Below are 72,089 nucleotides of genomic sequence, written 5' to 3'. Positions count from 1 at the left end.
CTGTACAGCTTGCAGCAGCAATGTATTCAGCCTCAGCAGTGGATGTTGAAACAGCTGCTTGTTTTTTGCTTTGCCAAGAAACTAAGCAAACACCTAGAAACTGGCACCCTCCTGAAGTGGACTTCCTTGTGGTGTGACATCCAGCAAAGTCACTGTCTGAAAAACCTGAAAGCTTGATATTCCCATTTGCTGGATACCAGATACCAAGTGTGCGAGCACCTTTTATGTATCTGAAGATCCTTTTTACAGCAATGAGATTTGATTTTCTGGGAGCTGATTGACTTCTTGCACAGACACATGTTGCAAACATGATGTCTGGTCTAGATGCAGTTAGGTACAATAAAGACCCAATCATGCTTCTATAGAGTGCGATGAGAAGAAAAAAGAAGGCGTTAAGAGACCCTCCTGGCCCAACCCTAGACACTCTAAGTTCGTTTGGAAATTTCCCAAAAAGCTAATCATAGGTCAATCAACTCATCCTTTTCATCAGACATGACTAGCTTATTTGTTGCCATGGGTGTGCTGCATGGTTTACAATCATTCATATCAAATTTGGTCAAAAGTTCTTTAGCATATTTGCTTTGATGAATAAAAGTTCCATTTTGCATTTGCTGTACTTGGAGACCAAGAAAGCATTGCAGCTCACCCATTGCACTCATTTCAAACTCAGCTGTCATGAGTTCTCTAAACTCTTCACACATTTTGTTACATGTGCTTCCAAAAATAATGTCATCCACATAAATTTGGACAATCATTAAATCCTTCCCTCTCCATTTAAGAAACAGTATTTTATCAATGGTACCTCTTTTGAAACCATTTGAGAGTAGGAAGTTGGAAAGAGTTTCATACCAGGCCCTTGGTGCTTGTTTCATGCCATACAAGGCTTTGTTTAGCCTGTAGACATGATCAGGATAAAATGGATCCTCAAAACCTGGAGGTTGACATACATACACCTCTTCTTGAATTGTACCATAGAGGAAAGCACTTTTGATATCCATTTGAAACACCTTCATGTTGTGGTTGACAGCAAAGGCCAGGAACAGTCTAATGGCTTCCAATCTTGCAACAGGGGCGAATGTCTCATCATAATCAATCCCCTCTTCCTGTCTGTAACCTTGAACCACAAGCCTGGCTTTATTCTTGACAACAATGCCCCTTTCATCAGTTTTGTTCTTGAAGACCCACTTTGTGCCAATGGGACTGACCTCTTCTGGCAGTGGTACAAGCTCCCATACTTGTTGTCTTTTAAACTGTTGGAGCTCTTCTTGCATGGCTTCTACCCAGCTGTTGTCTTTCAGTGCCTCTTGGTACTTGACTGGCTGATGGAGTGATAGAAAACCAGCAAAAAGACAAATGTTTTGGGTTTGGCTTCTTGTGAGCACCCCTTCATTGATGTTGCCAATGATTTGATCAGGTGGATCAGATCTCAAGAAGATTAAATCTCCTTGGTATGGTATGATGGCATTTGTTGGTGAAGGCTGCAAATGTGTATCATCTGAGCTAACCACTGCTGGTGACCTTGATGACCCAGCAGTGGCTTCAAAAGGTGGTGGAATAAGAGGTAATGAAGTGGACAACTGCTGACTTTTATCCACTGTTTGAGGACTTTTGTCAGCAGTGTTTGAGGATGTGGAAGCAGTGGTGGATGGGCTACGTTGGTTAACAACTGTTGAGGTAGCAGTGGTTGAGCTTTGACAACTGTTTTGAACAGCTGATGCTTTTCCCTTTGTGGCAGACCTTTGAGGGATGATGATTTCATACCCATAGTCTGGTGTTGTATCCTCTGATGGACCTGCACTGTTAGTCTTGACAGCAGTATTTTCAAAAGTAAATTTTTCAAGATCAAACAGATCTGCAGGATTTGCTGGAATTTTCATTGATGAAAGTTCATTGAACTTTACATTCAAAGTCTCCTCCACTGCCTTGGTTCGTGTATTGAACACTTTGTATGCCTTGGCAGTGGTTGAGTATCCCAGATGATAACCACAATCAATTTTGGCTGCAAATTTTGAAATGGAATCTTTTAAGTTCAAAATAAAGCATGGGCAGCCAAACACCTTGAAGTATGAGATCAGTGGTTTGATTTTATACAGAATTTCATAAGCAGTCTTTTTGTGCCTGGGGTTTATTAAAACTCTGTTCTGGACATAGCAAGCAGTGTTTACTGCCTCTGCCCAGAAAGTTAATGGCAAACCTGAATCTGCAAGCATAGTTCTGGCAGCCTCAATCAAAGTTCTGTTCTTTCTTTCAACAACCCCATTTTGCTCTGGTGTTTTAGGGATGCTGTACTGCCTTATAATCCCTTTCTTCACACAGAAGGCATCCAACTCCTTATTTTTAAATTCTGTGCCATTGTCACTCCTGAAGCTTTTCACTAGAAGGTCAAATTGCTTTTCAACCTGTGTCACAAAGTCTTGCAAAATGCCTGCAGTCTCATCTTTTGAGTGTAAAAAGAAAGTCCATGTAAACCTAGAAAAGTCATCAACAATAACCAAACAATATCTTTTCTTTTTGAGGCTCATGACTTGAACTGGGCCAAACAAATCCATGTGTAGCATTTGCAAACACTGGGTTGTTTTGGACTCTTCAATGGACTTGTAAGAACTTTTATGTTGTTTTCCTTTTAAACAGGAAATGCAATGTTCAGGACATGAAAACAATTTTTGTGGTAGGCCTCTCACCAAACCATTTTTTGAAATATAACTCATTGTCTTAAGATTTGTGTGCCCCAGCCTTCTGTGCCAAAGTTCTGTCTCTTTGTTAGAGGCAGCTGAGAACAGACAGGCATCAGCTCTGGGACACTCTTTTGACATATCAACAACATAAACATTGCCACTTCTTTGAGCAACAAGTTTAGTTTGACCAGTTTTGATTATTGCTTCAATCTTTTTGACCATTTCTGGTCCAACAATCCTACAACAATCTTTCGTGAAGAATGACCCAAACCCTTTGTCACTCATTTGTGATACACTCAGAAGGTTGAATTTTAGATTGTCTATTAGATTGACATTTTCAAATTTTACATTTCCAGATTGCACTATACCAGACCCTAGAACTTTCCCTTTACTATTATTCCCAAAGGATATATCACCCCCTCCATGGATTTTAAAGTCTTTGAGGAGGGCTTTACATCCTGTCTTATGCCTGGAGCCTCCACTATCTACATACCAAAGACTATCAAAGCATGCAGAAGCTCCCTGCACATGAAGTAAAAGGATTAGTTCATTAAGGGCTCCAAAGCCAACAGGGCTTTGGATGGGGATTCAGCAGTGTCTGGTATGGATGCAGAGTGATGGACAGTGGTTAGGTCAGGGGTTTGGACAGTTTTAGTACTGTTTCTTGCTAACCACTGTTGAGGGTCTTGACCAATCACCTGCTGATAACCAAAAGGATGCCTATTCACTTTAGGTTTAGAGGGCCTTTTGTAGGCCTCATAAACGTGTGGAATCCTTTGGTAAGACTGTTTTTCCTTGCCTTTTCTGAACTGATTGGCAGGGGGTGCATCAGTAACCTGAACATCTCTTTTGACAGATGTTTGGTTCAGCTGTTTTGTGACAGCTGTTTGAACTGGTACAAACAGTGGTTGTTTCTTGGTGAATTTGACAGATGATGATGATGATGGACTCAAGGATGTTTTAGCAAGGTACTCATTCTTTTTCACATCAAAGTTTTTGAGATACACACATGCTTGAGTTTTGTGGTTTGTTTTACCACAAACAATGCAACTTTCAGCTGGAACTATGACACTTGTTCTGTTTATATCATAAGCTTTTAAGTGGAAACAGTCTTTTGTTAGATGATTCCTTTTCTCACAGAATTCACAAAACAAGTTATCAATTTTTTCTTTCTTCTTTCTCTTTTCAGACTCCTTTGCAGTAGAGGTTTTAACCACTGCTGGGATGTCCTTGAGAGGTATGACTTTAGCTTTTGGAGCTTTAACACCATCAGTTGATGTAAAGTCCATTGGCTTGAAATTTTCAAGAATATCACACTCATCAGACCATTTTGGTTTAAACTGATGATTTTCAAGCTCCTCAAAAGTAGAGGATCCCATTGGTCTGTCAAGTGTGGTTTTGTTACCAAGTTTGTCAGTGATTTTCACTTCTTGGCCATTCTTGTTTGTGGGGATGAACTCAGTGGTTACATCAGTGGTTGGAACAGATTTTTCAAAAGCAGTGTTTTCATCATCATGTTTTCTATAACCAACCCCAAATTTCACATTGCTTTTTATCTGTTTTTCAAGCATAACCTCATACCCTTTGCATGATTCCACCCATCTCTCACATGTGATCTGGGTGGACTCTAACTCCTTTTTGCAAACTTGGTATCTTTCTACCAAAGTTTGGAGTTGGGTTTTGGTTATGCTCTGCTCTTCTTTCATGCTGCTAATCTCTTTGTCTTTTTCAGCCAATTTGTTTTTAAGTTCTTTTAGAGATCTTTCAAATTTGACTTCATCAGATAAGATTTTATCCCGAAGGTTTTCATTCACCTCTTTGATGTTAGCAAAAGCAATAATGCAATTGTCAGAACACAGTTTTTCAAGAACTTGAGGTGATACCTTGGCAGCAGCCATCATTGCACAATCACATTGAGGATTTTCTTCATCTTCAGCTCCTTCTTCTTTCTCACCTGCTTTTTCTTCTTTCTTTTCTTCCTTGTTCTCTTCGGTCCATGGGTTTGTCAGTGGTTCAATCAGGGTACCTGAACTTTCTTCCAACAGTAGTTCACCAGCCACAGCAGTAACCACTGCTTCAGTCACCTCATCCACTGTTTCAATACTCAGTTGTTCCTCCTCAGTTTCAACCCCCTCCCGTATTGACTCTAATGCCATCAAACAAAATTCATTACTAGAAGAAACATTGGAAGCATAGAGTGCAAAATTTTCATCACTGAGGTCTTCAGGCATACTGCTCCAGTCAACAAACCCTTGAGTGAAAAAACTTTGTTGATCTGGTTGTACTGCTGCTGGAGCAGTGGTTTGAGGTGCAGGCTGCACTTGTGCCTGAGGGACAGGGGTTTGAACATATTGGATCTGTGGAACAGTGGTTTGGACATAGTGCACTCGCACAGGGGCAGCAGCATAGTGAGCAGTGTTCACTTGAGCTGCTGGGGCATATTGGGCATAGTGCACAGTGCCTTGATTTTGAGGTCTAGGATTTGAGCTAGGATGAGTGATTATGGGACCAGTAGTTTGACTCCTACACTCCCTAGCGAAGTGTCCCAACCTATTACACTTGTAGCACTTGATTTTCGATTTATCCAACCTAACCCTTAGATTCCCATGCAAACCTGGGAACTTTCGCCCTGTTCTTTTATAAAATTTGCTAGTTCTAACACTTAGCAAGGCCAGTTGGTGCAGGATGTCCATTTCCTCTAAGTCAGTGGGGTCAAAATGCTGTAGATCATTGAGTTCAAAGCTTAGGTTGTCTGACATCTGGTTTTCGTTTGCAGTGAATGCATAACTTGTAGAGTGAGGATCAGGGTTGTTAAAATTTGCACCAGCAGTTATGTCAATGAAGTGATCATAACCCTGATCCTTACCACTACTCCCAGATTCTTCTTGACCCAGAAGAGCAGTGTTACCGAATGTATAATCATCAATGGTTTTTCCTGACTCTTGTAACTTCCTTTTCTAGTTCAACTCCCTTTCGTAGGTCAGGAGTCGACCGTGGAGTTGGGTCAAGGTCAGATCCTTGAACTCAGGTGAGTTTCGGGTGACAAAAGCTATGGTGTCCCATTTTTCTGGCAGTGACCTGAGGAACCTGCTATTTTGAGTTGAGTTTGTAAAAGTGGTTTTAACAAGCCTCAGTTCACTGATGAGACAACTGAAATGCTCAAATTGTTGCGTCAGTGATTCACCTTTAACATGACAAAATGTTTCATACTGTTGGTTCAAGATTTCCCTATTGTTTTCTATGACTTCTTCGGTTCCCCCAAACTGTTCCTTAAGCGCGTCCCATAACTCTTTGGCACTGTTACAGTGTAACAGTCCAGCATATATTTCATTGGGCAGCGCTGATGCTATGATGCTAAACGCTTTAGCATCTAGTTCGATCTTTTGAAAGTCGGTTTCGGTATAGTTTTCAACTGGTTTTGGAACGAACTTTTTAGTATCTTCAGCGCTTGGCACTGTAGGAACATGGGGACCAAAGACGACAGACCTCCAACACCCTGTGCTTTGTTGAGCGAGGATGTGACCCATCCTCCTCTGCCAGATGTTGTACTCATTTCTTTTTAGCATAGGTGGTTTAAAAAGAGAGCCGATGTTGTTTTTATCATCCTGAGATTGTGACATCATTCTTGTTGTTTTACAGACACTGAGAAATCAACTTTAATGGTGATTAATCCTTGCTCTGTTTTTCAACAAACGAACAAACGATCAGTATCAACTGTTATGAGCTGAACTATTTACGTCAAAATGATTGTTAAATCAAATTTGACTGTCCAAGCTCTGATACCAATTGTTGGATCTAAGTTTGATTTTGATTGTATTTTGTGTTTGTAATTAAAGTGAAAGTGGATGAGTGTGCAGCGGAATTAAGATTAAAACAAACTTTGCATACAATCAAACGAGAGTAATACTTTGATCAAACATCTTTACACAATGAATCGGAAGATTGAATTTATTTCAATAACGATTACAATGATTGATGAATGAATGCAAACTCCCCCTCAGCCAGAGCTCAGTTGTTTGTTCGTGCAAAGAAGACGATGGTGCAAAAGAGCTAATAGAATAGTACAAAGTACTGATCTAATTATAGGCACTTGCAAACTACTGAGCATCTTAGCTGACGTCACCATGAAAGTGACATCTAACCTCCTAACAAACTCTAACCTCTGATCTATACAAACACTGCTGTGTTAACTACTGCTATTACATTATAAAACAAAACAGAATATTGATCAGCTGCTGCAACCTTCTACTGCTGTGAACCCAGCAGCACTTGTCCGGATCAGCAGAGCTTGACTCAAAGCAGTAGATTGAATCAGCAGGGCTTTAGTCTTTCATCAGGTCTTTACTTGAGCAGCAGTTGTAGGTCAGCATTTAGCAAGATCAGCAGATAGGAGGTCAGCAGTTGTTGAAATCACTTTCAAGGGGAGAGATTTGTATGTAAACATCTGCTTATTTAGGATCCACTGCTCTGATCCAGTTTTGGCTTTAATTATCTGTTCCTCTGATAGGGTTCAATCCCAACAATAGGCTTTCTGCTAATTGCGCTGTTTAATTACAAAGGTTTTCTTAATTGCGCTATTTAGCATAACTCCTATTCTAGACCTCGGATTGACATGAAATTTTAGGGACATGTTTAGAAATCAGTAACTAAGGTTACTGTCCTTTCACATATCCAAAATTTTTGTTTTAAGATCAAAAGGGCATTATTGTCAACTTTTAAGCATATAACGGAAATGTGCAAACGACTCGGACAAACAACGAACCAGCCACAGAGGGTTATACCATCATGTAACCTGGTCCTAAGAGAGTCCTAAGGTATACCTAAATCATACCAAAACGGGTCAGAACTGAAGTCAAAGCAAAAGTCAAAGTTTTGCGACTTTCGGTTCTAAACCGGGTCAAAACAGTAAATGGTCGGATCAAACAAGCTTAGACCAGTTATAATACTTATTATCAAGTTATATGAGTGATAAAACATGTTACATGCCATCTACATTGTTAATTATGCGTTAAATCGAAAATTAGCATTCTGTTGACTTTTTCTAAGCAACTTTGACCCGACATTTGGACTAGTTAGAGTGGGAATCAGAGGGTGCCCTTTTAAGGGTTTAATGCCCACATAATTACCAACATATAACTACCTTTGATTCGACTAATCACTGGACCATTGGTGATTAATCGTTAAGTCAACCGTTAATTACGACGGTTTGACTTCTAAGCTATAACTAAGCAAAAACTTAACTAAGAAGGGTTAAGCACACTTACTGAAGTCCTATGCACGACCAGGGATGCTTAGTGAAGACACTTGAGCTCCAGAAATGATCAGAAGTGTTGAATGAAGGTGTGTTTACAATGGTTGCATCTCATGGCCTTTTATAGTAACTTAGACACCTTAGATCATTGCCACACAAGTCTATAATGGATCCCAGATCATCAACACTTATCCCTAGAGCCTAGGGGTTGTTTAGGGGGCGCCCATGCTGTTTAATAATGGCTCTAAGTCGGTTAAAACACCAAACAGTGCTTCTGTCCGCATTTTCTGTATCTGGCCATCTCACGCGGCCCGCGTCAAAGGTCCTTCAACCTTTACGCGGCCCGCCTGAATCTCTCTGACAGAACCAAATCTTTCTACTGTCTACGCGGCCCGCATAAGCTCAATGTAACTCTTACGCGGCCTGCCTGAGACCTGCTGTAAGATTTTTCAAATCTTTTTACATTATTGCAGCTGGCTCTTGGCGTTTCGAAGGGGTAACTTTGCACTTTGGGCCTTTCTTATTTACGTATAAGGGCCTCGTGACTTTTACCCAACTTATTAATCCTCGGTTAGTTTATTATTACCCGAAAAGTCATAACTTTCAATGTTGACGCTTTTAACCCCTCATGTACGAATTCGATCATAACTTTCTCATTTTATAACGGAACTTGATGAAATTTATATCGTGCATTCTAGTGAGCATATTTTACCGTTACAAGGCCTCGGGTTTGTTAAAGGGTCACTCAGAGGTACAACTTAAACATGTTGACACATTTAACCCCTGTAGCTTGTAATCTCTCACTTTCTTCCACATTTCGTTCCGTATGATCCATGATTCATTCGTTTGAAGGTACGAGCATCATGTAGGGTTACTGTAAAGTATATTTATCCCTTGTTGACATTTTGAACCCTTGAATTCACATACTTTCTATGTTTGTCAACTTTAGTCCCTCTGTAGTATTTATTACCACGTGCAACTTATGACACGTGTCATTACTTTATAGGACGCAAATTTTCGAGGTGTTACAATAACCGATCCAACCTATCAATTCCTTGCTTGTTTATGGTTCGATTCCTTGTTCTTGAACATGTATTCTGATCATTCTACAAGTTATGAGCTGATGTTAGTTTAAGTTTAATGTAGTATTGTGTAATAGTAGTTATAAACTTGTTTCTTAAATAAACTTTATGTTGTAATCTTGTTTATATGGAACTTTAGTACGTTTTCATGTTTGAATCTTCATGATTATATAACAAACGTTTCATTGATGTTGAGTTCCTGATTATGTTTGATTGTCTTGGATAATGAATCTGTGGTTAGTGGGATGGTAACTATTTCTTGATTAATCACTTGTTTGTAAACTTGTTTACACCATGAGACTCGAGAGGGGTATTGGTTTTATCTAAGATATATCTTATTTTGATTAGGAATGCTTTCTTGCACGTAAGGATTCTAACGAATTATATGGTGTTGATTACATCTTCTTGCATACTGTTTATGATCCTTGTTTAGTAGTTTTCGTTTGAAATTGCTGACATGGTAGATTTGTGTTCAAGACTTGTAAAGGTGAAATATGTTGTTATATGATCTACTTAAATGCTTATCCTCGTGGCTGTATTGTGACCATCGGTATTGCTTTCTTTGATAAGTGAGGTTAGAAAACTCCTAGCGGATGACTAATCTATCTTTAAAGGTTTACATGAATGAATATCAATAGCTCGCTAAAGAATGATTCTAGGTGGTTAACGTGTGTTTATCGCGTTAACTTTCTGAAGAATCATCATGTTAGAAAACTCCTAGCGGATGACTAACTGTCTTGAAATTGGAAAATTGATTAAGTGCTTTTGTGACATATCTGATAGATAACATGTTTAGGTTGTTTGTGAAACAAGATAGTAGTATATTTATGTTTTAGATGTAATTTAGATAACTTAGTTAAATCAACCATTCACTTATCTTTTATCTGGGAAAATAATGACAGATTTAGTACATATAACGCCCGTGTTCCATGGATTGATATCTGGCTCTTACCAATACTTTGTTACATATATGACGGGATACACTTGTCCTTTGTTGTGTGTGTTTTAATGTTAAGGTATAAACCATTTTTATAAATATAAAACACATTTCTTCGGGCGCGTGAACATACTGTAAATAGATGTATATAACCGCCCACGTCAGTGGGACGCGCTTCATTAAGGGTAAAAGGGTCTTTTACCGCTCATATTCAAAACGCCATCAAATGATAAACGCCATTCAAGAAAAATAAAACGCCATGAAAAACAAAACGCCAAAAATTAGTGATAAAACACGTTGGATATTACAGGAAGATGAAACAACACAATAACTGAATTTCAGTTATTAACATTTATTAGAAAAAATTCCCTCCTAAATTACGCGCCAAAAACATCATTATATAAACGAGGTAAAACATAGCTTCCATAATCACTTAAATCTATCCATTTCTGCAAAAACATCTTTAACCAAAAACGCCAACTTAACCAAAACGCCAAAAATGGCAACAATCTTTTCGTGGAGATACACTCTGGCAATCAGGAGATTCATTCTCCGATTTGACAACAAAAGGAGGGTGTATGTTAAGACGGTCAGGGCAATTTTGAAGATGGAAGAAGAGGTATATAGGGGTATCTTATCCCTTGGCATCGCTCTAGACAACGAATGCCATGAAACACATATGCTTATGAAAGCATTAACCAGGAAATTTGGACCAATCAAAGCAGATGTGAAGCTGGACCCTGTCATGACATCATGGCGTTTTGATGATGAAACAGACATGCTGACCCGTTATATACGACATCGGAGAGCAGGAAGTCTACTGGCTTGAAAACATCATGACAAACCAGGGTCTTGGTGTCATGGAAGAATTGCATAACGCCACTTGTACAAACACAGAAATGGACTCAAAATTGGAGTTAATGCAAGACATGTTCAAGTGGAGGCTTCAGAATCTTTAGGAACAAGAAGCTGATGAAGGTGAAGGTGATGACATGGATGAAGATCCAGATGAAGACTCCGAGGAAGAAGATGACGCAAGTGATGGATACTTTTCGGATAAAGTACCTTCTGACGAAGGGTTTTAATATTTTTTCTTTTTTTCTTCTGTGTAATATTCTTTTTTTAAGATAATTAAATGATATATTTCTCTATTTATTTGCAAAACGCCAAAAAAAATACTAAAAAAGGTTATTGCTTACAAAACGCCAGAAATAACAAAAAATATTTTTTCTGCTTAATATTTTATTTTCTCCCTAATTGTATTTTGTCATCTTGGTCTGCATAACGCCATTTAAAAAAACATCAAACTTAGAAGATGGGACGTCTATCACCTATAAACTGATAAAGTTGATCAGAACAGTAAATACAAAAAACAGTAACTGAAAAGACAGTTACTTTATTACTATTTATTACAATAAAAAAATCCCGCCTAAACTACGCACCAAAAAACTCCTATAAGAGAGGGGTCTATACACATTGAATTGATCACACCCAGAAAAACAAACGCCATATCCTTTAGAAACCACTCACTTTAAAATGTCAAAAAATGTTGGTTAAAATAACCACAAATGGCAAAGCTTTCACTGAAATGGATTCCTCTTCTGAGGGGGTTATCTCAATAATATTTTGTTGAATGAGATGGACGAATATTCAAGAAAAAGAGACTGATGACAGTGATATGCCATCATGTGAGCTTTGTTCTTGATGAATATCAGCATGAAATAAAGGGATCAACACAAGTGTAAAATGCTATTTTCGACTCCATTATTATAAATAGCATCAAGCAAGAGTTGATCTTCAATGACATGCCACCAAACAAGATTATCACACCAAAAAACAGGATGCTACTAAGCAGCTTCGTCTGAAAAAGACGGGGTTTATGTAGGAAAATTGGCATCTAGCTAAGGTATTCAAAAAAGGTTCAAAACGCCAAAACAAATTCAAGAAGAAAGAGTCTCATAACAGTGAAGATTCGAAAGAGAAATTTGATTACCATTTTTTATTTTTTTTATTTTCATTTTATATTGTTTTGATATCAATTTATATGTTGTTTTGTTATCTAATTCTCTATAAATAAAATACATTATTATATAAAACGCCAAAAACTACAAACACCAAAACGCTAGTAGTTTGAAAACTGTGAGAACGGGTGCTGGCAAAGCACCTTGTAAAATGTATTAAATGCAAAAAAAAAAAAAAAAAAAAACATTTGGTTTTATTGTAATCTTATGAAAGTATTAATGACTCGTAGTGAATTATTATACAAAACGCCAAAAAAATTGACCAGAAAACGCTATAACGCCAAAAAATTATCTATGTGACACAAAAACAATTAATTCAACGCCAAAAAGTTTAATAAATACAATTAACGCCAAAAAAAACTTAGACGCCAGAAAATATTATACCGCGTTGGGAAAATAAAAGAAGATTGAAAAAACAAAAAAACCCCTCGGACCCTGATCATATCCCGCGCCATGTGTTGGGCCAGGATGCGTTCTCACCGTTCTCACACTTTTGAGTGTTTTATCCTAATCCCGTTTATTTTATATATATATATATATATATATATATATATAATGAGGATCATTTATTACAGAATACTAATTATTGCGAGAACAAAAAGAACAACTCTAAATCACTAAATTTTGGGATTTAAGGTTCATATCTCTTAAACTTTATGTTTCTTATATTCATATGTGTATTATATATACATAAAAAACCATATATTTTTACTTACACATAGCATACATACATGTAGATAATTTAACCAACACATAACCTACATATGTGTAGGTTATATAAAATTAAAATCTAAAAATTTTCCATATTTTGTTTCGAATTATAGTGTGAGAAACAATAAATCTTACATTTGTAACATTTTTATTTACTTTTTAGGTTTTTAGGATTGAAAATTTTGGTGATTCATTTTGTTATGTGTATTCTCGCAATAATTAGTGTTCTGCATATAATCTTCCTCAAATACCTAAACCCCCACCCGTACCCCCCCCCCCACCCACCCAAGAACCTAATCCTAATCTTAAACCCCAAAAAACCAAACCCAAAAAGCTAAACTAAACTCAAAAGCTAACCCTAAGCATATAATGCACATATGCAGTACAACCTTTTATTTTTTGAAAAAAAAAGTTTTTTATATATAAAAAGTAGCGATTTTTTTGCAAAAAAAAATATATATATATATATATATATATATAATAAACAAAAATAAAAATTTTAGTATGTTTTTTAGGTTTTTTTAGTTTTCTCATTTATATGTAGTGTTCTCATGATCCTACCCCTATATATATATATATATATATATATATATATATATATATATATATATATGGTTAGGTTAAAATGAAAACTCATACGTGTTGTGAGAACTTAGAGAACTAAGTCATACAAGAGGTTTTTCAAAAAAAAAATTGTTTACCAAAAATCCAAAAATGAATCAATTTTCCAAAAAAAAACCTAGTTTTTTTTATTTACAGCAGCCGTAAATGCTGTAAAAAGTTGATGCCATGTATGGGCAGAAAAAACCACTTCATAAAAAAGTTGTTTTTTTTACGACCGTGTTTGTAACATTTTAATCTAGGAATGTGAAAAAAAATGGGGCAAAACTTGTACGGGAAGACCAAGTTCTTTAAATTCTCACAACTCGTAGAAGTTTTGTCTTCATCCGATATATAGAACGGTGAATGATGGTTATGCATGTGGCCTAAGGTTAACAGTCTAACTAACGAGAACTAATAGCTAGCCCACGATCCCAGTTGGATATGTTGAGCAGCCCAGAATTCGATAGTTTTATTTTTCGAGAGTACAACCTATTGGTGTTATTATGAGAAGAAATGAGAAATAACGGAGTAGAAGAGATCTTTGTTGTTTATAAGAACTTCAAAGAATCTGAAGTTGACGTGATTGAAGGGTGTTCACGGTATGGGTTTGATTGTTTTTGGGTCAAACCGCGAGCTAAACTGTTAGTAACGGTTTTTGAACATTCGTAAACCAAAACTAAACTGTTAAACATTAGAAATCGAACTGAACCAGATAGTTACTAACGTTTTGGCTCCGTTTAGACTCACGGGTTAAGCTTATTTAGTTTCGAGATAGATCTTGTTGGACTGTCACAACACACGAGGATCTTGTCATGACTACTTGATCCATTTTGATAACCATAGTTAAGTCATACAATAACTAAAATAAACTATGTAACTTGAGTAAGTTAGATATTGTATTCACGATAAGCATTGGTTAGTATTACACGTTATGTTTGATTATAAAAATGAATTAAGAAGAAGTAAATACCAAAGTTTTGACTAAAGTTTTAAATTACGCTAAAGGGAACTACTAAAATTAAGAAAGCAAGAAGCACAAGAAAACATGAAATATTTAAATATAGAAATGAGGAGTAAGCAATCATTTGCGGTTTTTGGTTTGGTTAATTAGCAACAAGACTTAGGGCTATTTGTTTAGCTCTTAATGAGTCACTTAATGGTTCAGACTTCTTATTGGTTTAGTACTTAATGGTTCAGTCTGTTTGTTTCGCGAACAAATGTCTGAATGGTTCAGACATTTGCCTCTGAATGGTTAAGCATTATACTGAGTCTAAATGGTTAAGACCTCTAATCTCAATTGGCCAGACATTTGCCTCTGAAAGGTTAAGCATTATACTGACTCTTAATGATTCAGACATCTTACTGGTTCAGCACTTAATGGTTCAGATCTTTTACTATCTTTTACTGGTTCAACACTTAATCATTCAGAAGTTGTCAAACAGCCCCTTAATCAATAACAATATATATTGGTTACATCGGCATAGCTTATCTTGATCCTACCACCGACCTAGAACACAATCCATGTACTTAGACATTAACCGTTAGTTTTTTTTTTTTTTTTTACTAAACTAACTAACAGGGCACAATCGGGTTGTGTCTTAAAAACACCCAATCGATCATTGCAAAATCAATCGATCATTGCAAAGCACATACAAATCACAGGCCTACAATTAACACTCATTTGAGATGCTTACGCATAATTTAACCATTAATATAACCAAACCGTATTCCTTCCTGGTTGTGATCACGGGAACCTCTCTTTTGCCTGGTTTTAGCCCAAGTGATCCATTAAGTTAGCCCACTTAATATATGATCAGCCCATAAGCTCGCCTTTTTAATTGCCCAAAAGGCCGAAAGAATTCTGCCTCAACTTATAATGAAGTCCAGCTAATTGCTTGCTTTCTGAAAGCATATAACATTTCTTTAATTTTTTTGGACCACAATCCACATAGTTATTTATTTATTTATTCGATATGACCATATTATTTTATTTTTGAACATGGCTTCTTGCAACGTCTTCAATTTTCTTCATATACTCCCTCCCTAAAAGACTCTAATTTGAATTTGATTATATGTCCACCATTTTACTACTTAAATAAATTAATAACAAGTTGATCACTGAATATCAAATGTTAGTCATTTCAGATGAAAGTCTTTTAAGACCTATAAAATATAAAAACAACTTCTTAATGTAGTAACACATGTTAGTTTGCCTTTCAAAAAAAAAAAAAGTAACACATGTTAGATAAATGAAAATGGAAACTAACACCTTTATCGATTTATTAAGTAAAGCAAACATGCATATACAGTCAGTAAAGATAAGTGTGTAATTATATCAAATGCGCTAAAACACTTTAACAAGCTAGCAAGATGCATTTTTAGATCGAAAATCTATCAAAGACCGTCTTACAGGAATAGTTGACTGGTTTGTGTGATCTTGAACTGTCAACTATGCAAAGGAACGAAGTTGTTAGATTAAAGTGAAAGTGAGGGTAAAGACGCGTCTTTATACTCATCACCTTCTTAGACGCGTCTTTATACTCGTCACCTTTTCTACTTTTTAATGGGCTACAAACATGCATATACTTTTTAAAGACACGTCTAAGAAGGTGACGAGTATAAAACCTTGTCATTGCAATAGTGGCAACACGTATTTATCAACCCTAGCGAGAGGATGTCGCACAACGGCAATGAAAAAGGTTTTTTTTTTTTTTTTTTTTTTTTTTTTTTTTTTGGGGGGGGGGGGGGGGGTTGTTGCAACTTACAACACAAGGGTCTTAATTAAGAAGTATGAAAACCGATATGGAGCGATAATGTATTAACGAAAATTTTAAGTATTTTGCTTTAAGAAAACAACTTCAAATAAAATCTCTGCAAACTTTTGAAAACCCAACAACAATCTGCATCTCAACTTGTAATCATTTTTTTGGGCCGTACCTAGAGGTTTCTAAATCTAGGCAATGGCCTAGGGCCTCAAAAAAATAGGGCCTCCAAATATTTTAAAAATCTTTATAGCATGTGTATTATGTATTAGGCCAAAATAAATAATAATTTTTAAACAAAAGTGCCTAATTCCAACTCCAACCAATATGTAATTCGTATTTAATTTTGGTCGTCATCGTTATTTTCACTAACTGTAATGTCGCACATGCCCATTTTGCTCAATGGTGTCGCCGATTGAGGAAAAATAAGACGTGAAATTAGGGAAAATTAATGGTGTCGCAAGCATAATTCAGATTGGTTTACAGCTATTTTTTATAGTAATATCTGTATATTGCGATTCACTTAATCATTGTTCTCCCTAAATTCCTAAGTCCTAACTGATACTTTGAATCTTTGAATTTTGGTATTGCGCTTGCGACTAAAACTTAGAAGGAAGAAAGTAGAATCAATGTTTTCTTTATACCCATTCAAAGGGCCCCACCTTTGTAGTTTGCTTAGGGCCTCCAAAAACGTTGGAACGACCATTTTGCCTATAAATTTCTTCATATTTCTCATGTATCCCCTTGTGGTTCTCTTTTCTAATCAATTCTAGCAAGAAACCCCGATTTTGGTAACAAAACCGAACACCATAATGACACCATTTTTCGTTTACCACTACCCCTACTAGACCAGCAGAAGCTTTAAACACGAACTCGAACCATTTTTGTAACCTCGCAGCTAGGAAATACCGACCCCGATGATCCTTACGTATTTTTCAAGTACGTCTCTCGCAACCGAAACATGATTCCAACCAGGGTAACAAAACCTAGAATGATATGAGATGTGTCATTGAATATGTGAATTAAAGTATTGGATAAAAGATGACGATGAAGAATATGAACCAGCTAACTATGAAAATAAATATTTAGTAACTGTGTTTATTCACAAGGACTTAGGAAGTCTAGCTAGTTCAGATATTGTTTACATCCATAGGTCCTGAGTTTGAATCTTAGTGGTGACATTATTTTTATAGGCAAAAGATCAAATACAAATAATCTTAACATACTAACCATACAAATTGAAGGAAAACTCAAAAAGACAAGGTGGCATTTTTGTAATTACCACCAATTATCAAAGTTACTATACAAATGTGAACTTAACCAAAAATACCTAAAAAACACAAAATGTTATGAATATAAATATTATTATTGTGGTTATCAACTCCTAAAATAACTTAACTTGTTTTCCAAGACTCCATCTCCTATATATATAGTCATTGTATTCTCTTATATTAGATACACCTATCAATGAAATATTAATCTATTTTTCTCTACATCTCTTCTATATTGTTTAGCTATTAGGCTTGTTTTTTCACAACACGTTATCAGCACGAAACTGCTTTTATTGAAACCCAAATTCATTCCTTGGTTTCTTGTGATTAACCAACATGATAGGTTGCACGTAATCGCTTTTCTCGCCGTTGTTGTTCAATACACTCACCAACCGTCACCACGCAACTTTCCAACAACCAATCAGTTTCTTCATGTCTCCAAACTTGAGGTAATAGCTTCAACTTCTTTTTGAGTATTATTTTACAACCGGAACTTGGGACTTGGGTTTGGGAAATTCTCTATTTTGATAACTTAATTGTTGTCAACCTAGAATTTAGATATGGGGATTTTTTTTATTTCTTTTCTTCCCGTCAAAGATTATCCCAACCCAAATATCTTATACCAATATTATTACAGATTACAATTAGAAAGATATTTTATACTTCTAAAATTTAATTAATGTCTTTATTATTTGAGGAAAATTAGTTCCTGCAGTTTCTAGATATATTAAAAAGACTGTTAATAAACTTCATGAACCATCTGCTCAAATTAGTTTAGATGCAAAAGTTATGAGTCAGTAGATGTAGATGACTATTTTGATTTCCTTAATTGCAAAGTTATACGTTGGTGTGATAAAGTTTCGTTATTCGAATTTGCAACAAGATATTGATAATTGAATATCGTATTGTCACATGTTATTTGGTTTTAGTAAATAGGTTTTTTTATTCCATATTAGATTTGCTCTATATGCATATATACATAAATTGCAAAATAATCGAATATTTAAATGTGTGTGTGGTAATGGATATATTTCAACCATCATATGTTATTAAATTACCATAACGGAAATTTGATACAAATATTTGTTTATGTTTCAATATAGAGTGATACATAAAATATAAGATATAATCTGATTTATTAACTCATGATAGGTTAATAATACTATATATTTGCTTCTAAGAAGATGAAAAAAAATTACTAAAAATTGTATAACATATGTTTTGATTTTGTATTCGAAAAAAAATGAGTTTACGGTGAGTAAATCGATCGTTTACTAGATATTTCTGGAATTCGGTTAATAGGGTTGTATATGCTTACTTTATTTAATTTTTATTCATATTCATAAATAGCTTTTTAAATAATAAATTTATCTCAATATATAAATGTATATATACCCTTAAATAAAACTATTTGTATTGGTTTATATTTTATTTCGTTAATTCATTGAATAAATAGTTTATATGTCAGTCATGACACTGATTTTAAATCTCATGCATTTAACCATATTCTATTTGAATATTATATTTCCTATAATTCCTGATTGCAAATTTATATTTTTATTTATTGATTTCTCTAAAAAATACAATCTAAATATTTACATTTATAATCAAAGAGAAGGGTTGTATGTTAGAGCATAAATCAAAAGGAAAAAGAAAACAAAAACTCTTTGTTGGTTGTGTTTATTAAAAGAGTGGATTTTTTGTTTTTCTGTGCTTTTATTTTGGTTTAATATGTTTTAAATAATTATGTTTTCAGTTTATACAATATGCAATCAAATTGTTATAACTTTATAACCGAGGATAGTATAACGATACTAATTATATTGAGTGGTCAAATGATATATTGTATAATATGATTTTATGGTATGCCTTGTAGTATGGATACTATTGAATAGAACTCATAAACCAAAGTTGTGTTTTTTTTATCACTATCATGAAAGGAAATAATATGTTTAGATAAGACACCCGAAGTGTCATACTCCCTAAATCTCATTATCAGTTTGTAGAAGGTCATAAAATATAAGATTGATAAAATTATATGACTCATATATACAATTACTTCTCAATTGATGTTATGTGAAGAGAAGATTATTTATGTTGAAAAACCAGATAAAATTTCCATTTATCACACATGAGATATGCTCTTGAAGTAGCAATATCATTAAGAGAGTATGAAAAGATTGAATGATTTTATATTCGTGTGACCAAGTAAATAATGGAAAGCTAGTGATCATGGATGTAATTGAGAAATTTGTAATGATGATTATTTTAATAATGAGATGGACCACCAAAAGTGGCAAACTAAGGAGTGATTGCATAACGTGATGGTTTAAACTTTTGAAGTTATAATGTATTCCCTCGTATCATACGTTTTGTATTACATATGGACAAGTAATACAAATAAGATCATAAACCAGAAGTTTATGGATCATAATTATTTAATTAGTTGGCATGACCGGTTAGACCACACCGAGTCAATGATGATGTGAAACATAATGAAGAACAAAAAGATTCTTCAAGCTGAGACTTAGCACGTAATGTTTGCTCTCAAGGGAAATTTCATATTTGCCAAATAAAGGAGGGTGTGTGTCCCTAAATATTCTGGAAGTGATTAAAGGATATGCATATCCCAACATGATACCATTTAGTTTTTAAATCGATGCATCGTCTAAATGGTTATCAAATCCACAACCTGAAGTTTGTGTGATTGTGGCTTAGTTAATGTGATAGCAAGCATATTAATCCAGAATGGTATATTTATTTTGGTAATAATAGTGAATTCCCAAGTTATTAATTATTATTAGAATAAATGTTGAACTTCATATAGCTTATGTTTATATAAGAATTGCTTTGTTGAGACGATCACTAAACGCTCACAATTGATTGCAAAGCCAATGATCATAAGAGCAACAATTATATTTGTATTTGGGTACATGTGATTTTACATGTACAACATTAATTCACATCAAGCCAATATGTCATCATACTTCCCCTGTTATAGTTGGTTTTTGGTCAGGAACCAAATACGTCCCTTCTAAGAATTTTGGTTGTGCGGTATATATAATATTGATCCACCACTAGCACAATGTTGGGACCTCTAAAAGGGTTGAGAATATATGTTGGGTAAAAATAATTGTCTATGATTAAATATTTAAAGCCATTGGTGAGGGATTTGCTTACGACTCATTGGTTTCACTTTAGTAAATGAATGTTCCCAACATTAGGGGAAGATAACAAGTAGTTGGAAAGCGAAAATTGGAATGAATTATCATGTTATCTTGATCCTCATACTATAAACGGTGAACCAGAAGTTCAAAGGATAATTCATTTACCAATATTAAAGAATAAATAACCAGACGAGTTCACTGATAGAGTGACTAAGTAAGTCACATAATCAACTGCTTATGCTCCAGTTATATTTGTGTCCCAGAAGGACAACCACATATTTTGTAATGAGTCTATTGCACGCCTGAAGCATGGCAGACTAGTCGATTCCAATTATAAAATTCCTCGAAAATTGGAGCAAATAATTAAGATGGTCAAGTCGAGGTTATAGTAATAAAATCTCATGAAGAGATAGTAGACATGATGGTTCAAGAAGAACCTCAGGTACCTGAAAATAAAGAGATCTCGATAAGTTGTATCATGTCTAACATATGTATGGAATCGAAACAAAATCGACGTCGTTATACTTCTGTATATAATGTAGCGCTTGAAATTATTAAATGATGAGGATCAAGATTTGAGATCTGCCTATGAACGTAAACATAGAAATGATTGGCCAAAATGGAAAGACGTAAATAAGGCAAAGTTGAATTCTCTAATGACATGGAAAGTATCTAGACCAACAGTCCATACAACTGAAGTTGTGAAGTATGTTGGATATTAATGGGGCTTTTATGTGAATCATGTGAAAATCAGATTAAATGAGATAAGGTAAATATGGTGCACAAGGATTTTCGCAAAAACCCATGATTGATTATAATGAGACACATTCTCTAGTGGTGGATGTCATGACTTTCCAATATTTTATTAGTCTGGTAACACAAAGAGAGAATTGATATGCGTCTTATGAATGTTATGTATCACTTGATACTGGAAGTTTACATGAATGTCTCGAATGATTAAATTATATAAGTCATGTAAAGTAAGTTCTCGAGAACAGTGTGATCATTTATACATATTCGAATTTAAATAGGTTATGGTTATTTTACATGTTGGATATAACTGGAACTCCTGATGAGTTTCTAAAGCAATTGAGTGCTTGAAAAGTTAATTGAAACATCTTAACGATGTAATACTTGTGCACCAATAACTATACATAGAAAACTTGTGCCTGATTATTATGGCATCTTAATGTACAATGTATAAGCATGGTACAATATGGATTAAATATTCAACACATCCTTGCATATGATATAGAAATCAATGAGGATGTATATGTAATAGAACTACTAAAGAGTGAATGCACATACATTGTTTTTCAAAGTTGAAAGAAGTATGTATATGATAGCAAATGCCTGAAGCATTGATTTCAAGTCCTCAAGAATGTATCTTTATAAAGTTAAAGATAGTATGAACTAAAATAGTCAAGTTGAGTGTTGTACAACTCATGATATATTCTGATAAAGAGCAATATAAGTTTGATAATATTATCCATCTTTATCAAATGTTCTTTCTTAAAAGTTCACTATAATCGCAATTTACAGTGATGATGTCTGAGCATCATCAAGAGAAACTGGCGAGCTTTTAGAAGGGGAATTTTTTTTGTAATGACCCTAGCACAGTCTAATTATTACTCGACTTGCAGTTCGAGTATATTTGTAATCATAATTTTATTCATCTATCAAACTACATCTAGAAGATGTTGGTGGGACATTTTAGTATGTAGAGAGCTCAACCTTATAGTATGTTAAAGGTTGTTCAGACGCTTTTTATAAGAAATGATTATTATCATCTCCTACCAAAGTAGAGATTCTCATTTCAAAAGTACCATGGCTAAAGTGCAATTGTGCATTAACTTAACTTTCTAGCTATGCATGATAATATATACTTTTTATTTGAATTTATCAACATGATATAGCACATGTCCAGTGAGGAGACATTTGAATGGTAAAGCAGATATGTCGATACCCTAAAGGTAAGAATGATATATGTCTATATTTTACTAACCCATGAAAGCTAGTTTTGTTAGTGTTGTAGATAAAAGAATGTAACACAAATAGTCTTGGATCTTATGGTATTTGTTCACAAGAGGAAGCACTAGAAGTCTCACAAGAAGATTTTACAACTTTACTCAATATAAAGGATTGCACTTCAAGGCATCAAACGACAAATCATTCTACAAAAGTTTTGAGCAACTTTCGAGGATGATGGACACACTTTACTTAAAGGATACATATTATAATGAGGGGGAGACTTATTCAAGTTGCACTCTTTTTCCCTTAACTAAGTTTTGTCCCATTGGGTTTTCTTAGTAAGGTTTTTAATGAGGCAACATACCTGATCCAGAAGTATCAGGGGGAGATAATGCGCATTACACGCTGCACTCTTTTTCCCTTAGCTATGGTTTTGTCCCACCGGGTTTTCCTAGCAAGGTTTTTAACGAGGCAACATCAAGCGTATTATGTTGATAACCAAGGGGGAGTGTTATGAATATAAATATTATTATTGTGGTTATCAACTCCTAAAATAACTTAGCTTGTTTTCCAAGACTCCATCTCCTATATATATAGTCATTGTATTCTCTTATATTAGATACACCTATCAATGAAATATTAATCTATTTTTCTCTACATCTCTTCTATATTGTTTAGCTATTAGGCTTGTTTTTTCACAACACAAAAAATTTTTTTAACATTTTTTATTAAAAAATCGCTACATTTCGTTAGCAACAAAAAAAAATATTTTTTTTTTGCTGCTACTAAAAGTAGCGATTTTTTAATAAAAAATGTTAAAAAAATAAAATAAAATTATTTGTGTGTTTTTTTTTTAATTTTTTTTAGATTTTTTGGGGGTTTAGTTTTTAGCATTTTAGCTTGGGTGGGGGGGTGTTAGGTTTTTTGGGGGTAGGGGGGTTTAGGTGTTTTTTTTTTTTTTTTTTTTTTTGGGGGGGGGGGTTAGGGTTAGGTTTTTTTTAAGTATATTTGTAGAGTAACTTTAATAGTTATTGATAATTACAAAAATGTCACCTTGTCTTTTTGAGTTTTCTTTCAATTTGTATGTTTAGTATGTTAAGATTATTTGTACAAGAACTTTACCCTATTTTTATATGAATCCTAATCTAACGTCAGATTTCTGATGAAGTATCAAATTTACATCATATTATATAATATCAATTAGGAACATTTGTAAGCATTTAAGCTTGTACCTTATGCTTAACATGTATTTGAATTGTTGTTAAATTCAAGCATGTAGGAATAGAATTATATAATATAATATCAGTTAAGAACATTTATAAGCATCAAAGCTTGTACCTTATACTTAACATTTATTTGAATTGTTGTTAAATTCAAAGCATGTAGGAATAGAATTTAAGTTAAACTAGTTAAAAATTAAAAGTAAATAGTGATAACGATTTGGATAATACAAGTGTAAGTAAATGACCAAGGGTGTTCAAAACTAGATATTCGAAAATTCAGATATTCGAATCTCCGATATCCGAAATATTCAGATACCTGGTTTCAATATCCAAATCCGTATCCAAAATTTTGGATATCCGAAAATCCAAAATTTTATTTTATATTTTTAATTTATTTGAAAACGGATACTTTTCGGATACTTCGCATTCTAATATCGGATAGTTTGGATCGGATTTTTGGATTTTTTGAACACCCCTATAAATGACTGATAGATTGGTTGAGAAAAGTTTCTGGTTGAAGGATGGCTATGTTGACACATGAAATAAGTTTTGAAGGATAAGGGGCAGGGGCACATGTCGTGGGCATTCGGGTACCCCTACCCGACCAGAAACATTGGCGCCGGTCCTTCGGGTAGGGAGCTGCGGGTAGTGGATTGGGGTGGTAGAAGCCGAGAAAGGGTGTTTGAGGGTAGCGGATAAGGAGAGCGATGCACCACTGCATGATTAGAGAGGATTAGGGTACATTAGGATAGTAGTGCCACCCCCTGAGGATGATTTGTGTATACATGTTTTTAGTGAAAATACATCTTTATATCCTTAAAGTAATAATCATAAATTAATCCTTTTACTCCTAAGGCTAGATGGTGTGCTTCCACACCCCACCCTTTAATGGTAAATAGAGGGTTTAGATTGGTTAACTATCAAATCACATACCCACTCCCAATGACCGTCAACCCATTCACGAAGACATGGTTGCCCCCCCCCCCCGAGCTATGTACTGAGCGCTAAACTGAGCTGAAAAAGCACGCTAGACCAAACCATGCAGCCTAAGGGTGAATGATATCACTGAAGGAAGACGTGGGCCTTGACTGAAATGACAAGAGTTACCGTCAGGAAACACTTCCCCATAACCTTCGGCAGGGCAGGGTCAACCGTTTTGAAGGCCTAAAGCAAAGTAAAAATCTGAGGCCCTCTATTAGGTTGATGAAATCTGTTATTTCAAAACCTCTGTTGCACAAGTGTTTTGGTCAAAAATCACACAAGGATAATGTAACCAAACTTTATGTAAACGGGGTATGATGCTTGGTTAGCTATGAAAGTAAAGGATCACTTCTGTGATAAAGATACAAAGACACAATGATTTAGACGAGGAAAAAGCCCTTGATCAATGTATGATCTCCGGCATAAAAAACCTCGGGTGATGGCAACTACCGATCACCAACTTCAATATAATAAAAATGTAGTTACAACTTCGGATAGTAATGAGCTGAGTACAAGGATCACTGAGTGTCTAAGTGTTTGAGAGTTGTGTCGTATGTTGTGTGTCCTTCCGAATGAGGAAGACGGGTACTTATACATGTGTGTGTGACTTATTTTAGGTAAAATGACTAAATATCAGCTCATTACCCCTTTAGAAATAAAGATAATCTAGCCTAAATTGCTGCCCATTAATCAAGCTAAGTTTCCATATCCGGTACAACGTCTATCTCCAATTTAGCTCTTGCCATATCTGTGAAAACGCGTCCCTGGATCATGATGTGTAGGGCATATCCTGCTAGGTGTTCCTGCAAAACAATTTTGTAACAAGTTGAAGTGACCGTTAGTGTAAGGATCACCATATCGTCCCATGATCCTGATCCTGAAGTCTGGCTGAGGATCACTATCTGCCAAAGAAACAAGGATCACTGGTCAGGATCACGTATAAGGATCATTTATAGTAAAATCCAGCCCCAACAATTGCCCCCAAAATATAAGGAGTTAAATGTAAATAGATGAGTTATATTTTGTTTTGAGCTTATCTCTAACGGACGATTCCGATTTACTAGCCGTTGCACATGGACTAGCCGTTATGATCTTTACGTCACTGATGTGACAATCCCTGCGAATCATCATTATAAATAGGAGATAGGGTTAGGATCATTTTGCATTTAAATTCGAAGTATCTCCCTTTATAATCGTCACCGAAGGCTTGATCAGGTATCATCTTCTTCTTTTTCTTCTTTGCCCTGTTCTTTCTTGCTTTTACCCTGTTTTCGTCTCGAATATGCTTCTTCGGAATTCACCGCACAAAGGCTCTAAGAAGGATAGTCCCTTGAAAAGCCAGGGGATTATCAAAGATTCTCCTATGGAGAGATGCTGTTTTACCGATATCCAAATAGACAAGCTTCGCCATTGCTTTCCGGCGAACGTTGTTTTTAAGTCTTTTGATCCTACTGCTTTGAGTGATTTTGTTTCGGACACTTGGGTGGCTTTTCCTGCTACTCCCTTCCTCATTGGGTATTCATATCCTTTTCCGATGTTCACCCAATCTTTCTTTTCTCTTACCGGCATCTCATATATCCAAGCTATGCCGATGATCTGGAGGGTTCTATATACCTTCGAGAGGATCATCGAGCAAGAAGGGATTGATCTGGGGTTGGCAGAGCTGGCCGAGCTCTATGATCTTACTACGTTTGGTTCCCATCGGTATCTGCTGAAACGGAAAGCTGGGGAGGATCACCCTATTTTCAAAGTGACCAAGAATGATACCAACTGGAAACGTCGATTTTTCTTTGTTAAGAGGGATTCCATCCCGGATGGGAAGGATCTGCCCAAGGAATGGGCCACTCATGGTAGGATAGAGGATCCTCGAAGGATCACTATCAGTTCTGTTTCATATGATGAGGATCACTGATGTCTTTTCTTTTTTGCAGCTATCTCTGTTGCTCATTTAAAGTTGACCCCTGCTGCCAAAGAAAGAGTGTTAGCCTTCAAGAAGCTTAATCCTGAAGTCAGAAGCTTCCAAATCATTATCCAAGATTCTCAAGAGATATCCTCTGCATCTGCCACAATGTCAAGTAAGTATCCTCATAGAAAATAAGTTTTATGTGAAAGTATTTAATTTAACAAGGGAACTTATCTTGTTTTTGAATTGTGTAGGTGCCGGAAAGTCTGCCAGGTCTGTTAAATCTGCCTCCAAGTTTGGGATCAGTGATCTTGCCAATGTCACGTCCTCGAAGAAGAAGGCTCCTGCTGCCAGCCCTTCAGTCTCAGCCCCTAAAGCGTCCATTCGGGGCAAGGGAAAAAAGAGGAAGGCTTCAGATGATCTTCAAGGATTTCCTCTTCTCCGTCAGCAATTTCTTGACTATGTGAACGAGGTGAGGATCACTGCCCCTGTTGGTTATCTAGTATCTTTCGATGATCACCTGATTCCGAGCTTGTCTTTGTTTCTTTTGTTTGCAGAAACTTGCTGAGATTGAAACTTATCTTGGCAATGTTGAGGACCAGGAGAGCCAGATTGCCGATCTTCAGCAAATGGGTGTGTTGAAGGATCTCAAGATAGCGGATCTTGAGAAGGAACTCCAGGCTACCAAGGATGAAGCTGCTCAGAGGCTGATTGACATGGATAACGAGAAGCAGGAGATCATCCAGGATGCCAAGGTCTCTGCCGCAACTGCTATGTACAAGATACAACTACAAATGGCTGCGGAGGCTCAGGATCCTGCCTTTGACAAGAGCTCATGGGACGTGGAGGGTTGGAAGGCAAGGTTGGCGGACCTGGAGGATGAGGATGAGACTGAGGAGATCCCCATGCTGGAAGGCGGTGATGCTGATAAGGATCAGGGTGGAGAAGCTGGTGGTGATGGAGCAGTGAAGAAGTAAGCTGCATGATTGGGCGATGATGGATATTGTTGACTAGGCCGGAGCCCAATTTTTTAGGATTGGTAGTGGTCTTTTGTGGTTGTTGATGTTTGAAACAATTATGGTTTGTAATCTCTGGACAATAGTTTCTTAGGGTTAAGGATCCTGGATCCTTTGAACAATAGGTAGGATTACACATGGTGGAGGGATCCTCTGTTTGGGGGATGAAGCCGTTGTGATCCTGCCGCCTTTTAATTTCCCTGCAATACTTTTGAACCTATTATCATGGACACCCTTTACCTACCCCAGCGGACGGGCCACGTATTGCTGGTAGAAGCTTTGGGTAGGTAATTTTGACAACTTTTTGAAAGGGTTAAAGATCCTTTTGTTTAATAAATAAAATCTTAAACTTTTGTCGCTTATCTTGTGTTATTATCCTTTTTGATTTTCAATTGTTTTGACACATGTTTGTTTGAAAAGTTGAGCAAATTATGTTTAAGAAATTTAGGATATGATCCTGGATCAAATATCCTATAATCGAAAGTTTTCAAGATAGTTTATTTTAAGGATCATAGGTTCAGTTGCCAAGGTCTAAAGGTTATTCAAATGAATAATGAAATTAAAAGTAGTTAAGGATCATACCGGAGGATCCAAGTTAGGATCCTAACCTTTAATCGGAATTACCATAGGTAAAACTTTAATGGATAATAAGGATTAAGGATCCTTAATTGTTTAACTTCGAAAACCTGAAAAAATGGAATACAACTTGGGACTAAGCCAATATAAAGGATAAGTTAGTAACTGGGGACGAGCCCAAAGGATAACTGAGAATGATCCCAGAGGATCACTGGGGACGAGCCCAAAGGATAACTGGGGATGATCCCGGAGGATCACTGGGGACAAGCCCATAGGACAACTGAGGATGATCCCGGAGGATCACTGGGGACAAGCCCATAGGATAACTGGGGACAAGCCCAAAGGATCGTATGTAAACTGGAGTATGGCCCTTTCTGGCAACTATCCAAACTTAGTGACATGAAAATGTCAAAACCTTAGCTAACGTGAAAACGTTAGAAACCTTAGGAACGGATGTATGGTGCGTCCACCATTATACGTAGGATCCTGGGTATAGCCAGTACGATGAGGTCGCCAGCCCCGAAAGTGGGTACTGATCCCAAGGACGTGAACTATATCAGGATCATCGTGCGCTGCTGGCGGAAACTGGGGATAATCCCAAGGATAACTGGGGTTAGACCCAAGGATCTGTGGTGCTTTTGAAGATCTTTGATGATATGCTGAAGATACCTGAACTTATCATAACTCAAATGGTTTGTGAGTAGGGGATGAAGGATACATGATCCTTATCCTTAAAAAATAAGAAAATGCAATAGTTTTAGGATAAGCATATTACCTGAGTAAGGATCACCGATATCTCCAGGATCCTTCAAGGATACTTCAATGTAAGGATCACATGCAGGAAGGATCATGTTCACATGAAATATTTCTTTAAGTGAACAGCATTCCAGGCTCTTGGTAACAAGTTTCCTTCCATGGTTAGCAACCTGCATGCCCCCTTTCCTGCTTCAGCTTCAATCAAGTAGGGACCTTCCCATTTTGGTGCTAGCTTCCCGTCAGCAGGATTGATGGTATTTTGAAATGCTTTTCTCAACACCATATCTCCGACTTGGAACTTCCTTATCCTGACATTCTTGTTGTAGGCACCAGCCATCCTTTGTTGGTAGCTTGCCATCCTTATCCTAGCTAGATCCCTGTTTTCCTCAATAGTATCCAAATCCTGAGCTAGGATCGTAGCATTTTCTTCAGGATCACGAGCACTTGTTCTAGCAGTTGGGATCACCATCTCTGTTGGGATCACTGCTTCTGCCCCAAATACTAAAGAGAAGGGTGTCTGACCGGTGGCATTTTTGGGAGTTGTCCTATCAGCCCATAGCACATAAGGTAATTCTTCTGCCCATTTCCCTTTCTTGGATCCTAGCTTCTTCTTCAGATTGTTGATGATGATCTTGTTGGATGATTCTGCTTGACCATTGGCTTGTGGGTGAACTGGTGTTGATGTGATCATCTTGATTCCCCAACTGTCACAAAAGTTAGTGGTTCTCCTTCCAATGAATTGAGAACCATTATCACATACAATTTCAGAGGGAATGCCAAATCTGGTTATAATGTTTCTTTTGATAAAGGATATAACTTCCTTCTCTCTGACTTGAGCAAAGGCTTCAGCTTCTATCCACTTGGAGAAATAGTCAGTCATGGCGAGCATAAATACTTTTCCACCAGGTGCTTTAGGAAGCTTGCCAACTATATCCATTCCCCATCTCATGAATGGCCAAGAGGATGGTATTGGGTGTAAGAATTCAGCTGGTTGATGAAGGATATTGCTATGTCTTTGGCAAGGATCACACTTTTTAGCATATTCTACAGCATCCCTTTTCATGGTTGGCCAGTAGTATCCTGTTCTAAGGATCCTTGAGAATAATGCCCTGCCCCCAGTGTGGTTTCCACAATCTCCTTCGTGGAAGTCTCTCAATACTTCTTCTATTTCAGGATCTTCAATACATCTTAAATATGGTCCTGCAAGGGATCGTTTATATAGCACATTATTTAAGATTGCAAATTGAGATACCTTAATCCTGAAAGCTCTAGGATTTTCTCCCGTTGGAATCTCCCCATGTTGCAAGTATCTCATGATCGGTGAGATCCATGATCCTGAATAGGATCGAGCTTCTTCACTAGGGATTATTGCAGTATCCTCTTCTATTTCCATGGCTACTTGATTTTCGATAGCAGGAGCCAGGATATGGATGATAGGGATACTTATATCTTCTGGAATTTTTAAGGATGATCCTAGGTTGGCCAACGCATCAGCTTCCGTGTTATCCTCCCTTGGTACCTGTGTTAAGCTAAAAGAAACAAAAGAGAGTGCCAATTCTTTGACTATCTCTAAATATTTGGTTAGTTTTTCACCTTTAACAGCATAGGATCCGTTAAAGTGATTAGTGATCAATAATGAATCTACATATACGTTAAGATACTTTACCCCCATATCCTTAGCGATTTGTAAGCCAGCAATTAGGGCTTCATACTCAGCCTCATTGTTAGTTGCTTGGAACTCACAGGCTATGGAGTGGGGTATTATGTCCCCCTGTGGCGATTTTAGGAGGATCCCTAGCCCTGTGCCTTTGATGTTTGAGGATCCGTCAGTGTGTAGAATCCAAGGATCCTTGGTCTCATCCAGCTGCTGGACCTCCAATTCTGCTTCCTTTTGTAGATCACTACTGAAATCAGCCACAAAGTCAGCTAGTGCTTGAGATTTAATGGCTGTTCTTGGTTCGTATCTTATATCATGGGCACTAAGCTTCACTGCCCACTTAGCCATTCTCCCTGACATATCCGGTTTCCTGAGGACATTCTTAATTGGAAAATTAGTTTTGACAATAATAGTATGGGTTTCAAAATAATGCCTTAACTTCGTGGATGCCATGATTAATGCAAGGATGAGTTTTTCGAGGTGTGAGTACCTGGACTCGGCATCAAGTAGACTTTTACTTACATAGTAGATAGGATATTGTGTACCTTCGTGATCCTTAACAAGGACAGCACTTACAGCGGTTGAGGATACCGCCAGATATAAGGATAACACATCTCCTTTTTCCGGTTTTGCTAATGCTGGTGCTGAGGACATATATTCTTTTAGGGCTTGTAAAGCATTCTCATGCTTCTCAGTCCATTCGAACTTCTTATTCTTCCTTAGGATATCGTAGAATTCTTTGCACTTTTCTGAGGATTTCGATATGAACCTGTTCAAAGCTGCTATCCTGCCTGTTAGTCTTTGAACATCCTTGGCATTGGCAGGAGATTTGATATTTATTAATGCTTTGATTTGTTCCGGGCTTGCTTCAATGCCCCTCTGGGTTACCATGTATCCTAAGAACTTTCCTGCCTTAACACCAAAATGGCATTTTGAAGGATTAAGTTTCATGTTGTAACCATCAAGGATATCGAATGCTTCTTCCAAGTCCATTAGGTGATCCTCAGCTTTCTTTGACTTGACCACCATATCATCTATGTACACCTCCATAGTTTTTCCAATTTGATCTTTGAACATCATATTTACCAGCCTTTGATATGTTGCACCTGCATTTCTTAGTCCAAAAGGCATGGCAATATAACAATATAAACCGGTTGGGGTCATAAAGGCTGTATCCTCTTGGTCAGATGGTTCCATCTGGATTTGTTGGAATCCAGATGATGCATCCATAAAAGTTAACAGTTCATGCCCCGCTGTTGCATCCACCATGGAGTCAATGTGGGGTAATGGGAAAGGATCCTTGGGACATGCCTTATTCAAATCAGTGAAATCGACACATACCCTCCACTTTCCGTTTTTCTTTTGGACAACAACCACATTGGCTAACCATTTAGGATACTTTACCTCTCTGATCATACCTGTTTTGGTCAAAAATCACACAAGGATAATGTAACCAAACTATATGTAAACGGGGTATGATGCTTGGTTAGCTATGAAAGTAAAGGATCACTTCTGTGATGAATATGCAAAGACACAATGATTTATACGAGGAAAAAGCCCTTGATCAATGTATGATCTCCGGCATAAAAAACCTCGGGTGATGGCAACTACCGATCACCAACTTCAATATAATAAAAATGTAGTTACAACTTCGGATGATAATGAGCTGAGTACAAGGATCACTGAGTGTCTAAGTGTTGAGAGTTGTGTCGTATGTTGTGTGTGTTCTTCCGAATGAGGAAGACGGGTATTTATACATGTGTAGGTAACTTATTTTAGGTAGATAGACCACTAATCAGCTCATTACCCCTTTAGAAATAAAGATAATCTAGCCTAAATTGCTACCCTTAGATCAAGCCATGTTTCCATATCCGGCACAACGTTCATCTTCAATTCAGCTCTTGCCATATTTGTAAAAGCGCGTCCCTGGATCATGATATGTAGGGCATATCCTGCTAGATATTCCTGCAAAATAATATTGTAGTAATCGAAAATGACCGTTTGTATAAGGATCACCTCAATGTCCCGTGATCCTGATCCTGAGGTCCGGCTGAGGATCACTGCCTGCCAAAGAAATAAGGATCACTGGTTAGGATCACGTATAAGGATCATTCATAGTAAAAATCCAGCCCTAACAATTGCCCCCAAAATATAAGGAGTTAATTGTAAATAGATGAGTTATATTTTGTTTTGAGCTTATCTCTAACGGACGATTCCGGGTTACTAGCCGTTACATATGGACTAGCCGTTGTGATATTTACGTCACTGATGTGACGATCCCTGCAAATCATCATTATAAATAGGAGATAGGGTTAGGATCATTTTGTATTTAAATTCGAAGTATCTCCCTTTATAACCGTCATTGAAGACTCTTGATCAGGTATCATCCTCCTCTTTCTCTTCTTTGCTCTGTTCTTTCTTGCTTTTACTCTGTTTTTTGTCTCGAACATGCTTCTTCGGAATTCACCGCACAAAGGCTCTAAGAAGGATAGTCCCTTGAAAAGCCAGGGGATTATCAAGGATTCTCCTATGGAGAGGTGCTGTTTTACCGATATCCAAATAGACAAGATTCGCCATTGTTTCCCAGCGAATGTTGTTTTCAAACCCTTTGATCCTACTGCTCTGAGTGATTTTGTTTCGGACACTTGGGTGGCCTTTCCTGCTACTCCTTTCCTCATCGGGTATTCATATCCTTTTCCGACATTTACCCAATCTTTCTTTTCTCTTACCGGCATCTCATTTATCCAAGCTATGCCGATGATCTGGAGGGTTCTATATACCTTTGAGAGGATCATCGAGCAAGAAGGGATTGATTTGGGGATGTCAGAGTTAGCTGAGCTCTATGATCTCACCACCTTTGGTTCTCACCGGTACTTGTTGAAACGGAAATCTGGGGAGGATCACCCTATCTTCAAAGTTACCAAGAATGATAAAAACTGGAAACGTCGGTTTTTCTTTGTTAAGAGGGATTCCATCCCGGATGGGAAGGATCTGCCCGAGGAATGGGTCACTCATGGTAGGGTAGAGGATCCTTGAAGGATCACTATCAGTCTTGTCTCTTATGATGAGGATCACTGATGTCTTTTCTTTTTTGCAGCTATCTCTGTTGCTCACTTAAAGTTGACCCCTGCTGCCAAAGAAAGAGTGTTAGCCTTCAAGAAGCTTAATCCTGAAGTCAGAAGCTTCCAAATCATTATCCAAGATTCTCAAGAGATATCCTCTGCATCTGCCACAATGTCAAGTAAGTATCCTCATAGAAAATAAGTTTTATGTGAAAGTATTTAATTTATCAAGGGAACTTATCTTGTTTTTGAATTGTGTAGGTGCCGGAAAGTCTGCCAGGTCCGTTAAGTCTGCCTCCAAGTTTGGGATCAGTGACCTTGCCAACGTCACTTCCTCAAAGAAGAAAGCTCCCGCTGCTAGCCCTTCAGTCTCAGCTCCTAAAGCGTCCATTCGGGGCAAAGGAAAAAAGAGGAAAGCTTCTGATGAACTCCAAGGATTCCCTCTCCTTCGCCAGCAATTTCTTGATTACGTGAATGAGGTAAGGATCACTGCCCCTATAGGTTATCCGCCTATCATATTTTATGTATCCTGCTTTTCTTGAGGATCACCTGAGTCTGAGCTTGTCTTTATTCTCTTGTTTGCAGAAACTTGCTGAGATCGAAACTTATCTTGGCAATGTTGAGGACCAAGAGAGCCAGATTGCTGATCTTCAACAAATGGGCGTGCTTAAGGATCTCAAAATAGGAGATCTTGAGAAGGAGCTCCGGGTCATGAAGGCTGAGGCTGCTCAGAGGTTGATTGATATGGATAACGAGAAGCAGGAGATCACCCAAGATGCTAAGGTCTCCGCGGCAATTGCTATGTATAAGATCCAACTTCAGATGGCCGAGGAAGCTCAGGATCCTACCTTTGACAAAGGCTCGTGGGATGTTGAAGGTTGGAAGGCAAGGCTGGCAGACCTGGAGGACGAGGATGAGGCTGAGGAGATCCCCATGCTGGAAGGTGGTGATGCTGGCAAGGATCAGGGTGAAGCGAGTGGAGCTGGTGGTGATGGTGCAGCGAAGGTTTGAGCTGCAAGATTGGGCAATGATGGAAACTTCTAGACATAGCCGGAGCCCAATTTTTTTGTTTAGTGGTTGTGATGTTTTTTTAAAACAATGATGGTCTGTATTTGAACAATTATGGCCTGTAACGTTAAACAATAGTTTCTTAGGTTTAAGGATCCTGGATCCTTCGAACAATAGGTAGGATTACACATGGTGGAGGGATCCTCTGTTTGGGGAATGAAGCCGTTGTGATCCTGCCGCCTTTTAATTTCCCTGCAATACTTTTGAACCTATTATCATGGACACCCTTTACCTACCCCAGCGGACGGGCCACGTATTGCTGGTAGATGCTTTGGGTAGGTAATTTTGACAACTTTTTTGAAAGGGTTAAAGATCCTTTTGTTTAATAAATAAAATCTTAAACTTTTGTCGCTTATCTTGTGTTATTATCCTTTATGATTTTCAATTGTTTTGACACATGCTTGTTTGAAAGGTTGAGCAAATTATGTTTAAGAAATTTAGGATATGATCCTGGATCAAATATCCTATAATCGAAAGTTTTCAAGATAGTTTATTTTAAGGATCATAGGTTCAGTTGTCAAGGTCTAAAGGTTATTCAAATGAATAATGAAATTAAAAGTAGTTAAGGATCATACCTGAGGATCCGAGTTAGGATCCTAACCTTTAATCAGGATAACCATAAGTAAAAAATCTTAATGAACAGTAAGGATTAAGGATCCTTAATTGTTTAACTTCGAAGACCTGAAAAATGGAGTATAACTCGGGACTAAGCCGATATAAAAGATAAATGAGTAACTGGGGACATGCCCAAAGTATAACTGAGGATGATTCCAGAGGATCACTGGGGACAAGCCCAAAAAGATAACTGGGGATGATCCCGGAGGATCACTGGGGACAAGCCCATAGGATAACTGGGGATAAGCCCAAAGGATAACTGGGGACAAGCCCAAAGGATAACTGGGGACAAGCCCAAAGGATCGTATGTAAACTGGAGTATGGCCCTTTCTGGCAACTATCCAAACTTAGTGACATGAAAATGTCAAAACCTTAGCTAACGTGAAAACGTTAGAAACCTTAGGAACGGATGTATGGTGCGTCCACCATTATACGTAGGATCCTGGGTATAGCCAGTACGATGAGGTCGCCAGCCCCGAAAGTGGGTACTGATCCCAAAGACGTGAACTATATCAGGATCATCGTGCGCTGCTGGCGGAAACTGGGGATAATCCCAAGGATAACTGGGGTTGGACCCGAGGATCTGTGATGCTTTTGAAGATCTTTGATGATATGCTGGAGATACCTGAACTATCATAACTCAAATGGTTTGTGAGTAGAGGATGAAGGATACATGATCCTTATCCTTAGGCAAAAAGTAAGAAAATGCAATAGTTTTAGGATAAGCATATTACCTGAGTAAGGATCACCGATATCTCCAGGATCCTTCAAGGATATTTCAATGTAAGGATCACATGCAGGAAGGATCATGTTCACATGAAATATTTCTTTAAGTGAACAGCATTCCAGGCTCTTGGTAACAAGTTTCCTTCCATGGTTAGCAACCTGTATGCCCCCTTTCCTGCTTCGGCTTCAATCAAGTAGGGACCTTCCCATTTTGGTGCTAGCTTCCCGTCAGCAGGATTGATGGTGTTTTGAAATGCTTTTCTCAACACCATATCTCCGACTTGGAACTTCCTTATCCTGACATTCTTGTTGTAGGCACCAGCCATCCTTTGTTGGTAGCTTGCCATCCTTATCCTAGCTAGATCCCTGTTTTCCTCAATAGTATCCAAATCCTGAGCTAGGATTGTAGCATTTTCTTCAGGATCACGAGCACTTGTTCTAGCAGTTGGGATCACCATCTCTGTTGGGATCACTGCTTCTGCCCCAAATACTAAAGAGAAAGGTGTTTGGCCAGTGGCATTCTTGGGAGTTGTCCTATCAGCCCATAGCACATAAGGTAACTCCTCTGCCCATTTTCCTTTCTTGGATCCTAGCTTCTTCTTCAGATTGTTGATGATGATCTTGTTGGATGATTCTGCTTGACCATTGGCTTGTGGATGAACTGGTGTTGATGTTATCATCTTGATTCCCCAACTGTCACAAAAGTTAGTGGTTCTGCTTCCAATGAATTGGGAGCCATTATCACATACAATTTCAGAGGGAATGCCAAATCTGGTTATAATGTTTCTTTTGATAAAGGATATAACTTCCTTCTCTCTGACTTGAGCAAAGGCTTCAGCTTCTATCCACTTGGAAAAATAGTCAGTCATGGCAAGCATAAATACTTTTCCACCAGGTGCTTTAGGAAGCTTGCCAACTATATCCATTCCCCATCTCATGAATGGCCAAGAGGATGGTATGGGGTGTAGTAATTCAGCTGGTTGGTGAAGGATATTGCTATGTCTTTGGCAAGGATCACATTTCTTAGCATACTCCGTAGCATCCCTTTTCATGGTTGGCCAGTAGTATCCTGTTCTAAGGATCCTTGAGAACAAAGCTCTGCCCCCAGTATGGTTTCCACAATCTCCTTCATGGAAATCCTTCAACACCTCTTCAATTTCAGGATCCTCGATACATCTCAAATATGGTCCTGCAAGAGATCGCTTATATAATACATTATTCAGAATTGTGAATTGAGATACCTTAATCCTGAAAGCTCTAGGATTTTCTCCCATCGGGATCTCCCCGTGTTGCAAATATCCCATGATCGGTGAGATCCATGATCCTGAATTAGGTTGGGCTTCTTCACTAGGGATCATTGCAGTATCCTCTTCTATTTCCATGGCCACCTGTTTTTCAATAGCAGGAGCTAGGATATGGATGATAGGGATACTTATATCTTCTGGAATCTTCAAGGATGATCCTAGGTTGGCCAATGCATCAGCTTCCGTGTTATCCTCCCTTGGTACCTGTGTTAAGCTAAAAGAAACAAAAGAGAGTGCCAATTCTTTGACTATCTCTAAATATTTGGTTAGTTTTTCACCTTTAACAGCATAGGATCCATTAAAGTGATTGGTGATCAATAATGAATCTACATATACTTCGAGATATCTTACCCCCATATCCTTAGCAATCTGTAAGCCAGCAATTAAGGCTTCATATTCAGCCTCATTGTTAGTTGCTTGGAACTCACAGGCTATGGAGTGGGGTATTATGTCCCCCTGTGGCGATTTTAGTAGGATCCCTAGCCCTGTGCCTTTGATATTTGAGGATCCGTCAGTGTGTAGGATCCAAGGATCCTTGGTCTCATCCAGCTGTTGGACCTCCAATTCTGCTTCCTTTTGTAGATCACTACTGAAATCAGCCACAAAGTCAGCTAATGCTTGAGATTTAATGGCTGTTCTTGGTTCGTATCTTATATCATGGGCACTAAGCTTCACTGCCCACTTAGCCATTCTTCCTGACATATCCGGTTTCCTGAGGACATTCTTAATTGGAAAATTAGTTTTAACAACAATAGTATGGGTTTCAAAATAATGCCTTAACTTAGTGGATGCCATGATTAATGCAAGGATAAGTTTTTCGAGGTGTGAGTACCTGGATTCGGCATCAAGCAAACTTTTACTTACATAGTAGATAGGATATTGTGTACCTTCATGATCCTTGACGAGGACTGCACTTACAGCGGTTGAGGATATCGCTAGGTATAAGGATAACACATCTCCTTTCTCCGGTTTTGCTAATGCTGGTGCTGAGGACATATATTCTTTAAGGGCTTGTAAAGCATTTTCATGCTTCTCAGTCCATTCGAACTTCTTATTCTTCCTTAGGATATCGTAGAATTCTTTGCACTTTTCTGAGGATTTCGATATGAACCTGTTCAAAGCTGCTATCCTGCCTGTTAGTCTTTGAACATCCTTGGCATTGGCAGGAGACTTGATATTTATTAATGCTTTGATTTGTTCTGGGCTTGCTTCAATGCCCCTCTGGGTTACCATGTATCCTAAGAACTTTCCTGCCTTAACACCAAAATGGCATTTTGAAGGATTAAGTTTCATGTTGTAACTATCAAGGATATCGAATGCTTCTTCCAAGTCCCTTAGGTGATCCTCAGCTTTCTTTGACTTGACCACCATATCATCTATGTACACCTCCATAGTTTTTCCAATTTGATCTTTGAACATCATATTTACCAGTCTTTGATATGTTGCACCTGCATTTCTTAGTCCAAAAGGCATGGCAATATAACAATATAAACCGGTTGGGGTCATAAAGGCTGTATCCTCTTGGTCAGATGGTTCCATCTGGATTTGTTGGAATCCGGATGATGCATCCATAAAAGTTAACAGTTCATGCCCCGCTGTTGCATCCACCATGGAGTCAATGTGGGGTAATGGGAAAGGATCCTTGGGACATGCCTTATTCAAATCAGTGAAATCGACACATACCCTCCACTTTCCGTTTTTCTTTTGGACAACAACCACATTGGCTAACCATTTAGGATACTTTACCTCTCTGATCATACCTGCTCGAAGTAGTCTCTCTACTTCTTCTTGGATAATGGCATTCCTTTCTGGTGCAAACTTCCTCCTTTTTTGATGGATTGGCTTGATAGACCTGTCAATGCCAAGTTTGTGAGTAATAATATCCTTGGATATACCTGTCATATCTTCATGTTTCCAAGCAAAGGTAGATTTTCTTCTTTTGAGGAAGGATATCATGTCTTCTTTCATCTTGCCAAGGATCCCTGATCCGATATAAATTTTCGATTCAGGATCACTAGGATCCAAGAGGATTTCATCTACATCTTGCTCCCTTGCCTCCAAGACATTCCTCGGAGGATACTGTAATTGCTATTGCTCCCTTGGCTTCGAGGTTGGCTTCATGGATGAGGTATAGCAATCCTTAGCCTCTTGCTGATCGCTGTCGATCTTGATTATCCCCCATGGGCTAGGGAGCTTCACACATTGATGGTAGGTAGATGGAACCGCTTTCATGTCATGTATCCAGGGCCTGCCAAGGATAACGTTGCAACAAGATAAACAGTCAATAACGCAAAATTTCTGATAATTATGTAATCCTTCCACATAGATTGGGAGTTTGATGTCCCCCAGAGTTTTCTTCGTTTCTCCACTAAATCCTACAAGCACGGAGGATCTTGGTGTGATGTCTGATTCTGGGATACCCATTTTCTTCAGTACATCAAGCTGGATAATGTTGACTGAACTTCCTCCATCGATAAGGATCCTGCGGACAAAATGGTTAGAAATAAAGAGAGTAATAACTAAACTATCATGATGAGGATCTTGGACGTTTATGCGATCATCCTCGTCAAAGGTTATCGTTTTCCCTTCTAAAACACTTGATGTTCTAATAGGCCTTTCTCCATTGTCCATTTTTGATTCTTTTGCATATCTTTTGGCCGCTGAGAAGGATGTACCACAGATGTCTGATCCTCCGGATATAAAGTTGATCACTTGTGCATTTGCCGGAGGTGCTGGGGCTTTTTCGGGGATCCTTTCAGGATCCTGGGTCCTTTGCTTTTTTCTCCCCAGCAATTCTTTTAGATGCCCCTTGCTTAGCTGGTATCCAATTTCCTTTCTTAAGGCTATGCAATCTTCAGTCAGATGGCCGAAATCCTCATGGTATGCACACCATTTGGACTTGTCTTTAGTCCCGGATGGTTTATCATTCTTCCTGGGCCACCTAGCCTTTTCACCTAGATTCTGCATTGCAAGGATTAGTTCATGATTATCAACGGAAAAACAATATTCTGAGATTGGAGGATATTCTTCATCATCCTCTTCTTGGTCGACAGCATGCACATTCTTGTTCTCGTTTCTATGGTAGGATTTGAACTTGTTGTTTTTGAAGGAGGATCCTTGCTTATCTGGTTTTGAGGATCCCACTTGTCTCTCCTGGATCCTCTTGTCATCCTCTAGCCGGATAAATCTGAGTGCTCGTGTTCTTACTTCATCTAAATTCTTAGTAGCCATTTGAGGGCTGATCCAGTAAGAGTAGATCCAAATCCTTTACATAGGCATGCTTCCTTCAATTTTTCCGGGATAGGATTGATCTCCATCCTTTCCCTGTATTGTGCTATATGCTCCTCTGGATCCGTTGTGCCGTCATACAACTTCATGGTAGGGATATGGAACCTTTTGGGTACTTCTGCATCACAGATTGGTGGTGCAAAGCGAGATACCTTGTGGCTCCCATCTGCAATCTCTGGGATAGGCTTGACTACCCCTGGAACACTTGAGATCATGTCCTTTAGTTTCTGTAGTTCCCTGGCCATAACATGATTGGTACCTGTATCCTGCATGAATCCATGGTTAGTGGTAGGATAATTATTTAAAGTGTTACCTCCCATTGGGTTCAAGTTAGGGAATCCATATTGCTGGGATTCTGGAACAACGGAGGGACCAGTGGAAGCAATAGTCTGCATTGGAATGAAGTCCCCTTGATGGACATCTAGACTCCCTGTTTGCAAACTTTTTAGGGATCCTGGCATCTGTAAGGATCCTGGTATCTGGGATGATCCTGGAACGAAGGAGGATCCTTGAACCTGGGATGATCCTGGGATAAAGGAGGATCCTTGGCCCTGGAATGATCCTGGGATAAAGTAGGATCCTTGAAACTGCTGTGCCCCCGGATAGGCTCCCGGATTCATGAAGGATCCCATATACTGAGGATAGGATCCTGCTGGCTGAAAATACGAGCCCGATGTCTGAGTCATTGCTGCTGACTTGAGATGTAATCCTCTCGTCTCCCCTGTGATCTGTACGTCTGGGATCCCCGATGGCTGAGAGGTGTCCATTGGAGTCTCAAAACTCAAGGATTTTGGCATCAGTGGGGAATGATCCTCTGCCGCTTTCTTTTGTCTTTTGAGATCTCCAATCTCCCTGAGGATCCTGTCATTAGTTTCATCCTGCCGCTGCATACGATCCTTCATCTGCAAAATTAAAGCAAACACATCACTAGTACTGGGAATAGAAGAATTCATAGCAGAAGAAGATGGAGGTTTAGAGAAAGAAGGGGTTGGTCTCTTCTCAGCATTTCTCTGGGATCCTGCCGGCGGAGGAGGTAGAGTGGTTTGTGCTGAGGTGACTGCAGACATCGCCGTGGAAGTGTTCTTCAATGATGAAGCCATGTAACTCTTTGAAATGATTTTGAACAAAAGATTTTCTTTATGAATGAAGCACCAATGGCCCCACGGTGGGCGCCAAACTGTTTTGGTCAAAAATCACACAAGGATAATGTAACCAAACTATATGTAAACGGGGTATGATGCTTGGTTAGCTATGAAAGTAAAGGATCACTTCTGTGATGAATATGCAAAGACACAATGATTTATACGAGGAAAAAGCCCTTGATCAATGTATGATCTCCGGCATAAAAAACCTCGGGTGATGGCAACTACCGATCACCAACTTCAATATAATAAAAATGTAGTTACAACTTCGGATGATAATGAGCTGAGTACAAGGATCACTGAGTGTCTAAGTGTTGAGAGTTGTGTCGTATGTTGTGTGTGTTCTTCCGAATGAGGAAGACGGGTATTTATACATGTGTAGGTAACTTATTTTAGGTAGATAGACCACTAATCAGCTCATTACCCCTTTAGAAATAAAGATAATCTAGCCTAAATTGCTACCCTTAGATCAAGCCATGTTTCCATATCCGGCACAACGTTCATCTTCAATTCAGCTCTTGCCATATTTGTAAAAGCGCGTCCCTGGATCATGATATGTAGGGCATATCCTGCTAGATATTCCTGCAAAATAATATTGTAGTAATCGAAAATGACCGTTTGTATAAGGATCACCTCAATGTCCCGTGATCCTGATCCTGAGGTCCGGCTGAGGATCACTGCCTGCCAAAGAAATAAGGATCACTGGTTAGGATCACGTATAAGGATCATTCATAGTAAAAATCCAGCCCTAACAATACCTGCTCGAAGTAGTCTCTCTACTTCTTCTTGGATAATGGCATTCCTTTCTGGTGCAAACTTCCTCCTTTTTTGATGGATTGGCTTGATAGACCTGTCAATGCCAAGTTTGTGAGTAATAATATCCTTAGATATATCTGTCATATCTTCATGTTTCCAAGCAAAGGTAGATTTTCTTCTTTTGAGGAAGGATATCATGTCTTCTTTCATCTTGCCAAGGATCCCTGGTCCGATATAGATTTTCGATTCAGGATCACTAGGATCCAAGAGGATTTCATCTACATCTTGTTCCCTTGCCTCCAAGACGTTCCTCGGAGGATACTGTAATTGCTATTGCTCCCTTGGCCTCGAGGTTGGCTTCATGGATGAGGTATAGCAATCCTTAGCTTCTTGCTGGTTACTGTCGATCTTGATTATCCCCCATGGGCTAGGGAGCTTCACACATTGATGGTAGGTAGATGGAACTGCTTTCATGTCATGTATCCAAGGCCTGCCAAGGATAACGTTGCAACAAGATAAACAGTCAATAACACAAAATTTTTGGTAATTATGTAATCCTTCCACGTAGATTGGGAGTTTGATGTCCCCCAGAGTTTTCTTCGTTTCTCCACTGAATCCCACAAGCACGGAGGATCTTGGTGTGATGTCTGATTCTGGGATTCCCATCTTCTTCAAGACATCAAGCTGGATAATGTTCACTGAGCTCCCTCCGTCAATAAGGATCCTGCGGACAAAATGGTTAGAGATAAAGAGAGTGATAACTAAGCTATCATGGTGAGGATCCTGAACATTAATGCGATCATCCTCATCAAATGTTATCATCTTTCCTTCTGAGACGCTTGAGGTTCTAATAGGCCTTTCTCCATTATCCATTTTTGATTCTTTTGCATGTCTTTTGGCCGCTGAGAAGGATGTTCCACAAATGTCTGATCCTCCGGATATGAAGTTAATCACTTGTGCGTTTGCCGGAGGTGCTGGAGCCTTTTCAGGGATCCTTTCAGGATCCTGGGTCCTTTGCTTTTTTCTTCCCAACAATTCCTTTAGATGCCCCTTGCTTAGCAGGTATCCAATTTCTTTTCTTAAGGCTATGCAATCTTCAGTTAGATGCCCGAAATCCTCATGGTATGCACACCATTTGGACTTGTCTTTAGTCCCGGATGGTTTGTCATTCTTCCTGGGCCACCTAGCTTTTTCACCTAGATTCTGCATTGCAAGGATTAGTTCATGATTATCAACGGAAAAACAATATTCTGAGATTGGAGGATATTCTTCATCATCCTCTTCTTGGTCAACAGCATGCACATTCTTGTTCTCATTCCTCTGGTAGGATTTGAACTTGTTGCTTTTGAAGGAGGATCCTTGCTTCTCCGGTTTTGAGGATCCCGCTTGTCTCTCCTGGATCCTCTTGTCATCCTCTAGCCGGATAAACCTGAGTGCTCGAGTTCTTACTTCATCTAAGTTCCTGCAAGGTGTCATAACAAGATCATCATAGAATAATGAATCCTTAAGAAGTCCCATTTTGAAGGCTTCAACAGCCGTAGCCATATCCAAGTTGGGAATATCCAAGGATTCTTTACTAAATTTAGTTATATAATCTCTTAATGATTCGTTATGATTTTGAGTTATCCTGTACAAATCACTAGTTAATTTTTCAAATTTTCTACTACAAGAGAATTGGTTATTGAATAAATTAACTAAATTAGCAAATGAAGTAATAGAGTAAGGGGGAAGACTTAGCAGCCACTTAAGAGCTGATCCAGTTAGAGTGGAACCAAATCCTTTACATAGGCATGCTTCCTTCAACTTTTCTGGGATAGGATTGATTTCCATCCTTTCCCTGTATTGTGCTATATGCTCCTCTGGATCCGTTGTGCCATCATACAGCTTCATGGTAGGGATATGGAACCTTTTGGGCACCTCTGCATCACAAATTGGTGGTGCAAAGCGTGATACCTTGTGGCTTCCATCTGCAATCTCTGGGATAGGCTTGACTACCCCTGGAACACTTGAGATCATGTCCTTTAGTTTCTGTAATTCCCTGGCCATAGCGTGATTGGTACCTGTATCCTGCATGTTAGTGATAGGATAATTATTTAAAGTGTTACCTCCCATTGGGTTCAAGTTAGGGAATCCATATTGCTGGGATTCTGGAACAACGGAGGGACCAGTGGAAGCAATGGTCTGCATTGGAATGAAGTCCCCTTGATGGACATCTAAACTCCCTGTTTGCAAACTTTTTAGGGATCCTGGCATCTGTAAGGATCCTGGTATCTGGGATGATCCTGGAACGAAGGAGGATCCTTGAACCTGGGGTGATCCTGGAATAAAGGAGGATCCTTGACCCTGGAATGATCCTGGGATAAAGTAGGATCCTTGAAACTGCTGTGCCCCCGGATAGGCTCCCGGATTCATGAAGGATCCCATATACTGAGGATAGGATCCTGCTGGCTGAAAATACGAGCCCGATGTCTGAGTCATTGCTGCTGACTTGAGATGTGATCCTCTCGTCTCCCCTGTGATCTGTACGTCTGGGATCCCTGATGGCTGAGAGGTGACCATTGGAGTCTCAAAACTCAAGGATTTTGGCATCAGTGGGGAATGATCCTCTGCCGCTTTCTTTTGTCTTTTGAGATCTCCAATCTCCCTGAGGATCCTGTCATTAGTTTCATCATGCCGCTGCATACGATCCTTCATCTGCAAAATTAAAGCAAACACATCACTAGTACTGGGAATAGAAGAATTCATAGCAGAAGAAGATGGAGGTTTAGAGAAAGAAGGGGTTGGTCTCTTCTCAGCATTTCTCTGGGATCCTGCCGGTGGAGGAGGTAGAGTGGTTTGTGCTGAGGTGACTGCAGACATTGCCGTGGAGGTGTTCTTCAATGATGAAGCCATGTAACTCTTTGAAATGATTTCGAACAAAAGATTTTCTTATGAATGAAGCACCAATTGCCCCACGGTGGGCGCCAAACTGTTTTGGTCAAAAATCACACAAGGATAATGTAACCAAACTTTATGTAAACGGGGTATGATGCTTGGTTAGCTATGAAAGTAAAGGATCACTTCTGTGATAAAGATACAAAGACACAATGATTTAGACGAGGAAAAAGCCCTTGATCAATGTATGATCTCCGGCATAAAAAACCTCGGGTGATGGCAACTACCGATCACCAACTTCAATATAATAAAAATGTAGTTACAACTTCGGATAGTAATGAGCTGAGTACAAGGATCACTGAGTGTCTAAGTGTTTGAGAGTTGTGTCGTATGTTGTGTGTCCTTCCGAATGAGGAAGACGGGTACTTATACATGTGTGTGTGACTTATTTTAGGTAAAATGACTAAATATCAGCTCATTACCCCTTTAGAAATAAAGATAATCTAGCCTAAATTGCTGCCCATTAATCAAGCTAAGTTTCCATATCCGGTACAACGTCTATCTCCAATTTAGCTCTTGCCATATCTGTGAAAACGCGTCCCTGGATCATGATGTGTAGGGCATATCATGCTAGGTGTTCCTGCAAAACAATTTTGTAACAAGTTGAAGTGACCGTTAGTGTAAGGATCACCATATCGTCCCATGATCCTGATCCTGAAGTCTGGCTGAGGATCACTATCTGCCAAAGAAACAAGGATCACTGGTCAGGATCACGTATAAGGATCATTTATAGTAAAATCCAGCCCCAACAACAAGTATCAAAAATCTTGAAATAGTTGATTTTGATTATGTGAGCAACTATTAAGTGGGCCTCATTTTTGTGTTAGATGAATCCTCATTTTTATTCAGAAAAAAATCTGTTATACGGCCTGAAACCTTGAATCACTAGCCTTGCTTTATTTTTTATAACAATGCCCCTTTCATCAGTTTTATTTTTGAAGACCCACTTTGTAAACTGGGTTTTTTTAATACCCGGGTTCGGGTTTATACCCGGGTAGGGGTATGATCGGGTTTTGACTTTTCGAGTATAGGCCATACCCGGTCGGGTTCGGGTCTGGGTATTGGCTAGAAAATCTATACGTTGTGTACCCGGGTTCGGGTTTTCAATATCCGGGTATTAGAATACCCTATTTCCGGGTCCGGGTAGGGTTCGGGTACTGGTCGGTTAGGGTTTGAGTATTGGTCGGGTATGGTTCAGGTTTGGGTATAGATTGGGTTTTTCAATTCATTTTTTTGGCATATATATATAGAAATATAATGAAAACCTTTATTTATACATATTGAATTCCTTGAAATTTGCTCAAAAAAACCTCACACAAGCTCTAAACGTTCAAAAGAAGTTTTGTACACAACGGGTCCGGGCATTACGAAAACCCGGGTCCGGGTATTTCGAAAACCCGGGTCCGGGTATTATGAAATCCGGGCCCGGGTATTACAAAAACCCGGGTACAAACTGGGTAAGAAAAAACCCGGGTTCGGGTTTTATTTTCCGGGTTCGGGTTTTTTGTGCACCTCTAGTTTTCATTAAAAAGCTTCAAATTTCTATTCAAAAGCATCAGATTTTCCTTAAAAAGCATCGGATTTTCATTAAAAAGCATCGGATTTCTAACTTAAGTAACCAGAATTCTGAATATATATAACAAAATGATTTTGTGGCTCATTGGTTAAGGTTTATGACTTATACACTAGAGGTTTGAGGTTCAAACCTAGTAAATGGCATTCTTCTTACATCATATTTCAATTAAACACTATCAAGTTAAACTCACTTGGATTATAACAGTAATGTCACAAATTCAAACCTTGTGATTCGCATTTATTGTTAATAGATGTTTTATTTACTTATATCTATACTAGGCTATCACCCGGGAACATCCCGGGTTAGGAAATTTTAGTTTTCAATAATAAAAGGTACATAAATAACATTTTGAACCTCTTAGTTTCTTGTTTCCCTTCCCATCACAAATTTTTTGTTCGGTTTCATCACTATTCCAACTTTGCCTCCATATGTATTCAAAGTTTTCATGTAAAACTAATTCCTTTTTAATTCATGATGAGATCTCTGTATAAAAATGTTTTCGCAACCCATACGCCAGTGGTGGCTTTGATGGTGTGCGGGGAGGACCTCCGCACAAGGCCCATGATTTCGAGGGGCACATGATTTGTAAAAAAAAATCCGATATATGTATATGTTAATATTTTTTTAAACAATAAACACATAACAATTCCAATATAGGTCTATTTACAAATCGTTTATCATGGTTTAGAATTTAGCCCACTTGGCATCAGGTTTATTAAGCCTGATAATAATTTGATTTAAAAAAATAATAAAACATTACGGAAGGGCACGTTTCTTCAAGCTTGAACAGGGTACGTGAATTCTCAAAGACGCCTCTGCCAAATGCCTAAGAAGACACGCCATGGTGGATGAATAGCCAAAGGGGCCTATTACCCATATTTTTTTTGGATCACACCAATTGTGTAACTCAACAACATATTTCATCTCAGCATCTGAAATAAATAACTATATATGAACACAAACTTTATCATAATCACAAAATTATAAAACTAAGTTGTTAAATGAGCATCACATGTAAAAGAACTTGTAGAATTATAAGCACTAAACCCCCAATTTGACACATTTTCCTTCAGATGCGTAAATCTTTTTATTTTCCCTAAAAAATGTATAAACCCAAATCTACCCAGCCATAATTAAACAGGTCAAAATTACAACCTCAAAATCATACCATCACAACATGATCACAACATTAACAAAGATACATAGAACTTTATCCACTTCTAATTAATTTAATCATATCTTGAAGTATTATCACTCCTTTGAACTTTATAAATTACATAAGAAAAACGTTGGTAATTATGTGGAGAAATAAGTTTTGAACAAAAAAATCAACCAATAATTAGAAAGAGTCGAGCAGCTTAGAATTGGTATGTCTATTATCTATGGCTAACTACATGAGGTTGGTCTAGTTCAATTTTTTATGGGATTGGTTTAATTTTGGCATGTAATGCGCCTAGACAGAAGTATAGAACCATGGTGCTCGCCCCACCTATATTGTCCCTAGACCAAGGTGCTCTCATCACTTGCGCCTGATCACAAAGGTCGCCTTGTGTCTGGTCAAGGCGCCAACCCTCGCCTCGCCTAAGCCCCTAGGCACACCAGGCATTCGCCTTTGATTACATAAATTTAAGGATGACCCGAAACATGATACTGATAAGACACAAAATTTATTAGCTTTTGGGTTGTCATGTCTAACATGTTAGATAAAAAAGTTGTGTTTCGTTGATACATTTAACCCTTTTATTAAACATGGGATGTCGGGTTAACGTGTTTAAGCGTACAATTAAACACGGCTACCCATCAACCCGTTTAAATTTAGAATATAAAAAATATATATTATAAGGCAAGCCCCCAACACATTTACAACTTCATTACCACCAGTTTAGAACTCGCCAACCCGTTTTACTCGATTAGATAAACGGGTCACACACGTGTAGTTTTCTGGTTACTTGATGTTAAGAGTGTTCGAATAATAAATCTGCTGTCTTCGGGTTCATAGATTATCTGTTAACCCAAACCCGTCAACCCGCCTGTTAGTTTGAATTACTAAAAAAATGATACAGGTTCAGAGATGTGATTAATAAATTACCCATTGAAGAGCAGAGACTAATACAAGTTCATATTGCACTTTCTTTGGCTTCTCGTCTCTTGCTTCACCTAATTTGATCATATTGAATTCAGCATGTTGAATGGTATTCTGGTTACACACAATGGAAGATGTATGTGTGGAACAAACCAAGTATTAGGCTTTCAGTAAACATTGAAAGGAAGTGTAAAAGCTGCATACATATAATTAAAATAAATCAAACTTCAAATAAAAAGAAATCTCACTTGCTAGTGAGAATGTCTGCGCGTTGTGGCGAGTGCGTCTGTTTTATGGTTTTGTTTTTTGATAGATAAGAGTGAAAAGACAATCTATTCTCTAAGAGGATATGGATAACACGTGAAAATAATATGACTAATATGTACACTGGCAACTTTTAATAATACACGAGTTTTAACCCACTTATAATTCTAAACATACATACGTAAAAGTAATAACATATGCATTTAAATATAATAATTCTAAATATTAATAAATAATAAACAAATCTAGTCCAGGTCAAACTCAAATTTGAAAAAATTATTATATTATATTACAAATCAAACTTGAGCTTTAAAAATGAAGCTCTAAATGAGTCTAGCTCAGGACATCTTAAATTATATGGCATGAAAGCGGGTCGGCTAAGCTCATCTACACCCTATTTTGTAACTACTTTTCTACTTATACATATGATCCACAAATATATGATATTAGAAATAGATTACACCAAGTCATTGAGAACGCATAGAACCTAGAGCACTAAACTAAACCAGTAGACATTAAGCTCAAACTCTCTTAGGTCAAACAAAATCATGTTTGACTCGTTTACATCCATGTGGATAATCAAGATCCAAATCTCCATCTACTTTCCATGTGCTCCATCGGGACATTCCTGCATTTGTATGTACAATTTATACGTCTTGGATGCTAATGTTTTTGTGGAAGTGATAATTTTGACCCATTTGACAAGTGTCCCCAAATTACTATAGTCAAAGGAACAAACATGTAAATCATGGTTTATTTATTTGAGTGCAGCTATCATGCCTTTAATAAAGAAGGAAATATATGATGTTTAGTAATGTGAGCAATGTGGGACATAAATAATTGTAGACTTGAAATCTTCCTATTCTTGATGTACGACTTCAGATTAGAAAGTTTCATTTTTTATATCTGCATATGATCAAATAATTTAAGTTTTTTTATATCCATATTTACAAATAAATGTTACCGGTAAACCTTTTATTTGATCAAACCTTTTATATTATAATAATTGTCTACACAAAAGTATAATACTAATTTATTTATTAAATAAGAAACTTGATTTCGCAAACTGGATCACAAAAAATTAAACAAAGTTAACATTTTAGATACAAAATATCAAATATTTATGGACACAAATACCTATTTCTTAAAAACCAAAGATTTCCATGTCAACAAAACAAAATATGATTTAGATAGGTTAATTTTTTGAAAAGGTAACCCATTGGTAACCAGGCAGTGAAAAATCATCGAAGTTTTCTTTTAGAAAATGACCTAAGGTACCTTTCAAAATTTTAGATTTAACGTAATCTGACTTGGTAACATGTCAAATTAATGAACTGGCATTATCGTTAACTATTTTGACTTCTTTTTTCAAAAGATGACCCCAGAAGCTTCACCTTATAGCTCCAGTGGCTGCTTTGTGAATGTAAGCATGAGCATGAAGTCGATCTTGGAATCATGGGCGAAGCTTTTAAGGGGCGGGAGGGGGCAGCCGACCCCAGAACATTTCGCTCAGTAGTGGAGAGTATTTAGTTTTCGTATAGAATTTTTTTAGTATATACGTTTACGACCCCTGGTTTTATATAAATTTTTAGGTCCAGTGACTTCCGCCTCCCCGGTCGGAAATCTCAAGCTTTGCCATAGCTTGGAATCTTTAAATTCCTATATAGGAATGCAGAATTTTTGTAAGAGAACATTAAAACTAACTTTGTAATGATAGTTTTTGTAACCATCATTTACACATTACTTATTTTTAGCATTTAAAAAGCTGTTAGAAAGTAAGCCAAGCCTGATCTAACTGACTCGCTCGTTTCAACCATACTATTAAATTACCCTTTTCACCCATTAGCCACCCCTAACTCTGCATGAAAACAGAAACAGAGAAACCTAGGTCTAGTCTAGAGAAATTTGAACATCTAAACAATATTTCAAAGGAATGTCGGTACCTGCAATAAAAGTGGCAGTTTCTCTCACTTTTGTAGCACAAAATTGCATTTGAAGTTGTCTTCTACATGTAGCACAGGCAAACATTATACTCTTGCAAATGTTATATGCAAACAAAGAAGATAAACAAAGTCAGGATTGTTGAAAAGTATGGTGAGTTTTTTGTTTCTTGCTTTAGATGAATTCACGAAGGGCTTAAGATGATATAAATTAGCTGTTAATGAATTACACCTGGTAAAAGTATACTTTTTATGTTAGATAAATGCATAGAATAGTAGAAGTATCACAAGCGGCTCCCCTGGTTTCCGAACAATCGCAGTTGTCATTGCCAACAACTACGAGTGTTCATTATTTGGTTTCAAACTGATTAAACCGAATAAACTGAATATCAAATAGTGCTATTCAAAAGGGTTGTAGCGCAGCTTGTTGCCAGTTTACCTGCCATTCTTATGTAGTTTTTCTATCGTTTTTAAATCTATAATATAACTGAATATCAAATAGTGCTTATTTTAGTTTTTTTTTTCATTTAACTTGCAGTTACAAGCTTATCCTATTCTTATCTAGTCCAACCCAACCCAACCCAACCCAACCCAATCCAATAACAAACACCAGTATAAAACATTAAAAACAATTTATTCAGTTTATTTATTCCATGGAAAACTAATACCAAAATGAATATAATTCAGTTTCTGAAATCTGTTCAGTTTATTTTCCCGTTTCGACGAAAAAAAACTTTAAACCGAATAAACCGAATTGATTAACTTGAGGTTCAGAAACTTACTAACGGATAGGCTTGCTGGCGGTATTACTGGAGCTATTTCCGACCATAGTGACAGTTTGGCACTGGTTATTTTCTTGTCTGTTTGTCAAAATCAAAACAAAAAAAGAGAAGAAGGTCCAAAAAATTAAATAGTGAACAATAATCAAATCTTAACAGTTCCCTTCAAGATAACCTCACAAGTGATCTCCCACACTAATCAACAATAACAACTTACACCAAACAGAACTTAATTAACAACTTAAACTTCAAAAATTGAATACAAAATCTCCACGCTTACTTGCGGATAACACCGAAGGTGCAAAATTCCTCCTTGATTTCTTGCTCACTAACCCTTGGATCCAAATGCCCATTATCATCATAAAACATAACTGCACCATTCATTGGTTAATATTATATATCAGTAACTTACATAGAAACAGCTTCTTCATTGACCATATAATAAGGAAAAAAGGCTCCAAGAAAAGCAAGAGCTCCAACTGCCATAGCCGATTTTGCTCGTGTGAAGAAAGTAGAGATCAGGGACGATAGCATTATGCCACTGAGCCCAAACAGAAAGAAATAGACAAACACCAATGTTTTATCACTGTACTGAAACAGTGCCCATCGTGCACACAGTGATGATTGCTGCTGTAATCGCAAACTGTAAAAAAAATCATCAGAAACATATAATGCTCAGGCTTTGCAATTGCAGGTTTTTAATGCTCAGGCTTTCCAAATGTGTACTTATCCATCCACTGGTGAGATTATCATACAGTTAATCTTTTCGATGACGACTAACACTTGTTACCTGCCAACACAACATGAACTTTATTCAGTACATTTTGAAATTAAGAGAAAAGGCTATTAGGTGTCTTGAGTTCTGATAACGAATCTACCACTTCTAGACTTCAAATTTGAAATACACTATCCCACACTATCCTTTTTCTCCACTCACTAATTTTACATATAGTTCATAAAACTATATTGTTAAAAGAGTAGTTAAGCTTTTATAATGAGTAATTTAGAAGGTTTTAAGTATATGAAAAAACCAGGGCACCTTTTTGCACTTTTGACCAGCTTAACCCCATATGACCCGTTGGAGATAAAAGTTGCGCCAATAACAAACGACCACTTTCAATAAAGTCCCTTCTTGTAGGGGCCAATTTTATAGCATTTGATAACTCTTCCAATGCACTCGCTTTAGAACCACACGACTTCAAACAAAATTCCATTGATTCCAACACTAATGCTAAGATAACTTCTGAACCTTTCGAGGCGTGTTATTTTTAAACATGATCTAATAATATATCAACTAAATTAACCGAAAATATTATATCGAACATACCTGCAGGATACTAAAGGGCAGAGGCAGCACAACAAATGGAAGAAATTGCAGATGGATCCCCTGAAATCCATAGTAGAATTACTTAAAAGTGAACATATTGTCATTATAGACCCCCATGTACACCACACAACACTCAAAACATTACACATGAGAACTCTACTATTCTATAATCTCTATAACACTTTAGCGGCGGTTTTTTATTAATCACAAACTTCTATTCCTTTGTCTGATAGTAAGTGCCCTAATTCCGTGGTCATGTGGAACACTCTTTTACTTAAATGATAAGTTTAAACCAGTGACCCAACTCGCCAAAAGTTCAACGAATGGGCATCCAGCTACCTAACAACAACAAACCCAAATAAATTTCTCAAATGAAAAAAAGTTAGAAACAAACCTCAGAAGCAACTTTAGAGTTAAAAAATCCACACATGAAAGTTAAACCCTAGATCTGCAACTTTAGAGCAACAAAAATTGGATTCAAGAACTAAAGCGCATGACCTAATAAAATCAAAAGAAGGTCGTCGGAAATACCTCAGTTTGTCGGGACCTACCTCAACCACCATCTACACCTGGGAACTCGTCTTTATTTCCACCGATCTGCTTGAGTTCTACCACCGGAACCCTAGACTACAAAACAACAAAGGTATCTTGAATTCTTATAAACCCTTATTGCAACAACTACAACATATGAAAGCGAGAACAGAGAATGAAAGAGTATACCTGATGCTTGAATGTTTAGATTTAAGAGGCTTCATCGAGAAGGAAGATGTATGTGATATCTAGGGCTTCGAAAACAACCCTACACAGATCATACAAAGAAAAAAACATCAAAATAATATAAATGTAAATAATAAAGTGTCATCAAGGATGGATGATTGTGTACCACGAAACCCCAATCACACCCTAAATTAATCAAATAAAAAATATATTAGAATGAAGAATCATAATACAATGAAAGTATAAATTTCACAAAAGGAAAGCACCTAAAGATATCTTCGGATTGCATAGGGTTTCTGAGATTTGAAATCGGATTGCGATGAGGAAATGGAAACCCTATCTACAAATTCACAAACACAAAATACACTTAGAAATCAGGATCGAAAGATAAACCTGACTGGATTACACCAATATCCCCTACAAATCGAAAGACCCAATGATGTTCCAATTGTTGTTAGGAGCAAAAGTGATACGATTTAGATTGTTATTGTAATCGGAAGTGGTACCTGGTTTGTTTAACCATTGGAGAAGAGAATGATGATTCATGATGAAGGGGAAGGAAGGTTAGGGTTTACAAAAGAATGGTGATTTGATATCGATGACCAATGATGTAAGAACGAACGATGGAGGCGAAGGAGATTAGGGTTTCTGAAACATAGGGTGAAAGGATGATGGATTATTACATGATTTATACTCCGGGTCATATTTGCGGGTATGGTTATCTTCATTCGGATCCCGTGTAGAAACATCAGGTTTCTCTAATTTTCCCGCCAAAAATCTAGTGAGGTTGCACAATGTAGTGCCACGTGTCCCAAACCTTGTTTGTTTATTATATATATAGATTTAATGTTGTATTAATATTTAATGTTTTATTTTCTTTTATTCTTTTATAGTTAGATTATACAACATGAAATACATATTAATAAACATATGAATAATACTTCTTGATAAAGTAAATTAACTCATTTTGAATAAATATCTAAACAACCCAGGATTTTAAAACGGACAAGGACATGACTTGATAAAATCCAACTCTGAACTTCGTACACGACCTTATGAGATACATGACCAGCAATATAGGTTGATACAAATACATGTAAACGAATATCAAATTTCAATTGGAAGACAACGTGTCAACTATCAAGGTACAGACTATATAACAATTTATGTACACAAATTTTGGTTTTCACTACTTGTAGTTGGGGACTTAGATTCGTTATTGTATGCATTTATGATATTCAAGACTTTTGTGCTATTATATTTATATAATTATATTATTTTTAGAAAATATTGAATATAACCCACAAAACTACTAATTTTGATGCACCGAAAGATGACTGATATGCACCAAATGCAACATATAAATTCAGATGTGTCTTTGAGAATTCAGGTACCCTGTTCGAGCTTGAAAAAATATGCCCTTCCATAACGTTTTCTTACTATTAAAAAATATCAAATTAGTATTGAGCTCAATAAACCTAATGTCAAGTGGGCTAAATTCTAAACCATAAAAAATTATTTGTAAATGGGCCTATATTAAAATTGGTATGTGTTTACTATCTAAAAAATAACATATATATATATATATAGGAAAATTGGTTTTTAATAAACCAACCTTTGTCCCGTTGGTAAATAATAATCTTACCTACGTAATTGGTATACAATAATCCTACCTATCAACATGTTGGTACTCAATGAACTTCCCTTAATTTTTTTTTAACTGAAGTTAATTTTTAAGTTTTATTTATTACACAAAAAGTCCATGTAGTTGTAATTTACTAGTTTTAACTATTTTATAAAACAAAAAAACCTCAAGGGACTGTAATTTACTAGTTTTAAAATAGTTAAAACTAGTAAATTACAACTATAGGGACTGTTTGTGTAATAAATAAAACTTAAAAACTAACTTCAGTTAAAAAAAATTAACGGAAGTTCATTGAGTACCAACATGTTGATAAGTGGGATTATTGTATACCAATTACGTAGGTAAGATTATTATTTACCAACGGGACAAAGGTTGGTTTATTAAAAACCAATTTTCCATATATATATATACTAGGTTATCACCCGCGAACTTCGCGGGTAGAAACATTAACTTTATATTAATCGAACTATGTCATTAAATAAAATAAAAATACATGCACTACGCCAAAACAGGGATACAACCACACAAAAAAAAGTGTGACTATATGTCTTTCGTCACACTTATTTTTTTCAGGTCAAGTGTGACCAAAGCTCGAGTCATCGTAGATATCATACAGCCACACACACTTTTTAGTGGCCGTAGAACTTAAAAATGTGGCTAAAAGGTACCAACATTTTTTGCTAAAATCTAGCACTTCCTCCATTAAGTGTGGCTAAAGGATAGCAACGGGCACATGTATTTACTTTAAGTGTGACTTTTACTATTATATAGTCACATGAATTATAAAAAAAAATGTGTTTTAGCCACATCAATTAAAAAAAAGTGTGGCAAAAAGGGTTGTTGTAATTAAGCATATTGTCCATTAAGTGTGGCTAAAAGATAACAACCACATGAATTACTGTAAGTATGGTCGTTTCTATTATATAGTCACATGAATTTATTGTAAGTGTGGCTAAAAACTATTACTAGACACATAAACCACTTTTATAATTTTAAGTGTGGCTATTGTCTGACCTTTCGTCACGCGTATTTGTTTCCCATATGACATTTGTTATCATCTCGTCACACAAAAAAAATGATGATTGTGTGGCTGTTGTCTAACATTTAGTCACACATATTTTCTTTTCCTATATCGTTTGGTACCATTTCGTCACACAAGCAAAAAAACAAAGTGGCTAATGGTTATTTATAGCCATCCAAAATTCTGTAATTTTAAGTGTGGCTTTTATCTATCATTTGGCCACACATATTTGGTTGTGGTTCTATGTGGCTATTTTCATATAATTAGCAATTTTATTTTCAAATGTTTATAAAATTAAAACAGTAGTAACATCAAAAACCCAAAAAACCAAAACCCATGCATAAGTTTTAAATTTAAATACTAGATACATAAACTTCTAAGTTCTAATCAAAAGATATATACAAATGTGCAGCAACTCCAACATAACTTGCATTACTCCTAGGAGCACTTGCAACAATACTTTTGTCTCAAACTGTCACTCCTAGCCGCACTTGCAAGTTGTAACAACACAACCTTCTCTCATTCCCTGCATAGTATATAAACAAAGCATCAGCAAATGCTCCTGTTTATGAGCAACAACTAAGGTGCGATCGAACGTAAAACAATAAAGCTGCAGAGAATGCTATGTGTTCATAAACAATGATATTTGCTAACTTTCTCTCTCTCTTAATTCTACTCAATTCTAGGTCACTTTCTTCTCTAGCAATTCACGACTATTTTATTCCCTGACCCAAACAAGCACCCAATAATCTTTGCCAATACCAACAATTTTTGATGCGTGATACAAATGCTAAGTTTAACCAAAATTATTTATACAAAAATCAACTTTAAATATCCTTCAACTAATTACAACTTTAAATTCCTTCGACTAACTACAGATTTGTTTGAAATGAACCCTGGGCAGCAAGTTCCATACTAAAAGAAGTAGTAGTAGGTGTAAAGACTGTTAAATACAAGAAATGAAGATGTTCAACTACAGGACACACAGTGCGCTTCTAGGGGTTCATTAACAATATGAAAAAAAAAACAACTTAATATACATGTTTAGCAACAATCATGGGATTTTCAGTGTTTGATCACCTGTGTGTACAGTACTACAATATTTTCCAAAAATCCAAAGATAGAAATGGCTCACAGTTGAGATGTTAGAAATTTTTGTAGGCCTTGAAACATCAGCAGTAGCAAAAATTTCATCATCATGATCAAAATCTATGTTGTGTAGTAAAGCACATAATGAAACTTTAAGTACAAATGTCCTATTGTTCTAATAAACTATAAAAATAAATAAATGACATACACCTGCAATCATATTACATACCTCGATACAATGTTAGCTGAATGATAGAGCTCCACATATCTAAGTTTTGCTATCACCCTTCTAGTCGACTAATCGAGAAATATAAACATTAGTGATTATTTCAATTTTGCTACACAAACATAGAAATGGTCATATTCATAGGTACCGGTATTGTGTAAATGTAGACCGCACAGATTGAAAATCAGACAAAGCTGAACTATACCTTCCCTTTGCATGACAACAGCATCCTTTTTATGGTGGTTCCGTGATGGATTCACTAGTTGACGCCATTTTTGTAAGTAACATTGTTGCAGATCATTAACTGTAGAAAATGGACGACTACAAGTTAATATACATGAATAATCATAGTTAAAAAAGCACTTATTTAACTTGAAATGACCTGAGATTGAACACGTTTATTACCGAAAACCTTGGTAGTCAACTTCAATATTCATGAATAATCATGATTAAAAGAAGCACTTAGTTATTTTTTCATAAATTTATTATTATTTGAATATATATTTAATATAGTAATAAAAATTTACATAAACAATAGGCTCGTTTAGGTTTGCAAGCCGGCTCGAGCTCAATAAGTGAAGCCCGGGCATGGGCTCGTTTACTAAAGTAGCTTGTTTTTTAGACTCGAGCTCGTTTAAGCTCGTTCAAGCTTTTTTCAAGCCGAGCTCGAGTAGCTCGCGAGTAGCTTTGTAAAGGGTAGGGGTGTTCAAAAAGCTCGCGGCTTGCTCGAAGTTCGCTCGAAAAAAACTCAAAAAAAGCTCGGCTTGAAATTGGCTCGGTTGTAAACGAGCCAGCTCGGCTCGGTTCAGCTCGGCTCGGCTAGGTTTGAAAACGAGCCGAGCCCGAGCTAGGCCTGGCTCGGCTCGTGAGCCGGCTCGAATTATTTTATTTTTAATATATTAGTTTTAATAGAGACATAATATTGTGAATTTGTTAGCTTATATATATTCAAATCTCAATATTTAGTTAGTTCTTACAATTACGAATCTAGTGAATTCTTATATGATTCTGATGTGTACACTTTGACTATCCAACTATGTGTATGTGTTTTGCAGATGATGTAACTGAGATCAAATAAAGAACTGATAAGAACTAATAATATGATTCTGAAACATACACTATCAGTATCAATAAATAACTAATAATATGATTCTAATACATAAACTTTGATTATCCTACAATCACTTTTGTCTCACATCGCAGAGAACACAAACACTGAGGGAACACCTCCCCTATAAAAATCAAGGTGAAACCAACAAAAGAATAATAAGCTATACTTACATATTTTATTCTTTGGCCAAAAAAAGTTACATATTTAAGTCTTTGGCTTAATTACGTTGCAATCAAATCATGTATGAGTGCTTATATACTTGTTAACTTAACTGTTCTTGATTAGATCGAGCTAAATCGAGCCGGCTCGAATTTATAATCGAGTCGAGCTCGAGCCCTAAACCTCAGCTCGATTTATAATTCGAGCTCGAGCCGAGCCGAGCTCGAGCTAGGCCTTGCTCGGCTTGACTCGGCTCGTTAACAGCCCTAGTAAAGGGCACCTTCACCTGTTCATATATCATAAATTGATATGAACGTAACCTTCAAATTAAGTTGAGGAAACTTAAGTAATAGCAAAATACTTAAACATAGCAAGTGCAGAACACATTACATCTGGAACTTGTTTCTCATTTGAAGAAAGCACACTAGACATCACCTAAAAAAATCACTAACTGTGAGAAAAAAAAGTACAATATAAAGTTGTTAATAAGAAAACAACTAACAAGCCATTCTATCACACATACCTGACCCTCATGATAAAATCCAGCAGGGAAAAATGGTCGTATAAGCCGATCAATGAGCCGCCCGCATAAAAGTTCTCGTTCTTTTAGGGAACATTCCCTCCTCACATACGTACCTGGAATTTCTCTTTATCAACCAATCTTTAACAACAATACAAAACGCAAATTCAAATTAAACAATATAGTAGAAACATACAAACAGTAAGAGGTAGTATGACCCATACTTAACACAACCGCACCTTTAGCCGAGAAAACTGTGGGCAGAACATTAGAACACCTTCGCTCTATATTTGGGTTAAGCTCGACCTACGCTTTTGTTTGCCGCTCATCAGAGGTAGACGATTCCACCTGAATCACCTCTTTATGCAATTGAAAACCAACATCCAAAAGAGATTCTTCAGAAATTTGGGGCGAGGAAGACAAATCTGGAGGCCAATTGAAGTGCGAAGGAAGAATTCATCGAAAAATTGATTTAACAAGGATTCATAATAGTGGTTAATTTGTAGGTTCCATTGGTTAGGGTTTCGTTGAGATTAAATGAGGATGTGATAGTATCTCTCCCCCAAATGCGATACCGTCGCCGGGGAGGCAGTGGGGAGGGAGTGGGGTGGGGTGATGGTGAAGCGGGTGGAGAATGAAAGGGTGGCATTTTGGGAGGAGTTGAATAAGCAGATGGATGTAAGGTGGCATGATTTTGAACTGAAACGAGAAGAAATTAAAAGATTTGGTTCTTGAAATCATGAATTTGAAAGATGAAACCTGTAACTACTGTAACTACCATAAGTTTTGGGGAGACAGAGTGTTTTACAATTGGAGAAGGAGAGTTAGAGCATTCGCATCCATTCCACTAAATTGTGTGAGTAGGGTTTTTATAATATGAAGAGTATAAAAAGTGGTTGTGAGTAGAGGAGAGAGAAAATGTTACTGTTTATCTGTATATTTGAAAAGACACTGTTCACCCCCTATAATTTTTTAATATATTTTGAAAGTGGTTGTGAGTGAAAGAGAGAGAAAAGATAATGATAAAGGTATAAAAATATATTATTTAATTGAAAAGGAGAGAGAAAATGTAGTGTATTTTAGTGTAATTTAGGGTGAAAAAAATGGTGGAATGGATGTGAATGCTCTTAGGGTTTAGAATGGAGATGAGAGGGAAACTGAAATTTTCGTGGTGAAAATATGAAATTTTGATTTTTTTTTTGGAGGAAACTTTTTGATACTGTTTGTTTATGTTGGCTCTTAGTTTAGATCTTTTACTGGTTCAGCACTTAATGATTCAGACTGTTTGTTTTACGATCAAATGTCTGAATGGTTCAGACATTTGCCTTTGAATGGTTAAGATTTATATAGAGTCTGAATGGTTAAGACCTCTAATCTGAATTGGTCATACATTTGCCTCTAAACGATTAAGCATTATACAGGCTCTTAATAGTTCAGACCTCTTACTGGTTCAGCACTTAACGGATGAGACCTCTTATTGTCCACTATGGTCCGTTAGTGCCCCATATGGTCATTAAGACATCTATGATGTATTATTATCCATTGTGATCCAATAAGGCCCCACACGGTCCGTAAAGCATGTATGATCTACTATTGTCTGTTGTGATCTGTTAAGGCCCAATATGGCCCATTAATACATTTATGATCTAGTAGTGCCCATAGAGGTCCATTAAGGCACAATATGGTCCATTGAAACATGTACGATCCAATATTGGCCATTGTAATCCATTTAGGCCCAATGTGGTCCATTAAGACATAAATGATCCACAATTAGCCATTGTGCTCCATTAAGGCCCAATATGGTCCATTAAGACATGTATTATCGACTATTGGCCATTGTGATCCATTAAGGTCCAATATAGTCCATTAAGAAAGTTTGATCTACTATTGACCTTGTGATCCATTAAGGCCCAATATGGTTCATTAAGACATATATGATTCACTATTGGCCAATGTGACATATCAAAGCCCAATAAGGTCCATTAAGACATATACGATCCACTATTGTCCACTGTGCTGCATTAAGGCCTAATATGGTCAATTAAGACGTGTATGATCATCCACTATGATTCATTAAGGCCTAACATGGTCCATTAAGACATATACGATCCATTATTGGCCATTGTATTCCACTTAGGCTCAATATGGCTCATTAACACATATATGATATACTGTTGTGCATTGTGATCCATTAAGACATGTATGACCCACTATCATATAGGCCCAATATGGTCCATTAAGACATGTGTGATCTACTATTATCCATTGCGATCTATTAAGACCCAATATGGTTCATTAACATATCTATGACCACTATTGGTCATTGTGACCCAGTAAAGCCCAATATGGTCCATTAACACATATATGATTAGGGATGAGTTTGGTACCGGTACCGGTACCTAACATACCGATACCGAAAATGCCGATACCGGAAATCATCAAATATGGTACAGGTACCGTACCAAAAATGTTCGGTATGGTACTGTACACTACTCGTACCGCGACGCTATTTGAAAGTAAAATTCGATAAACTACTGGTATTGTATCAAACTGAAAGTACCAGTACCGAAAACAATTAACTACGAGAAATTCGGTACCATTATTAATTTGCATACATTAATATATCATTTAGAAGAAAACAAATATGGTTTAAAATAATAATATTTAATAATAGTTTGAATTATTAAATATCTAGTAAGATTTTTTTTGTTTTTTAATATTAAATAATGTAATATTTAAATAAGAATTTATTTGAGAGGAAAGTTTTGAATCAAATATTTTGGGGGGAAGTTTAAATTTTAGGATGAAATATTTTGGGGTGAAGTTTAAGTTTTTAGAATAAAATATTTTGGAGGGAAGTTTTAGGAGAAAATATTTTAGGTGAAAGTTTAACTTTTGGATTTAAATATTTTGGGGGGGAATTTTTAAAGATGTAGTAAGTTTAAAATTTGGTCACACATTTTTTTAATGACACTTGATAACATTTCGTCACACAAAATAAACAAAATGATGATTGTGCGACGAATGTTAATGTAAAACCCCATTAAATTTTATAATTTTAAGTGTGACTATTGTCTAAACTTTGGTTACATAAATACTATATGTGGCCATATGTATTAGATTTTAGCCACATTATTAAACATATAATGTGGTCGTAGAACACATTTGGCCACACTTTTCTAATGTGGATGTTTTATCTTAACGTGTGGCTAAAGGTTGGAATAGTTTTGTGTTTAGTCACGCAAAACAAATACAGTAACCATAGATCAAATTTGGCCACCCTTTTTTAGTGTGACTAATAAATGTCACAGTTTTTTCTTAAAGTGTGTATAAAGGTTTTGAATAAACATGTTATTGGTCACAGTAAATTATATAATGTGATCGTAGATAACATTTAGCCACACTTTGCTAGTGTAGCAAATATATGTCATAATTTTTTTCTTAAAGTGTGGCTAAAGGTGTCAAATACATGTTTTTTCGTCACATGAAACAAAAATATGTGGCCATATATCAAATTTGGCCACACATTTCGATTTGTGGCTAATAAATGTCATATTATTTTCTAAAACTGTGGCTAAAGGTTCTGAACTGGTATAAATAGTCACATTAATAATAAAATGTGTGGCTAAACGTGTTTTAAAATGTTATGAATAACATTTAGCCACACATTTTTACAAATGTGTGGCATGGCGGTTTTGCCAAAAGTGTGGCCGTAGCCCCTTTTTCACATAGTGATGTTTTCGAACATAATTTTTTTTTATAATTGTTTTGAATTGAAAGTTGTAGTCATTGGGTTGCAAGTAAGGTCAGAAACTTCGGGCAAGAACCAGAGGCAGAAACTTGCCTCATTGAATGACCCAAGAAACAAAAAAAAAACATTTATTTTTTATAATAAAATATACGCATGAAGTTGTTCGAACCTACAAAACAAACTCATTTAATTAAATTTAGAAATTAACTAAAAGTTTACATAAGAAAATATAAACAACAAAAACTTTATTCATTAAATATACATTATATATTTTTTTAACAATCATGACCAATCGAAATATAACAAATTAATAACATGGATATTAATATAGTGTTGATTGTTCCCATTTTCAAATAATCACTTGCTTATTAAAAAAAATCCATTAACTTTGAAGGCATTAAACTGACTTGCTAATGGTATTCATTCATACCTAATACGATACGCTAATCAATAAATAAAACACACACACTAAAAAACCATTCAAATAATATTGTTGAGTAAATCATTCAAAACTCTATCCAAATGTATGCCATTTAGTACTCAATGGTAACAAAACACACAACAAAGTGAAACCATCATGCTGCCTCCTGCAATTGAGGTGCCTACATAAAGATGTACTGCAGAAAACATAGATTAAACTAATCGCTCTTAACACGATACATTTTTCGTATAAAATGAGCGAAACTTAATCTTCCAAGTACCTCGAATGGTATGCCGGATTGTTCAAAATCCAGTATGTTTAGAGCAACTTCACAGCTCTATGAAACAATCGGCTCTGGATCTTTGGAGAATTCCTCAAGTAGAGATATACACTGGTCATCTACAAAAATGGTTTATTAAGGTCAAAAACATAAAGTTTTTCATAAAAGTGTCCCGAGTCAACCCAACAGAGCCGTTTTGACCCTAAAAACCATATTTGACTACCTACCCAACATAGTCCATTTTCCACCAAATGTTATTAAAAAGTATAGTAGATTTTAGAAGCATGGTTACCTTATATTTTTGGTTTTAAAAAATGTGGCAACTCTCTCTCTCTCATTTTCTTTGTGTTAAATTGTTTTTTTTCCTTTTCCTTTCAGTTTTTCGTTCAGTATATAATTCAGTTTATAACAACCTCTCATTTTTTATACTTAAATGTGAATCTAATAAGTTCTGTTCAAACTTATTTGTCTACAATCAACAAAATCTCATATAACCAGCAATTTCATGCGCAATCAAAGGTGTCACAATCAAATACAGACATCAATAAATCTACACACTTTCTCAAAACATAATCTCTAACATCACTAACCTGTATCAATAATTCAAAACCCTAACTAATGTGTTGTGCACTCACTAATATCTGCTACACACGTCTCACTTATTCATCTTCACAACTTCAAACACATCTTATCTAATACCTTATGACAATCAACAAAATCTCATATATCAATCAGCAATACAATGCACAATCAAAGACCTCACAATCAATTTCAAACATCAATCAATATACAAAATTTCTCAAGACACAAAGTCTAATATCACTAACCTGATGCGCTACTGCTCAATAATGTGTCGGTGCCATGAAAAACTTCATAACCCTAACTAATGTGTTAACTTGCCAAGGCTCAAGGCTGTATGTTATTCCAATGTTGTTTGTCCGACGCATCGTCACAAATCTAACAACCGAGTCAATCAAACTATTAGCTAAAAAATTAAAATAATGGTTGAGTTCAAAATTTAAAATTTAAAATCTGAAAATCAAATCACTAATATCTAATCTCGTAAATCGAGCAAACTTATTAGGAAAGTCTAAGCTTGCCAAGCAAAACCAACCGATATGGTACCAATTTCCAGCCATAGCAAGCATATCTCTGTCCAACATAGTTGCAGCCAAAAACTCCGGACCATCCAAAATAAACACCTAATGAATCAAAATAAAAACACATAAACCTTGAATATTACTCAATTTATGACTACTATCCCACAAAACAAAACTTTGTCAACAAATTATACTAACTTATGCAATGGTAAACCATAAAAATAACAAATTAATTTAGATGATTAGCCTTGCAGAAAACCCAAATCTGGAAAGTTTACCTGAATTGTTAACGAAAAAAATCAGACTCAGATTGGGTTACTCAAGCGGATATTAATCACTGGAATAAGATCTGGTATCAAACATAAGAGCACACATGAGTTGATTAACGGAACAAAATGGTGAGGAAAAGAATATACATCAGTTAATCGAATAGAGATCAATTTCCCATAGGATCCCATTCAAGATATATAGATATATAGATATAGATAAAGAAATGTGCAAGATATACCTTTCCTTCAACTTCTCATAGGATCCCATTCAAGAGTTCCTTGTAAGGGAAGGAGTCTGAAAGAAGTTTATCACCAAAAATTACAAAACACAGTTTGAATTAGATATGCAACTCGAGTACAAAAACAATAGTCGAAGACTCGAAGCATTCCTAAAATTACAAATAATATAGTTAAAGCATCTCATAAAAAAATCAAGATTTCAAAGCATTCAAAATTTAAAATCAAACACAATAATGGTTTACTTCAAAATTTAAATTTAAAATAATGATTGGCTTCAAAAATTAAAATTTAAAATCTGAAAATCAAATCACTAATATCCAATCCCATAAATCAAACAAACTTATTAGGAAAGTCTAACCTTTCAAATTTAAATTCAATTTACAGATTCGAAATTTAAAATCAAACATATTAATGGCAAACTTTCAAATTTAAATTTAAAATAATAACTGACTTCGAAATTGAAAATTTAAAATCAAGCACAACAATGGTTTACTTCAAAATTTAAATTTAAAATGATGATTGACTTCAAAATTTAAAATTTAAAATCAAGCACAACAACGTTGTTTCCAGCCATAGCAAGCATATCTCTGTCCAACATAGTTGCAGCCAAAAACCCCGGACCATCCTAAATAAACACCTAATGAATCAAAATAAAAACACATAAACCTTGAATATTACTCAATTTATGACTACTATCCCCCAAAACAAAACTTTGTCAACAAATTATACTAACTTATGCAATGGTAAACCATAAAAATAACAAATTAATTTAGATGATTAGCCTTGCAGAAAACCCAAATCGGGAAAGTTTACCTGAATCGTTAACGAAAAAAATCACACTCAGATTGGGTTACCCAAGTGGATATTAATCACTGGATTAAGATCGGGTATCAAACATAAGAGCACACATGAGTTGATTAACGGAACAAAATGGTGAGGAGAAAAATATACATCAGTGAATCAAATAGAGATCAATTTCCCATAGGATCCCATTTAAGATATATATATATATAGATATAGATAAAGAACGGTGCAAGATATACCTTTTCTTCAACTTCTCATAGGATCTCATTCAAGAGTTCCTTGTAGGGGAAGGAGTCTGAAAGAAGCTCTTCACCTAAAAATACAAAACACAATTTGAATTAGATATGCAACTCGAGTACAAAAATAATAGTCGAAGACTCGAAGCATCCCTAAAATTACAAATAATATAGTCAAAGCATCTCATAAAAATCATCAAGATTTCAAAGCATTCAAAATTTAAATTCAAACACAATAATGGTTTACTTCAAAATTTAAATTTAAAATAATGATTGACTTGAAAATGTAAAATTTAAAATCTGAAAATCAAATCACTAATATCCAATCCCGTAAATCAAGCAAACTTATTAGGAAAGTCTAACCTTTCAAATTTAAATTCAATTTACAGATTCGAAATTTAAAATGAAACACATTAATAGAAAACTTTCAAATTTAAATTTAAAATAATAATTGACTTCGAAATTGAAAATCTAAAATCAAACACAATAATGGTTTACTTCAAAAATTAAATTTAAAATAATGATTGACTTCAAGATTTAAAATTTAAAAATCAAATCACTAAGGAAACATACGAAAAATATAGGATCATATTCCTCAATCACCTTTAACAACGAATGAGAGATGTTTTTAGGATCCATAACTGCAAAGTAAGTAACCACTGTTTTAAAAAATATATAATGGTAATCTATTTATAGAAAGAAAGTCTATTTACAGAAACCGAATCATAATTCCGAATACAAAAATCATCTTTAACAACAGTAATCTGTTTATAGAAACAAAAACAACTTTAAAAATGAAATTAAAGGCATCTTTAAAGAGTTAACAACTAACTAAACACAAAAATTATAACTAAATGACTCACGATAAATCATCATCAATAATTTTAAGACATTAACATATGGAAGTTGTTCTCCCCACAATAAGGTTGCAAAATCATACGGTATTTCCTATCAATCGAAACAAAAAAAACATATAAGTTGCAATAACTTATTGTGTGCACAAAACTGAAAACTTAAGAAACATACCAAAAATATAGAATCATAGTCCCCAATCAACATTAATAACGAAGGAGCGTTGTTTTCATGATCCATAACTGCAATGGAAGTAACCACTGTTTTAAAAAAATATAACGGTAATCTATTTATAGAAACAAAGTCTATTTACATAAACCGAATCATAATTTCGAATACAAAAATCATCTTTAACAACACTAATCTACTTATAGAAACAAAAACAACTTTAAAAAGAAATTAAAGACATCTTTAAAGAATTAACAATTAACTAAATACAGAAATTATAACTAAATACAAAAAAATTTAACTCAGAAAACAAACCATAAGAAATTCAAAAGATAATCACATAAAATTTCAAATTAACACATAAAGAAAAAAAGTAAAAAAAGAAAGACTATACATATCAAAAAACAAACAAACAACAACAAAACTGAACTAACCTGTTTTTAGTCGACGAACAATTCGAAAAATATAGGATCATAGTCCTCAATCAACTTTAACAACGAAGGAGCGTTGTTTTCATGATCCATAACTGCAAAGGAAGTAACCACTATTTTAAAAAAAATATAACGGTAATCTATTTATAGAAACAAAGTCTATTTACTTCAAAATTTAAATTTAAAATAATGATTGACTTCAAAATTTAAAATTTAAAATCTGAAAATCAAATCATTAATATCTAATCCCGTAAATCAAGCAAACTTATTATGAAAGTCTAACCTTTCAAATTTAAATTCAATTTACAGATTCGAAATTTAAAACGAAACACATTAATAGAAAACTTTCAAATTTAGATTTAAATAATAATTGACTTCGTAATTGTAAATTTAAAATCAAACACAATAATGGTTTACTTCAAAATTTAAATTTAAAATAATGATTGACTTCAAAATTTAAAATTTAAAAATCAAATCACTAAGGAAACATACGAAAAATATAGGATCATATTCCTCAATCACCTTTAACAACGAATGAGAGATGTTTTTAGGATCCATAACTTAAAAAAAAGAAAACAACTATAACATTTAACTAACCTCTGTTGTTTCACGAATGATCGGAGTCCGATTTTATCCAAGATTTAGGGTTCCACATGAAAAACAAAATCAACAAAAATCAGTAACTTTGATAAGTGTAGATGATGATAATAAAACCTCTGATCTTGATTTTGTTTTCAAATTTAAATTCAATTTACAGATCCGAAATTTAAAAAAAAAAACTATATTTATAGAAACAAAGTCTATTTACATAAACCGAATCATAATTTCGAATACAAAAATCATCTTTAACAACACTAATCTATTTATAGAAACAAAAACAACTTTAAAAAGAAATTAAAGACATGTTTAAAGAATTAACAATTAACTAAATACAAAAATTATAACTAAATACAAAAAATTATAACTCACAAAACAAACCATAAGAACTTCAAAAGATAATCACATAAAATTTCAAATTAACGCCTAAAGAAAAAAAATAAAAAAGAAAGACTATACATATAAAAAAACAAACAACAACAACAACAAAACTGAACTAACCTGTTTTTGGTCGACGAACAATTCGAGTCCAATTGTCACAAAAGATTGAGGGTTTACCATGAGAAAAACAAACCATAAAACATTCAGAACATATGTTATTAATTTTTGAAAAAAAATACCGAACAGAAAGGATAAAATCAAACCTACACAAACTTAAAAAAAAGAAAACAACTATAACATTTAACTAACCTCTGTTGTTTCACGAATGATCGGAGTCCGATTTTATCCAAGATTTAGGGTTCCACATGAAAAACAAAATCAACAAAAATCAGTAACTTTGATAAATGTAGATGATGATAATAAAACCTCTGATCTTGATTTTGTTTTCAAATTTAAATTCAATTTACAGATCCGAAATTTAAAAAAAAAATATTTATAGAAACAAAGTCTATTTACATAAACCGAATCATAATTTCGAATACAAAAATCATCTTTAACAACACTAATCTATTTATAGAAACAAAAACAACTTTAAAAAGAAATTAAAGACATCTTTAAAGAATTAACAATTAACTAAATACAAAAATTATAACTAAATACAAAAATTATAACTCACAAAACAAACCATAAGAACTTCAAAAGATAATCACATAAAATTTCAAATTAACGCCTAAAGAAAAAAATAAAAAAGAAAGACTATACATATCAAAAAACAAACAACAACAACAAAACTGAACTAACCTGTTTTTGGTCGACGAACAATTCGAAAAATATAGGATCATAGTCCTCAATCAACTTTAACAACGAAGGAGCTTGCTTTCATGATCCATAACTGCAATGGAAGTAACCATTGTTTAAAAAAATATAACGGTAATCTATTTATAGAAACAAAGTCTATTTACAGAAACCGAATCATAATTTCGAATACAAAAATCATCTTTAACAACACTAATCTATTTATAGAAACAAAAACAGATTTAAAAAGAAATTAAAGACATATTTAAAGAATTAAAAACTAATTAAATACAAAAATTATAACTAAATATAAAAAATTATAACTCACAAAACAAACCATAAGAACTTCAAAAGATAATCACATAAAATTTCAAATTAACGCCTAAAGACAAAAATAAAAAAGAAAGACTATGCATATCAAAAAACAAACAACACCAACAAAACTGAACTAACCTGTTTTGGTCGACGAACAATTCGAGTCCAATTGTCACAAAAGATTGAGGGTTTACCATGAGAAAAACAAACCATAAAACATTCAGAACATATGTTATTAATATTTGAAAAAAAAATATCGAACAGAAAGGATAAATAAAACCTACACAAACTTTAAAAAAAAGAAAACAACTATAACATTTAACTAACCTCTGTTGTTTCACGAATGATCGGAGTCCGATTTTATCCAAGATTTAGGGTTCCACATGAAAAACAAAATCAACAAAAATCGGTAACTTTGATAAATGTAGATGATGATAATAAAACCTCTGATCTTGATTTTGTTTGCAAAAAAACAAAAAGATAAATGTTCAATCGCTTGATTAAAGATACACAATAGATAAACAACAAATTAAAACAACATACCTTCAATTTTTATGATCAGATCTACAAAGTTTAGGACAAAGAAGAAGTTAATAGCATTCGACACAATCTTTATAAAATCAAGTTTCTATAGAATTGAATAACATAAATAAAGCAGATGTAGGATCGATTGTGTAGATTACAATCGTAAAACAAAGAAATCAGAAACAATAAAATCAAAAACATAGAAACATACCTTTGATTGGTTAATAGGATTGATTTGTGTGAAGAAGATGATGTTGCAGAGGTTTGGCTATGGTTTAGAATTGAGGATCTTGGTGGTGGTGATAGGAGAGAGGATGCAACTTAGTTTTTTAGGGTTTGTAAAGTGTGTGCAAGAAGAATGAGAAAAAAAGGAAATATATACTATGACCCGAATTCAAAAAACCCGACCCAACTCAATTCGGATCCCGCCTCTTTTTTCTTGGAATCGTGATTTTAGAAAGCAAAATGGATTTCCCTCCTAAACCAAATTGCCACATCAGCCTAGATGGCCAAATACAAAGGCCACATAGCCCAAATCCATCTCATTTATATATATATATATATATATATATATATAGATATAGAAATGGGCATGGATCATGAGAAAACTAGTTTAAATGAGAAAACCAAAAAACTAACTAAAAAAGCCTAAAAAACATACCAAATTTTTTTTTTTTACATTTTTTTATAAAAAATCGCTAGTTTTAATACATGGAAAAAAATTTAAAAAAAAAATAACATTTTTTTTTTGTTGTATTACACATGTACACTATTACGGATATAGTGCACATGTGTAGTACACATATAATTACATATAACGCACATGTGCAGTACAACAAAAAAAAATTTTTTTTGAAATTTTTTTTTATATATAAAAAGTAGCGATTTTTTTATAAAAAATTGTTAAAAAAATTTTTGGTATGTTTTTTGGCTTTTTTTAGGTTTTTTTAGTTAGTTTTCTAGTTTTCTCATTTAGATGTAGTTTTCTCATGATCCTCTCCCTATATAT

General features: G+C 36.0%; 1 protein-coding gene and 3 long non-coding RNA genes across 27 annotated transcripts; all 4 read right to left on the bottom strand.

Moving 5' to 3' along the window:
- Positions 1-47,674: 47,674 nt before the first annotated feature.
- Positions 47,675-54,846, bottom strand: LOC110884476. Of its 20 annotated transcripts, none has more exons than XR_004860294.1 (12): positions 54,651-54,846; positions 54,411-54,484; positions 54,148-54,226; positions 53,959-54,054; positions 53,822-53,875; positions 53,428-53,487; positions 53,140-53,343; positions 52,381-52,890; positions 52,104-52,181; positions 51,325-51,415; positions 49,124-50,009; positions 47,675-47,966 (listed from the first exon to the last, which is right to left on the bottom strand). XR_004860294.1 is itself a non-coding variant. In XM_022132188.2 (11 exons), exons 6-11 carry the CDS (start codon positions 53,855-53,857, stop codon positions 49,918-49,920), a joined length of 462 nt encoding a protein of 153 aa, XP_021987880.1. In that variant the 5' UTR covers positions 53,858-53,881; positions 53,959-54,054; positions 54,148-54,226; positions 54,311-54,330; positions 54,411-54,484; positions 54,651-54,834; the 3' UTR covers positions 49,628-49,917. The 20 variants fall into 20 exon arrangements, 6 of the variants coding, with proteins under 6 accessions (XP_021987880.1, XP_021987884.1, XP_021987883.1 ...); XR_004860289.1 differs by having other exon boundaries at positions 52,381-52,471; positions 52,581-52,890; positions 53,140-53,487; positions 53,822-53,881; positions 54,651-54,845; XR_002561188.2 differs by having other exon boundaries at positions 53,140-53,349; positions 53,822-53,881; positions 54,651-54,843.
- A 2,270-nt stretch (positions 54,847-57,116) lies between these two features.
- Positions 57,117-60,746, bottom strand: LOC110884477. 5 transcript variants are annotated; one of them, XR_004860286.1, is made up of 7 exons: positions 60,155-60,741; positions 59,919-60,056; positions 59,786-59,830; positions 58,331-58,429; positions 58,129-58,196; positions 57,946-58,019; positions 57,117-57,336 (listed from the first exon to the last, which is right to left on the bottom strand). It is a non-coding gene; the product is annotated as an uncharacterized LOC110884477 (long non-coding RNA). The 5 variants fall into 5 exon arrangements; XR_004860285.1 differs by lacking the exon at positions 57,946-58,019 and having other exon boundaries at positions 59,103-59,830; positions 60,155-60,746; XR_002561203.2 differs by lacking the exon at positions 57,946-58,019 and having other exon boundaries at positions 58,274-58,429.
- A 4,741-nt stretch (positions 60,747-65,487) lies between these two features.
- Positions 65,488-66,017, bottom strand: LOC110881182. The gene is made up of 3 exons (XR_002559625.2): positions 65,976-66,017; positions 65,746-65,816; positions 65,488-65,569 (listed from the first exon to the last, which is right to left on the bottom strand). It is a non-coding gene; the product is annotated as an uncharacterized LOC110881182 (long non-coding RNA).
- A 1,860-nt stretch (positions 66,018-67,877) lies between these two features.
- Positions 67,878-70,319, bottom strand: LOC110881183. Its single transcript, XR_002559626.2, has 3 exons — positions 70,247-70,319; positions 68,043-68,110; positions 67,878-67,964 (listed from the first exon to the last, which is right to left on the bottom strand). It is a non-coding gene; the product is annotated as an uncharacterized LOC110881183 (long non-coding RNA).
- Between the last annotated feature and the right edge of the window lie 1,770 nt (positions 70,320-72,089).

The sequence above is a fragment of the Helianthus annuus genome, chromosome 6, assembly GCF_002127325.2.
Source record: "Helianthus annuus cultivar XRQ/B chromosome 6, HanXRQr2.0-SUNRISE, whole genome shotgun sequence".
NCBI classification, from domain to species: Eukaryota; Viridiplantae; Streptophyta; class Magnoliopsida; order Asterales; family Asteraceae; genus Helianthus; species Helianthus annuus.
The sequence above is the reverse complement of the archived record's forward strand: the minus strand, read 5'-3'. Positions and strand labels throughout refer to the sequence as shown.

Bases quoted from the DNA above. Each gene is read 5' to 3' on its own strand.
- LOC110884476 (XM_022132192.2), bottom strand. From the start codon at position 53,857: ATGTGTGGATTTTTTAACTCTAAAGTTGCTTCTGAG. The intron at 52,472-53,427 runs GTATGTTCGATA...TGAATGGTGCAG, and splicing joins TGCCCTTTAGTATCCTGCAG to TTATGTTTTATGATGATAAT. The intron at 52,182-52,380 runs GTAAGCGTGGAG...TTTGACAAACAG, and splicing joins ACCTTCGGTGTTATCCGCAA to ACAAGAAAATAACCAGTGCC.